This window comes from Martes martes, assembly GCF_963455335.1.
Source record: "Martes martes genome assembly, chromosome: 5".
Classification (NCBI taxonomy): Eukaryota; Metazoa; Chordata; class Mammalia; order Carnivora; family Mustelidae; genus Martes; species Martes martes.
Genome location: NC_137892.1, coordinates 97,017,655 through 97,089,743, shown reverse-complemented (window position 1 = coordinate 97,089,743; position 72,089 = coordinate 97,017,655). Strand labels below are relative to the sequence as shown.

The following is a 72,089-nucleotide window of genomic DNA, read 5'->3' as shown; positions in this document are numbered from 1 at the left end:
TTTTTTAAATAATACCAAATTTATAACTTCCTAATTATTTTACTACAGTTTGCAGTTATCTATATTCCTGATAATATTTATATGTATTGTAGTTGTGTGGTAGAAACATTATATAATACTGTGCTACTGCACATCTCCTCTCAACTCCACTTTGAGATGGCAGTTTGAAATTGGCCCTGGTGGGAGTATTTATTGCCACGGAATCGGTGAACACTACAAATCAAGGCTCCCCGCTAACAACCTCAGCCAGCTGTAAGCCTTTACCAGCAGACTGGGGTCCAGGTATCCTCAGAATTAAAATTAGATTAATTTTAACCTGAAATTGAGAGAGAGAGAGAAGTCCTGTGCACAAGAGAGGACTAACTGATAAGGGGACTAACTGAACTTGGGCAGTTGCTTAGAAACTTCAGAGCTGAGGAAGCGCAGCCACGGAGTGTCCTTCTATACTGTGTCTGCACAGGAGGCCTTGACAGTTATTTTTATTTGTCAGTTTGGCTGAGCTAAGGGATGCCAGAGAGCTGATCAGACATTATTGCTGGGTGCATCTGTGAGCTGTTTCAGGAAGAGATTAGCATTTAAATCAGTAGACTGAGTAAAGAAGATCCACCTTGACAAATGTGGGTGGGTATCATTCAGTTCTTTTTGAGAATTTTCTCTCCCAGTCTCTATCTCTTATCTGGGGCTAGGACATCCATCTTCTACCCTTGGATATCTGACGTCAAAACTCCTGTTCTCCATCCTTCAGACTCTGGAACTTAACACCAGCAGCCCCATGGTTCTTAGGCCTTGAACTGAATTATATAAACAGCTTTCCTGGTTCTCCAGCTTGCATATGACAGATCATGGGACTTCTCAGCCTCCATAACCACAGTGAGTCAATTCCTATGATCAGTCTCCTCATCTGTATCTAAATCTGTATCTATATCTATTTATATGTGTCTGTATTCTATTGGCGCTCTTTCCCTGGAAAACTTCTACAAATACAGAGGCAAAGGCGGAACACCCGACCTACAGGGTTGTTTTGAGAAGTATATGGTGATAGAGTGTGGGGTTTTTTTAATTGAAATATGACTGACATAAATAGTAGTTTCAAGATTACAATACAGTAGGGTGCTTGGCTGGCTCAGTCGGTAAAGCATGTGACTCTTGAAATCAGGGTTGTGGAGCACGTGGGTGCTCAGTCATTGAGGGTCTGCCTTTGTCTCAAGTCATGATCCCAGGGTCCTGGGGAAATCGAGTCCCACATCTAGCTCCCTGCTTCCTCTCCCGCTGCCCCTGCTTGTGTTCGCTCTCTCGCTGTGCCTCTCTCTGTCAAATAAATAAACAAGATCTTAAAAAAAAACAAATCAAGGAGTAACATCCTTTAAAAAAAAAAAAAAAGAAAAGAAAAGAAAAGAAATCAAGATTGTGAGTTTGAGCCCCAAATTCAATTAGGGCGTGGGTCATCCTGGAAAAAAAAGGAGTACAACATAGTGATTTGACCATAGTATACATTAGGAAACGCTCACCACAATCGTTGTTGTTACTATGTATCACTGCACAAAGTTACTACATTATTATCAACTAGATTCCCTATGTGAACTTTTCATTCCTGTGACTCATTTATTTTATAATTTGTAGCTCTTAATCTCCTATTTCACTCATCTCCCCACCCCATTCCCTCTAACAGCCACCAGTTTATTCTCTGTATTTATCAGTCTATTTCTCTTTTTGTTGTTTGTTCATTTGTTTTTGGATTCCACACATAAATGAAGTCTTATGGCATTTGTCTTTCTTCGGCTTATTTCACTTAGCATTATACTTTCTAGGTTTTCTCCAGCATGGGGCTCTCTGCCCAAGGACTCAGGCACTCCCTGTCTCCTGAGTGGAGCTGAAGCAGAGTGAAGTCTGGCTTTCCCCCATCTCCTGCTCTGGGGTAGAGACATCTCCTTTCCTAAATTTGTGGCTATGATAGGGTCTGTGGACACTTTGAACTTTTTGAAATGAAAGACCCAGGGAAAATGTGGCTCTGAACAGGTATTATTTCTTAAATTCTAAAGAAAACATACTCCTTACATGACAGCCAGCTGAAACCAAGGCTATAGAAGGAACCCCACCCCCACTCAAGCATCTAGTCCCTAGCTAAAACCAAATGAAAAAGAAATTTGAGAGGATGAGTTTGGGGCCTGAAAAATGTTTAACTTCAAGCTTTTAGCTCAAAAGAACAAGAAATTTTGACTTGGAATTTTAATTCCTTTGTACCTAGTTATCTCTGGTCCACAAAATTTTCAAAAAGATTTTATCTTTAGACTTTGATTTTTTTTCTGGGAATTTGATAACGAGAAAAGATTTACATTCACATTTGATGAATTTCCATATTTTCCATTTTTATTATTTTATTATATATTGATATATTCATTCAGTCTCATGTGGAACCTCTGATATACTCTGTTGGGCATTGTGACTGTACATTGTTCAGAATGGAACGTGGGAAATTAGTTTTCAGCCTTTGAAATGCATATCTTTAGTATTATCTTATATTATCTTATATTATTTAGTAATATCTTTAGTATTGACTGTGAAGTGTACTTTCTCACCAGTTTCCTAGCCTTCTTGAGTCAAAATCTAAACTCCCACCAACAGTCCCAGATTGATGCCCAGAAGAGAAGTGGATGTTTTGGGAGGAGCAGTTTTATGAGGGGTACTAGACAGAATAGCCAGTGGTTAACCACAGGCTTAGTAGCTAAATAAATGGATTAAAAGAACAAAGACCTGGGCAATGTAGAAATGGAATTCCTTTCTTCTACTCCTGGCTTCCTTGAGGAGGTCTTTTACCTAAGCACCCTCTCTCTTTTTCTCCACTCCATCCGAAGAGGGTGGGGTGATTTATTGGCAAATCTCTGAGGAATGACCACTAATGCAAATTCTTTGCTGTTCTTCCTCTTAGAAGGGAGCTGCCCTCAAAGAGCTCATATCCCCTGCTACTCCCCCAGTTCCTTTACCCTAGGTTAAATCCTGGGTTAAATCTGTTTAATTGTGAGATGAGTATTAGTAAGAACACATGGCTACAGACCTAGGGCCTTATCCTCCAACCTCATCTCTACCAATAGTAAGATGTAAATATAATGCTGACTTCTATCGTTACTCTTTGTTTTATTTTCTCAATTTGTCCATAACACAAGTAATGAAAAGAGGTACTATTTATTGGGGGTCTTTTGGGAGGGACTCCAACAGAGGGTAATTAATATTTTCCAAAGAGAAATGCCACTCATTATAATTCCAGAAGAGTAAATAGCAAAACGCTTTTTTATTTTATTTTAATTCCACTCTGGTTAAAATACACTGACTAATTACTTGCAATTATAAAATTAAGTTATTCAACAATTCTGTACATTACTCAGTGCTCATTGTGATAAGTGTACTCTTAAATAAAACCTTTTACAGACTCCTAAACTTACCAAATAGCTGAATCTTGAAGACATGTGATATCTCCATATTATGAAGAATTATATCCTCCCTTTATTTTTTTTTAAGATTTATTTATTTATTTATTTATTGACAGACAGAGATCACAAGTAGGCAAAGAGGCAGGCAGAGAGAGAGGAGGAAGCAGGCTCCCTGCTGAGCAGAGAGCCCGATGTGGGGCTCGATCCCAGGATCCTGGGACCATGACCTGAGCCGAAGGCAGAGGCTTTAACCCACTGAGCCACCCTGGCACCTCTATATCCTCCCTTTAGCAAACATGAACATCTTCTGATATCCATCTTTCCCTGAATCACTTACGGCCACTTCAATGGAGTATAAATAGTGTAAACTGAAAAATATATACCATATTCTGAACTTACCAATTATTTCCATCAGAAAGAGAGTTCATGCCTTTGTTTCTGCCTAACATAGTTAATAGCAAACAAATAATTGAATGAGACATTTCCTGAATTCAGAAAGGATAATTAGTGCAACTCCTTTTATTATAGCAGATACTAAAACAAAACAGAACAGAGCATTAAAAAAATCCAGAGAAAGACCTCTTGAAATAGAACCTAATTAATTTTCTTTAATAACAGAAATGATTTATTGAAGGACAAAATGCAGTCTTAGCAAAGCTTAATGCTCTCCTGAACCCATCCTGTACTATGTATCCAAATATAAGTGTCTAATGTGATGTGACAAAAATAAAATTTAAAAAGGATAAACTGTTGCTCTCAAGAATAGGATTCTTATCATTCTTCTAGCTAGTGATGGTCTTTGGGCTCTATTATTTTCAGGAATTGTTGATGCTATTCACAGCAAGATGGATACATCAAAAAAAGAGGAAAGAGAAAGAATAGTGACAAAATACATTTGGTAACATGCCATCAAAAATACTGGAAGAAGGGTGTCTGGCTGCTTGGTCAGTGGAGCATATGACTCTTGATCTTGAGATTGTAAGTTTGAGCCCCATGTTGGGTGTAGAAATTACTTAAAAATAAAAATCTTAAAAAAATATACTAGGAGGAATTGTGAATCATTTATCAATTATGTCTTTTTATTTTCTTTAAGATTTTTAAATTGATTTTATTTTAGGGAGAGGGAGAGTGGGAGAGCGAGGGGCAGAGGGAAAGGGAGAGAATCTCAAGCAGTACCACCCCATCCTACCCCTCCCTACTGAACAGAGAGCCTGACGCCGGACTTGATCTCGTAACCCTGAGATCATGACCAGAGCCAAAACCAAGAGTCAGACTCTTAACTGACCACCGAGGTGCCCCTAAATTACTCCTGTTTTAAAGTGGCACATTCAGAGCAAGAATGAAGATAAAGGAAGAGAGTATTATAGACCTCAGTTGCCTTTACAGTGGTTCCAAAGTACTTTTAGTCATTAGAAATTTATTTTTGTTGAAGAATAAGAATTCTAACTGACTTCTTTCTAGGAAGTGACAAGCTTATTCAAAAATTCATGTGGACCTATGGATCAAAAAAGAAATCTCAAGAAAATTTTGAAAAATTTTTGAACTAAGTGAAAATATAGCATAATTTGTGGGATACAGCAAAAACAATGCTTAGAGAGGAAATTTATAGCATTGAATGTATGTCATAGAAGAGAAAAACCTAAAATCATTAATTTAAGCTTCAATATAAAACTGGAAAAAAGAAGAGCAAATTGAATTTGAAGTAAGCAGAAATAAAGAAATAATACAAATTAGAGAAGAAATTAATAAAATTGAAAACTTCTCCACTGAAAACTAAAAATCAGTGAAATGAAAAGCTGATTTTTTAAAAAGATCACTAAAACCAAATAGCTTCTATCCAAGCTATCCAAGAAAAAGAGTAGACACAAGTTACTAATATCAAAAATGAAAGAGGGAACATCACTAAAGAGCCCATGAATATCAAAAGTACTATAAAGGAATACTATATCTGAACAACTCTCTGCTAACAAATTTGATAACCTAGATGAAATGGACCAATTCTTTCAAAGAAACAATCTGCCAGAACTCACACTAAAAGAAATAGACAATCTGAATGGCCTATATATATTAAAGAAATGTAATTAATAATTAGTAACCTTTCAAAAGAAAAAGCACCAGGCCCAGATGGATTTGCTGGTGAATACTACCAAACATTTAAGGAAGAAATTTTATCATATTCTGCAATATCTTTCAGAAGACAAAGCAGAGGGGATTCTTCCTAACTCATTCTGTGAGGCCAGCCTTGCTCTAAAACCAAAACCAGACAAAGACATTACAAAGTAAAAAAAAAAAAATTACAGACCAATATCTCTTGTGAATAGATACAGAAATCCCCAACAAATTATTAACAAATTGATTCCACCAATGTACAAAAAGAATTATACCCCATGACCAATTGGGAATTATCCCAGATCTGCAGAAGTAGTTCAACATTTGAAAATCATTAATGTGATTAAGTCAACAAGCTAAAAAATAAAAGAAACACATAGTATTAATAGATGCAGAAAAAGTATCTGACAAAATCTAACACTCATTTATTTTTGTTTGTTTTTATTGTACTATGTTAGTCACCACAGAATACATCATTAGTTTGTTTTTTTAAAGATTTTATTTATTTATTTGATGGAGAGAGAGATCACAAGGAGGCAGAGAGGCAGTCAGAGAGAGGGGGGGAAGCAGGCTCCCCTCTGAGCAGAGAGTCTGATTTGGGGCTCAATCCCAGGACCCTGAGATCATGACCTGAGCCAAAGGCAGAGGCTTTAACCCACTGAGCCACCCAGGTGCCCCACATCATTAGTTTTTGATGCAGTGTTCCAAGATTTGTTGGAACACCCAGTACAACACCCAGTGCTCCATGCAGTATGTGCCCTCCTTAATACCTTCCATCCCTCCACCCATCCCCCCACCCTCCTCCCTTCCAAAACCCTCAGTTTGTTTCTTGGAGTCCACAGTCTCTCATGGTTCATCTCCCCTTCCGATTTCCCCCATCTCACTTTTCCTTTCCTTCTCCTAATGTCCTCCATGTTATTCCTTATGTTCTACAAGTAAGTGAAACCATATGATAATTGACTTTCTCTAATTGACTTATTTCACCCAGCATAATCTCCAGTCCCATCCATGTTGATGCCAAAGGTTGGGTATTCTTCCTTTCTAATGGCTGAGTAATATTCCATTGTATATATACCACATCTTCTTTATCCGTTTGCCTGTTGAAGGGCATCTCGGCTCTTTCCACAGCTCGGCTATTGTGGCCATTGCTGCTGTGAACACTGGGGTACATATTGCCCTTCTTTTCACTCCATCTGTATCTTTGGAGTAAATACCCAGTGGTGCAATTGCCAGGTCATAGGGTAGCTCTATTTTTAATTTTTTTGAGGAATCTCCACATTGTTTTGCAGAGTGGCTGCACCAACTTGCATTCCCACCAATAGTGTAAGAGGATTCCCCTTTCTCTACTTTCTCTCCAACATTTGTTGTTTCCTGACTGGTTAATCTTTGCCATTCTAACTGGTGTAAGGTGGTATCTCAATGTGGTTTAAATTTGAATTTCCCTGATGGCTAATGATGACAAACATTTTTTCACGTATCTGTTAGCCATTTGTATGTCTTCATTGGAGGAGTATCTGTTCATGTCTTCTGCCCATTTTTTGACAGGATTATCTGTTTTTTGGGTGTTGAGTTTGAGAAGTTCTTTATAGATCTTGGATATCAGCCTTTTGTTTGTAGCGTCATTTGCAAGTATCTTCTCCCATTCCATGGGTTGCCTCTTTGTTTTGTTGACTGTTTCCTTTGCTGTGCAGAAGCTTTTTGTCTTGATGAAGTCCCAAAAGTTCATTTTCGCTTTTGTTTCTTTTGCCTTTGGAGACATGCCTTAAAAGAAGTTGCTGTGGCCAATGTCAAAGAGGTTACTGCCTATCTTCGTCTCTAGGATTTTGATGGATTCCTGTCTCACATTGAGGTCTTTCATCCATTTTGAGTTTTTCTTTATGTATGGTATAAAAGAATGGCCAAGTTTCATTCTTCTATACATAGCTGTCCAATCTTCCTGGCACCATTTTTTTGAAGAGACTGTCTTTTTTCCACTGGATATTTTTTCCTGCTTTGTCGAAGATTATTTGGCCATAGAGTTGAGGGTCCATATCTGGGCTCTCTACCCTGTTCCACTGGTCTCTGTGTCTGTTTTTGTGCTAGTACCATGCTGTCTTGGTGATCACAGCTTTGTAATAAAGCTTGAAATCAAGCAATGTGATCCCCCTGCTTTGTTTTTCCTTTTCAGCATTTCTTTACCAATTCGGGGTGTTTTCTGGTTCCATACAAATTTTAGGATTGTTTGTTCCAGCACTTTGAAAAATGCTGCTGGTATTATGATCGGGATGGCATTGAAAGTATAGATTTCTCTGGGCAACATAGATATTTTAACAATTTTTATTCTGCTGATCCATGAGCAAGGAATGTTTTTCCATCTTTTTGTCTTCTTCAATTTCTTTCATGAGTGTTCTGTAGTTCCTTAAGTACAGATTCTTTATGTCTTTGGTTAGGTTTATTCCAAGGCATCTTAGGGTTTTTGGTGCTATTATAAATGGAATTGATTCTCAAATTGCCCTTTCTACAGTTTTTTGTTAGTGTATAAGATGGCAACTGATTTCTGTGCATTGATTTTGTATCCTGCCACATTACTGAATTGCTGTATGAGTTCTAGTAATTTGGGGGTGGAGTCTTTTGGGTTTTCCACATAAAGTATCATGTCATTTGTGAACAGAGGAATTTTGACTTCTTCTTTGCCAATTTGAATACCTTTTATTTCTTTTGTTGTCTGATTGCTGTTGCTAGGACTTCTAGTACTATGTTGAAAAACAGTGGCAAGAGTGGGCATCCTTGTTGTGTTCCTGATCTCAATGGGAAGGCTCTCAGCTTTTCCCCATTGAGAATGATGTTTGCTGTGGGTTTTTCATGCATGGATTTTATGAAGTTGAGGAATGTTCCCTCTATCCCTATTTGAAGAGTTTTAATCAGGAAAGGAAGTTGTATTTTGTCAAATGCTTGTTTTGCATCAATTGAGAGGAACTTGTGGCTCATTGGTTTGTTCTGTCACATTGATTGATTTGTGAATGTTGAACCATCCTTGCATCCCAGGTATAAATCCTATCGGATCATGGTGGATAATGTTTTTAATGTACTGTTGGATCCTATGAGCTAGGATCTTGTTGAGAATCTTGGTATCAATAGTCATCAAGGATATTGGTCTGAAATTCTCCTTTCTGATGGGGTCTGTGCCTGGTTTGGGGATCACGGTAGTGCTGGCTTAATAGAAAGAGTCTGGAAGCTTTCCTTCTGTTTCTTTTTTGTTGTTTTTAAACAACTTCAGGACAATAGTATTATTTCTTCTTTGAATGTTTGGAAAAGTTCCACAGGGACTCCATCAGGTCCTGGACTCTTGTTTTTTGAGAGGTTTTTGGTCACTGCTTCAATCTCGTTACTGGATATTGATCTATTCAGGTTGTCAGTTTTTTCCTGTTTCAGTCTTGGAAGTTTATAGGTTTCCAGGAATGCATCCATTTCTTCTAGGTTGCTTAACTTATTGGCATATAGCTGTTGATAATAATTTCTGATGATTGTTTCTATTTTCTTGGTGTTAGTCACTAACACTCATTTATGATAAAAGTTCTCAGCAAACTTGGAATAGAGGGGGACTTCCTCAACTTGATAAAGAATATCTACAAAAATCTATACCTACTTAAGCACAAGAAACTAGACACTTTTCTGCTAAGATCAAAAACAAGGTAAGTATGTCCCCTCTCACCACTCCTTTTCAGCACCATACTGGAAGTCCTATTTAATACTATTTAATACAATAAGGCAAGAAAAATAAATGAGAGGTATACAGATTAGGAGGGAAGAAATAAAACTGTCTTTATTCACAGATGACATGATTTCCCATGTGAAAATACAGAACGAATAAAAAAACATCAAAAGATCCCAGAACTAAAGCTTTTAAAACAAGGTTGTGGGATACAAGCTTAATATACAGAAGCCAGCCACTTTCCCATATACCAACAATGAACAAGTGGAAAAAAAAAAAACCACACATTAGTACATTAGTATCCCCAAAAATGAAATACCTAGATGTAAATTTAATATATGTATAACTATCTATATGAGGAAAACTACAAAACTTTGCTAAAGGAATCAAAGAAGAACCAAATAAATGGAGACGCATTCCATATTCATGAACAGGAAAACTCAGTATCATCAAGATGTCCATTCTTTCCAGTTCGATCTAACTATTCATTGCAACCCCAATCAAAATCCCAACATGCATTCAGTTTTTACAAAAAGTATTTGTAAAAGATGTATCTAATAAATGACTTTTTACAAAATATAAAAATAACTCTTCAAAATCAGCAATAAGAAAACATATAAATAATATAAACATTGACAAAAGACCTGAAAAGGTCTAAAAAGAAGATATACATATGAGAAATAAGCATATAAAAATTCTCAGTATCATATGTCATTAGGAAATAGCAAATTAAAACAATAAGATACAACTACACACCTGTTAGAATACCCAAAATGCAAAACCTTGACAATACCAAATGCTGACAAGAATGTGGAGCAGCAGGAACTCTCCTTCGTTGTTGATGGGCATGTAGAATGATACAGCTACTTTGGAAAACAGTTTGGCAGTTTTTTATAAAACTAAAAATACTTTCACTATAAGATGCAGTAATTGTGCTTCTTAGTCTTTATCCAAAGGAGTTGAAAACTTACACGTGCCCGTGCACACACACACACACACACACACACACACACACACACCACCTGCACATAGATGTTTATGGCATCTTTATTCTTAATTGTCAAAATTTGGAAGAAACCAAGATGTACTTCTATATGTAAATGAATGAATAAACTGTTTCATCCGGACGATGGAATATTATTCAGCACTGAAAAGAATTGAGCTATATGGGGTGCTGGGGTGGCTCAGTAGGTTAAGCCACTGCCTTCGGCTCAGGCCCTGATCCCAGAATCCCAGGATTGGGTCCCACATCGCGCTCCCAGCTCTGCAGGGAGTCTGATTCTCCCTCTGACCTTCTCCCCTTTCATGCTCTCTCTCACTCTCTCTCTAACAAATAAATAAATAAAATATTTTTTAAAAAAAGAATTGATGTATAAAGGCATGAAAAGATATGGAGAAACCCTAAAACACATTACTAAGAGAAAAAAGCCAATCTGAAAAGGCTAGAAACTGTGTGATTCCAACTATATGACATTTTGGAACAAGGCAAAATTATGAAGACCATAAAAAGATCAATAGTTAGTGGGGAAGGATAGATGAAAAGTCAGAGCACAGAGGATTCTTAGGGTAGTAAAAATATTCTTAATGGTACTATAATGATAGATGTCATTATACATTTTTTCAAACTGATAGAATGTATGACACCAACAATGTGCCCTAATGTAAACAATGACTTTATATGGTAATGATGTGTTAATGTGGGTTCACTGATTGTAACATATGTATATACTGCTCTGGTTCAGGATGTTGATAGTAGGGGCAGGAGATAATATAGAAACTCCCAAACTTTTTGTTCAGTGTTTCTATGGAATTAAAACTGCCCTAAAACATACAGTCTTTTTTTTAAGTAGTCTCCATACCCAGCCTGGAGCCCAGTGCAGGGCTTGAACTCAGGAACCTGAGATCAAGACCTGAGCTGAGATCAAGAGTCAGTCACTTAACTGACTGAGCCATCCAGCTGCCCCATAAAGTCTATTTTCAAAAATCATATACGAGGGTCTAATAAAAGCCAAAATGAAATTGAAAAAGAACACTGGAATGTCAACTACACTTCAATCTAAAAAACAAAGACAAAAAAACAAAACAAAAACTGAAGGAATCACACTTCCACTTTCAAACCTTACTACAAAGCTACAGTAGGGATGCCTGGGTGGCTTAGTCAGTTAAGTGTCTGCCTTTGGCTTTCGTCACGATCCCAGGGTCCTGGGGTCAAGCCACATGTCAGACTCCCTGCTCAGTGGGAAGACTATTTCTCCTTTCCCTCTGCCTCTCCTGCCAGCTCATGCTGTCTCTCTCACTTGCTCTCTCTCTCTCTCAAATAAATAATATCTTTTTTTTTTTTTAAGCTACAGTAATCAAGACAGTCTGGTACTGGAGTAAGGATAAATATATAGATCAGTGGAGTAGAATTGAAAGCCCAGAAACAAATCCTCATATTTATAGTTAGTTGATTTTTTAATGAGGGTGCCAAGACAATTAAATGGGAAAATAGTCGTTTAAAAAATGGTAGTAGGACAACTAGATAGCCATAGGCAAAACAATGAAGTTGGACAATGTGAAATGCAAAAACTTAAAATGGATTAAAGACCTGAATATAAGAGCTAAAACTATAAAACTTGGAAGAAAATATAGGTATAAAATGTTATGGTCTTGATTAAGCAATGATTTCTTAGAGATGACACCAGTAACAGGGGATAAGTAAATTAAGTAAGTAAATCAAGTAAGTAAACAGGGGATAAGTAAATAAAGCAATGATTTCTTAGAGATGATACCAGTAACAGGGGATAAGTAAATTGGACATTATCAAAATTAAAAATTTGTGTGTTAAAAAAAAAAAGCTAGGACAGTAATACATCAAACAAAATGGACTTTGAAAACAAAGACTGCAACAAGAGACAAAGAGTGCATTACATAATGATAAAGGGATCAACACAACAAAAAGATTTAATATTCTTAAATATGCACTGAACACTGGATCACCTAAATACAAAAAGCAAATATTAATTGACATAAAGAGAGAAAATGATGGCAATACAATAATAAGGGACTTTAACATTCTACTTACATCAATGGGTAGATTATCTAGATAGAAAATCAATAAAGAAGCAATGTCTTTGAATGGCACATTGGACCAGATGGACATAATAGTCACATACAGAACATTCCATCCAAAAACAACAGAATGTGCATTCTTTTCAAGTGTACATGGAACATTCTCCAGAATAAGTCACATATTAGGCCATAAAGCAAGCATTAATAAATTTAAGAAGATTGAAATCATACTATGCATCTTTTCCAATCACAAACTATGAAAGTAGAAATAAATCACAAGAAAAAAACTGAAAGAAACAAAAAACTGAACAACAGGATACTAAGCAACCAGTGGGTCAATGAAGCAATCAAAGAAGATATTTAAAAGTACATGGAGACAAATGAAAATAAAAACATAGTGGTCTAAAAGTCTTTGGGACACAGCAAAGAAGTTCTAAGAGGGCAGTATGTAAAAATACAGGCCTTCCTCAAGAAACGAGAAAAAGACCAAATAAACAATCTAACCTTACACCCAAAGGAACTAGAAAAAGAAGCACAAAACCCATGGTAAGGAGAAGAAAGGAAATAATAATGATCAACAGATAATCAGAATAATCATCAGCCATCATGAAAATGCAAATCAAAACCACAAGATACCACTTCACACCAGCTAGGATGACTATAATTAAAAAGGCAGTGTTGGTCTAGATGTAGAGAAACTGGAGTCCTCACATGCTGCTGATGGAATTGGAAAATGGGTCAGTCCCAATTCTGGCAGATTTTCAAAGGGTTACATGTAGACTAACCATGTGACCAAATGAATAATCATACAAGCAATTCCATTCGTGTTCAGAGTACTTGGGTAAATGCCTAGTAGAAGTAAAACCTATATCCACACATAAACTGTCCACAGATCCTTATGGTAACATTATTCATAAAAGCCAGTTGTGGAAACAATGCAAATGTCCATCAACTGATGAATGGAAAAACAAAATGTGGCATATAAAAAGGAATGAAGTATTGGTACATGCTACAATATGGATGCTAAATTAAAGAAGTCAGTCACGAAAGACCAAATGACTGGTCTGTATGATTGTATTTTTATGAAATGTCCAGAATAGGCAACTCCATAAAGACAGAAAATAGTGATTGTCCAGGCCTGGGGTCAGTGGGTTTAGGGGGAAATGGAATATGACTGCTAATGGGTACATTGAAGAGATCCTTACACGTCACTTTTTTAAAAATTTTTTTCCTAACTTTGTATTTTTTTTTAATTTTTAAAATTTTTTTATAAACTTATAATGTATTATTAGCCCCAGGGGTACAGGTCTGTGAATCACCAGGTTTACACACTTCACAGCACTCACCATAGCACATACCCTCCCCAATGTCCATAACCCCACCACCCTCTACCGACCCCCCTCCTCCCAGCCACCTTCAGTTTGTTTTGTGAGATTAAGAGTTTCTTATGACTTGTCTCCCTCCCGATCCCATCGTGTTTCATTTATTCTTTTCCTACCCCCCAAGCCCCCCACGTTGCATCTCCACTTCCTCATATCAGGGAGATCTTATGATAGTTGTCTTTCTCCGACTGACTTATTTTGCTCAGCATAATACCCTCTAGTTCCATCCACGTCATTGCAAATGGCAAGATTTCATTTCTTTTGATGGCTGCATAATATTCCATTGTGTATATATATATATACCACCTCTTCTTTATCCATTCATCTGTTGATGGACATCTAGGTTCTTTCCATAGTTTGGCCATTGTGGACATTGCTGGTATAAACATTCGGGTGCACGTGCCCCTTTGGATCACTACGTTTGTATCTTTAGGGTAAAGACCCAGTCGTGCAATTGCTGGGTCATAGGGTAGCTCTATTTTCAACTTTTTGAGGAACCTCCATGCTGGTTTCCAGAGTGGTTGCTCCAGCTTGCATTCCCACCAACAGTGTAGGAGGGTTTCCCTTTCTCCGCATCCTCGCCAGCATCTGTCATTTCCTGACTTGTTAATTTTAGCCATTCTGACTGGTGTAAGGTAGTATCTCATTGTGATTTTGATTTATATTTCCCTGATGCCGAGTGATGTGGAGCATTTTTTCATGTGTCTGTTGGCCATCTGGATGTCTTCTTTGCAGAAATGTCTGTTTATGTCCTCTGCCCATTTCTTGATTGGATTCTTTGTTCTTTGGGTGTTGAGTTTGATAAGCTCTTTATAGATTTTGGATACTAGCCCTTTATCTGATATGCCGTTTGCAAATATCTTCTCCCATTCTGTCAGTTGTCTTTTGGTTTTGTTAACTGTTTCCTTTGCTGTGCAAAAGCTTTTGATGTTGATGAAATCCCAATAGTTCATTTTTGCCCTTGCTTCCCTTGCCTTTGGCGATGTTTCTAGGAAGAAGTTGCTGTGGCTGAGGTCGAAGAGGTTGCTGCCTGTGTTCTCCTCAAGGATTTTGATGGATTCCTTTCTCACATTGAGGTCCTTCATCCATTTTGAGTCTGTTTTTGTGTGTGGTGTAAGGAAATGGTCCCGTTTCATTTTTCTGCATGTGGCTGTCCAATTTTCCCAGCACCATTTGTTGAAGAGGCTGTCTTTTTTCCGCTGGACATTCTTTCCTGCTTTGTCAAAGACTAATTGACCATAGAGTTGAGGGCCTATTTCTGGGCTCTCTATTCTGTTCCATTGATCTATGTGTCTGTTTTTGTGCCAGTACCATACTGTCTTGATGATGACAGCTTTGTAATAGAGCTTGAAGTCTGGAATTGTGATGCCACCAACTTTGGCTTTCTTTTTCAATATTCCTCTGGCTATTCGAGGTCTTTTCTGGTGCCATATAAATTTTAGGATTATTTGTTCCATTTCTTTGAAAAAAAAAAAAAAGATGGATGGGATTTTGATAGGGATTGCATTAAACGTGTAGATTGCTTTAGGTAGCATAGACGTTTTCACAATATTTGTTCTTCCAATCCATGAGCATGGAACATTTTTCCATTTCATTGTGTCTTCCTCAATTTCTTTCATGAGTACTTTATATAGTTTTCTGAGTATAGATTCTTTGCCTCTTTGGTTAGGTTTATTCCTAGGTACCTTATGGCTTTGGGTGCAATTGTAAATGGGACGGACTCCTTAATTTCTCTTTCTTCTGTCTTGTTGTTGGTGTAAAGAAATGCAAATTAAAAATTAGAAAAAGGAAACAAAGAAAAAATATAAAAAAGAAAAATAAATATATTTATATATATTAGACTGGCGACTAGAACAGGGTCACCCACTTAATTTTGGGAGTATTTTGGTCTCTTAGAAGAAACTATCTCCCAAAATTTTAAAGAATGAAAAACATATATAAGGGTAAACACAAAGAAGGGATAGAATATGCCTATAAAGATGAAAAAAAATTTTTTTTAATTTCTAAAAAAGGAGTTGATAAAGTAAGTTGTTTGGCAGAATAAAGAAAAAGAAAGTGGAGAGAATTTGCTCGGGTTGGAGACTAGAACAAGCCCGGAGCTAGATTTAGGGTATATTTTGATCTATTAGAAGAAGTTGTACCCCAAATTTTTTAGAAGAAAAAACCCTATGTCTTACATGTCACTTTATCCCTCAATACTTTAGCATGCATCTCCTAAGAACAAGGATATTCTCCTATAAAACTACAACACACTGACCCACCTAGGGAAGTTAACAATTCAATAATATCTTTTAATATACAGTCTTTATTCAAAAAAATAATAATATACAGTTTATATTCAAATCTCCTAATTGTTCCAAGAATGTCTTTTATAGCTGGGTTTGTTTTTTTTTTAAGATTTTATTTATTTACTTGACAGAGATCACAAGTAGGCAGAGACTCAGGCAGAGAGAGAGAGGGAAGCAATCTCTCTTCTGGTAGAGAGCCTGATGTGGGGCTCGATCACAGGACCCTGGGACCATGACCTGAGCCAAAGGCAGAGGCTTTAACCCACTGAGCCACCCAGGTACCCCCATAACTGTTTTGGTTTTTTTTTTTAGATTTTATTTATTTATTTATTTGACAGAGAGAGACACAGCAAGAGAAGGAACACAGTCAGCGAGAGTGGGAGTAGGAGTGGGAGAGGGAGAGGGAGAAGCAGGCTTCCTGCTGAGCAGGGAGCCCAGTGTGGGACTGGATCCCAGGATCCTGGTATCATGACCTGAGCCGAAGGCAGATGCTTAACGACTGAGCCACCCAGGCGCCCTATAGCTGTTTTTTAATCTAAGATTGAATCATTATGAATATATTGTCTATGTTAAGTCTCTGTAGAATCTTTTTTTTTTAAGATTTTATTTATTTATTTATTTGACAGAGAGAGAGAGAGAGATCACAAGTAGGCAGAGAGGCAGGCAGAGAGAGAGGAGGAAGCAGGCTCCCCGCTGAGCAGAGAGCCCGATGCGGGGCTCGATCCCAGGACTCTGGGACCATGGTTTGAGCCGAAGGCAGAGGCTTTAACCCGCTGAGCCACCCAGGCGCCCCCTCTGTAGCATCTTTTAATCTAGAATATAATTATCTTTTGGCTGGTGGTTTTTTATGATGTTGATAGTTGATGTATTGATGTTTTTCATGACACTCTTTTAAAGAGTTTTACCCAGTTGCCTTATAAAATGGCCCACATTCTGAATTTGAAGAGTTATCTGGTTATTTCTTCGTTATTAGATTCAGATTAAACACATCTGGCAAGAATAATACCAGCTAGTGTCATGTTCTCCTTATTACAGCACTATTGGTGATGCTTTTTTTGTGTGTGCACATATTTAATGTGCTATCACTGTGAATACACACTTTCTCCTTTTGTAACTAAAAAGTGACTTGGAAGTGTATTAGAGGAGGTCGCTGAGAGGATGTGACCACTGTTTGACTTGCAAACTGGACCTATACAATTGGAGGCTCCTTACTCTCTCCCCTGTCCTTGCAATCTACATTCCACCTATTATTCCTATACTAACAGGCGATTCAAGGATGCAGTCTTGAGGGCAACATGTTGTTGAGACTATCTGGATGATAAACATGCCTGAGCTCTGCTAAGGCCTCTAAATAAATGTTTGAGATTCTGGTGTATAGATCCAGAGATCTATTCCTCTCGAGGCCACCCAAGCCCCGAATGTAAGTCCTGTTGCTCCATAAAACTGCCACCCACCCATCTGGAAGGGTCTGCTTGTTTCTTCAGTCTCTCCTTGCCCTCCACATTTGGGGCCCAGTTTTGAATTTCACCTGAGAAACTCTGAGGTTGCAAACCAACAGTGATGCTTTGAAACCACATCCCCCAATGGTGTTAGGACTCACTGATGATCCCTGACTGAATCAGTTGTTACATATGTTACACTATTATATATATGTCATATTGTGGATGGAAAATATGTGATCGTTTTTCATTTCATCATTTCTTTTACATTTATTAGTTGGCACTTATACTTTTAAAAGCATTGTCTCATATCATTGCAGATTCACATATTTCTCTATATTCTACCTGGAACCCATTCAGTCTAATTCCTGCGTCCTTTTGACTTGTCCTCCTCAGTCCTTGAGCACTCCCACTGCCCGTGGTGCAGGAACAAGATATCCCATGCCCACCTTGGGCTTCCCCTTCCCCACACCTGGAATCAGCCATTTTCTTCAAGAAACTTTTTAGTTAGACATGCTAGTTAAAGGCCAAAAGGTGGGCATTATGTTGTATTACTGTCACAAGGCCTGATGGATAAAACTAAGCTTTTTTTTTTCCATCACTGTATCTGATACTTCACAACTTTATGAGGTTCTTTCTCACCTTGCCCTGTTCCATATGTTTATCTCCCTTCTTCCACAATGAAAACTCTGACTCCCAATTGTACCAGTATCTTTGCTCATTTGCTCTATCCTATGATGCACACAAAAATTGTTACAAATTATACTGCAGACAACAAGCCCATGAGATAATATTCAAGATTTCTTTGCCATTGTCCTTATCTTCAGAATTTATCTGGTTTAGGATCTAGAGTCCATGTGTTGTCTTCAAAAGTAAGCTTAATTATATTTTGTGTGTATTTATGTTTTTAATATTTTTACATAGTTGTTTGGCTCTCTTTGCATGGGATTTTAGGCTCTATTTTTACCTTTTTAATTTACATTTAGCTTATTAACTCTTGGGTGTTGTTAGCCTTCCTCCATCCCTGTCAGTAGTAGAAAGTATTCATTTTGCCTGGCAGTTTCTCTTTCTACAGTTCTCAGAATGGTCCCAAATGTACCATTTAGGGTCTCTTGGGATCTTCTGATATAATTGCAGAGAAAGAAATGCAAGAGGTGCTTGGAAGATTAGGCAAGAGAGTTTCCTTTTCTTTTTAAAGAGTAAGGCACAGAAATAGCTGCAGTATATAAGAGAAATAATTGAGAAGTTTCTTTAAGCAACGAATACATTTTACACAAGAGGAGAGGCTGCTTCAGCTGACAAGAAAGGCTCAGTAGGTTGGGAATTTGGGATGCTCTGAGTCAGCCAGATTGTCCAATTATAGCTCATTCCAAGTATTCAGATACTGTTCTTTGCTTATAGATATTGTAACTTCCTCAAAAGAGGCTAGACAAAGATATGAATTAAAGTAACAAAATTTGGAAACCTTAAGAATCAAATGTTGTTTGGCTTACAACTGTTTCGCTTCTTCAGCTGCAAGAGCTTATATCTTGAAGAAACAAATCTCTCATAAATTTTATAACATAGTCATAGAAAGCCCTTGGGTTTCAATAGATAACTTGAACTAATAATTTAGAAATCTTAGCTTGGGGTGCCTGAGTGGCTCAGTAGGTTGACTGTCTTACTGTTGGTTTTAGTTTGGGTCATGATGTCAGGGTCCTGGGATGGAGCCCCATATCAGGCTCCCTGCTCAGTGGGGAGTCTGCATGGAATTCTCTCTCTCTCTTCCTCTGCCCCTCTCTGTGCCCCCCCCACATGCGTTCTTTCTCTATAAAACTTTAAAAATAAGTCTTAGCTTGTCAAAAAATTAGGAATAAGAGACAAACCATAAGAGACTCTTAATCTCACAAAACAAACTGAGAGTTGCTGGGGGGGAGGGAGAGAGGGTGGTTGGGTGATGGACATTGGGGAGGGTATGTGATATGGTGAGTGCTATGAAGTGTATAAGCCTAATGATTCACAGACCTGTACTCCTGAGGCGAATAATACATTATATGTTAATAAAATTTTTTTTAAAAATTAAGAAAAAGAGGGGTGCCTGGGTGGCTCTGGGTTAAAGCCTCTGCCTTTAGCTCAGGTCATGATCCCAGGATTCTGGGATCGAGCCCCGCATCGGGCGCTCTGCTCAGCGGGGAGCCTGCTTCCCTCTCTCTCTGCCTGCCTCTCTGCCTGCTTGTGATCTCTGTCTGTCAAATAAATAAATAAAATCTTTTAAAAAAAATTTTAAGAAAAAGAAAAGAAATCTTGCTTTGTCATCCATTTTTTAAGATGCTCAGCAATTAGAAGTAATCACAACACCTCCATTATCCTTGAATTCTGCCTGTCCTTCATACTACCTTATGGCTACAGCAGCTGGAAACCCAAAGCCTTTCCTTCAATTGGCATATCAGTACAAGTGATCTATAGAATGATTTAATTAGCTACCTTGCTACTATTTACCATGGGCTTTGAAAATCTAGTTCCTTAATATTCACTGGATTCACCTTGTCTTCATCCCAAACCAGGCCCAACAACTAATCTTAGCTCTCCACCACTCCACCCCGCTTTCCCTGAGAATCTATTGTCTATAACCATTCCTAGTAAAAAATTTCTCTAGCCGTTCATTTCTTGAAACAGTATTTAGTAGCTAGTCACAGATTAACTGGGAAAATAGCAGGAATAAAAAAAAAAAACAACTATGCAGATGATACCACACTCAAAAATAGAATCAGAGAGCTAGTCTAGTAAGACACTGTTACTCGTCACTGAACACAGGAACCACAGCGAGCACTACTGTCACCCTCGTATTCAATACGGGATCCAACGATTGGCAACACAGGCACTCTTGTGCCTGCCAACTGGATGCTGCTGCCACTAACACCAGAAAGAAGTCTCCACTGTCCTTGTTCCTTTGTGTCATTAGTTTCAAATTCAAAATCCCAGATGAGTGTATCTGATTGGCAGAGCCTAACTCAAGGGCCTACATCCCAGTTGGCAGAGGAGCTAGAATACTAGATTTCTGTTCATTTCAGGTTCTCTTTGGGGAGGCAAGGAATCCCTCAAATGTGAAGAGCGTTCAAGTGCTGAACACCAATAATTACAAGTGTCCATCACACATAAAATACTCTGAGCAAATGCTACTTAATAGCCCTACAGTGGTCTCCAAGTGTCGAAGTAAAAGGAAGAGTCACATGTCTTTTGCTTTAAATCAGAAGACAGGAATGATTAAGCTTGGTGTGGAAGACATGTCAAAAGACAGGTGGGCCTCTTGTACCAGTTAGCCAAGTTGTAAAGACAAAAGAAAAGTTCTTTTTTTTTTAATTAACATATAATGTATTATTTGTTTCAGGTGTACAGGTCTGTGAATCATCAGTCTTACACAATTCACAGCACTCACCATAGCACATACCCTCCCCAATGTCCGCCACCTAGCCACCCTATCCCTCCCCAGCACCTCCCCTCCAGCAGCCCTCAGTTTGTTTCCTGAGATTGAGTCTCTTATGGTTTGTCTCCCTCCCCAGTCCCATCTTGTTTCATCTTCTCTCCCTTCCCCCACCATGACTCCCTGCCCTGCCTCTCAAATTCCTCATATCAGAGAGATCATATGATAATTGTCTTTCTCTGATTGACTTATTTCGCTTAGCATAATACCCTCTAGTTCCATCCATGTTGTTGCAAATGGCAAGATTTCGGGGTTTTGGTGGCTGCATATTATTCCATTGCATATATATACCATCTCTTCTTTATCCATTCATCTGTTGATGGACATCTAGGCTCTTCCCATAGTTTGGCTATTGTGGACATTGCTGCTATAAACATTCAGGTGCACGTGCCCCTTTGGGTCACTACATTTGTACCTTTTAGGTAAATACCCAGGACGCCTGGGTGGATCAGTTGGTTAAGCAGCTGCCTTCGGCTCAGGTCATGATCCCAGCGTCCTGGGATTGAGTCCCACATCGGGCTCCTTGCTTGGCGGCGAGCCTGCTTCTCCCTCTGCCTCTGCCTGTGCTCACGCTCTCTCTCTCTCCCTCTCTCTCTCTGACAAATAAATAAATAAAATCTTTAGAAAAAAAAAAAAAAAGTAAATACCCAGTAGTAAGGTTGCTGGGTCATAGGGTAGCTCTATTTTCAACTTTCTGAGGAAACTATATACTGTTTTCTGGGGTGGCTGCACCAGCTTGCATTCCCACCAACAAGGAGGGTTCCCCTTTCTCCACATCTTCGCCAACACCTGTCGTTTCCTGACTGGTTAATTTTAGCCATTCTGACTGGTGTGAGGTGGTATCTCACTGTGGTTTTGATTTGTATTTCCCTGATGTTGAGTGATGTGGAACACTTTTTCATGTGTCTGTTGGCCATCTGGATGTCTTCTTTGCAGAAATGTCTGTTCATGTCTTCTGCCCATTTCTTGACTGGATTATTTGTTCTTTGGGTACTAAGTTTGATAAGTTCTTCGTAGATATCTTTGTGTAGATCCAGTGCTCATTTACCATTTTGAAATGCCTGTGGCCCTTAAGAATTATCCTACATCTACTCTGCATTTGCTTTATAAATGGGACAAAGCCTGGATGACAACACATCTGTTTACAACATGTTTACAGTAATATTTACTGAGTATTTTAAGCCTACTACTGAGATCTGCTGCTGAGTGGGGGTGGGGGGGTAGGAGGGAAGTCCTTTAAAAACATTACTGCTCATTGACAATGTACCTGGTCACCCGAGAGCTCTGATGGAGATGTACAATGAGATTAATGTTGTTTCCATGACTGCTAAGACAAGATCTATTCTGCAGTCCATGGATCAAGGAGTCATTTTGACTTTCAAGTCTTACTCTTTAAGAAATGCATTTCCTGGGATGCCTGGGTGACTCAGTCAGTTAAGTGTCCAACTCTTGATTGCAGCTCAGGTTATGATCTCAGAGTCATGAGATGGAGCCCAGGTCAGGCTTGGGATTCTTTCCCTCTCCCTCTGACTGCCCCCACCCACGTGTGTGCACCCACTTTTCTCTTCTAAAATAAATAAATGTAAGAAAAGACAGAAAGACATTTCCTAAAGCTCTAGCTGCCATAAAGAGGATTCGTCTGATGGATCTGGGCAAAGTATAATGGAAACTTTCTAGAAAGGATTCATTGCTCCAGATACAATTAAGAACCTTCATGATTCATGGAAGAGGTCAAATATCAACATGAACAGAAGTTTGAAAGAAATTGAGGTGCCTGGGTGGCTCAGATGGTTAAACGTCTGACTTTGGCTCAGGTCATGATCTCAGGGTCCTGAGATGGGAGTCCCATATCAAGCTCCCAGCTTAGTGGGGTGTCTGTCCCTCTGCCCCTCTTTCCCCTAGCTTGTGCTCTTTCTCTCAAAGTAAAATCTTAAAAAAAGTAAAATCTTAAAAAATAATTTTTTTTTTTAAAGTTTGGAAGTTGTTTCCAACCCTCATGGATGACTGTGAGGTGTTCAAAAGTTCAGTGGAATAAATAACTGCAGATGTGATGGAAATAGCAGGAGAACTAGAATTTAGAACTGGAGCCGGAGATGTGACCAAAATGCTGCAATCTCATAAAATTTTAACGGATAAGGAGTTGCATCTTAAGGGTGAGCGAAGTGCTTTCTTGTGATAGAATCTGTGCCTGGTGAAGATGCTGTGAAGATTGTTGAAATGAAAACAAAAGACTTAGAATATTACTTAGTTGATCAGTGGCAGGGTTTGAGAAAACTGAATCCAATTCTGAAAGAAGTTCTGCTGTGGGTCTAATGCTATCAAACATTGTTGTATGCCACTGAGAAATCATTCATGAAATGAAGAGTTCATCAGTGCAGTAAATTTCATGGTTGTCTTATTTGAAGAAATTGCTACAGCAACCCTAACCTTGAGTCAGCAGCTGTCAACATCAAGGCAAGAGCCTCTGTCAGCAAAGGTAGTCTCCCTGGAAGCTCAGGTGATAGTTAGCATTTTCATAGAAATAAAGTATTTTTCAAAGTACATACATTTTTTTTTTTTAAGATTTTACTTATTTACTCAAGAGAGAGAGAAAGACTAAGAGAGAGAGCATGGGAGGGGAGGGGGTCAGAGGGAGCAGCAGACTCCCTGCTGAGCAGGGAGCCCAATGTGGGGCTCAATCCCAGGACCCTGGGATCATGACCTGAGCCTAAGGCAGTTGCTTAACCAACTGAGCCACCCAGGGCCCCCGTCATTTTTGTTGTTGTTGTTTTTTTAATACATGATGCTATTTTATACTTAATAGACTACACGTAGAGTATAAACATAATTTTTTTCTAAACGTAATTTTTATATATATTGGGTCACCAGAGAAGTCATCTGACTTGACTTTTGTGATATTCACTTTATTGTTGTAGTCTAGTAGAGAGCCTGCAATATTTCCAAGGTATGCCAGTATGCGTACACATCTCTTTACTAAATGATCCTGTGTATCACAGAAAGCAGTTCAAGAAGCAATTACTGTCATCTGCTGGTGTTCTCAAAATTTGCTTTCCAAACTAATAAAAGGACTGATAAGAAAAGTCTGAATCAACTCTTGGCATACCTGCAGTACTTACTTGAGAATGGCTTAACCACTTTTTATTCTATTTAACTAAAACCCATGGTCTGAGAAAAGGGCTTTTTAAAACTTAATTACTTGTTATTTTGTATGTCATAATGTGAATAGAAAAAAAATGTAATCTGTACAATAAAGCACCATAAATGAGTGCAACAAGGAAGGAGCTTTAACTTGGAAAAAAAGTTGCACCCACAATTATCCACAGAAATGAGTTGGTGGGCAACAGCTGCCCCCAGTTTGAGGCAGAAAGGTCAGAGACACAACCAGTTAGACAACTTAGCAGTCGTCTGATTTATTGGCACTGGTTTGATGAAATCAATAGGAAAGATAATGTGCCTAAAAAGGCAGTCTCTATCCTCTTACACATAATACGAATGCTTCACTCATTATTACATTTTTTATAGTGGCACAAGTCCTTCCCAAACTCATCCCCAGACCTTCCCCCATTGAAAAAAAAAGTCAGGGTGCCTGGCTGGCTCAGTCAATGGAGCATGGGGCTCTTGATCTCAGGGTTGTGAATTCAAGCCCCACCTTGGGCCTAGAGCTTACTTTTTAAAAAGTACATAAAGCAATTACAGTATTAAGGGGGAAGAAATAATGATTTTTTAAAATCTCCCTGGGGTGGGAAAGGCTTTTTAAAATATGAAATAAATTAAAAACTTGATATATAACTACACAAAGATTTTAAACACTATAAAAATGTTAAGAAATGACAATGGGGGGGGCACCTGGGTGGCTCAGTTGCTTAAGCCTTCAGCTTGGGTCCTGATCTCAGAATCCTGGGATGAAGCCCCATATCAGGCTGGCTCCCTGCTCAGTGGGGAGTCTACTACTCCCTCTCCCCTGACTCATGCTGGCACGCTCTCTCTCTCTCAAATAAAGAAATAAAATCCTTTTAAAAAATGACAATTAGGAAAAAATTATTTTTAAGATCTAAATAGCCAATTTTCCTAATCCACCCAAGCAAGTATTTAAAAATCAATAATATAATTTAAAATGTAGAAAAAAGTTTTCAGTTAGTGTCAAACCTTACTAAAGTGGTCTTTTAGAGATTAATAATGGAAGGAATCCATAAGCACAAAGAGAATCAAAGAGGAAAGTAAAGCAGACAGAAGTATCAAGTTAGGTTTTGGAGAACAGAAAGGGCCTACATGAAGGAAAGCCAAAAGGCAAAACTACTTGCCCTACAACATCTCAGAAAGGCTAGGGTGCATGGCAACACTAAAAAAGTTTGGTCAGTCTTCATGAGGAGAACTCAAACCATTAGATTCCACTCCCTCAATGCCACATAGCCAGATTCACGTACAACTTAAATATTTTTGCTAGTGTGCAATGCACATTCAAAACAGTAGGTTTTCAGGCGCCTGGGTGGCTCAGTGGGTTAAGCCTCTGCCTTTGGCTCAGGTCATGACCTCAGGGCCCTGAGATCAAGCCCCACATCGGGGAGACTGTTTCCCCCCTCTCTCTGCCTGCCTCTCTGCCTACTTGTGATCTCTGTCAAATAAATAAAATCTTAAAAAAAAAAAAAAAACAGTAGGTTTTCAATTTGGGAAATTAATTCTAAGTAGTATGATTAAAATAAATATTCAGACAAGAGTTTAGATAACAAAAGAAATACCAATGTGTAGCTTTACATGGTCATCAAAGATTCTGTGATAAATCTACTTTCATCCCTTCCAAATTATCCCAAAAGTCCAGGTGAAACATGGGCTAGACAAAAACTATTCCTTTTAGACCCAAACCTGTCACTTTCTAGATCAATCACATCATATACTCCTTTGTTCTTAAAAAATGAGAGATTTAGATTAGAAAATCTTCTCCTGGACTAATATTTTACCCTAAAATGGTATTTCAAAGCTAAATTTGTGAAATCTTGTAATTTGTATTCAGAAACCAGTAACACGATTATAACAATGTACATATGTTTAGCCCTCCTTCAGGAGAAAAACCAAAAACCTCCCAAATTATGAACTCTACCTTCATACATTCCAACAAATATATATGTATATTTTTTAATAAATCAAATACAGGAGTCAAAGAGGCTGAAAACCATGCAACATTGTCTTTTATTATGTATGGCTTTTAAAAATTATTTCTTCAATCTCTCCATACATAGGCAAAAGAAGTATATTGTTTAACCTACAGAACTGGGAAATATTGACCACTGCCTAGAGGAGGGAAAATCATCCCTAAAACAAGCTTAACCAGGAGGCCAATTCATCTGCCGACCTCCAAGAACATGGAGATGAACATGATAGACAGACTGTCCCCCATCTGAACCTTCATTCACCACCATTCGATAACCCTTCTTCAGGCCCAAATCAGCAGCACATTTCTTGCCAACAATCATTAAATGTCCAAGAAGCTGGAAAAGAAAAAAAGTTTCTTAAGCACAGGCAGTTTACAAATTCTTGCCATTAAATAACATACTACCAAGTTGAAATATTAAAAGGCCATCAAGTTGAAACATATCCCTCTGGGCAAATATTTGGAAACTCTTAATACTATTATAACACAATTACAATTAAAAAGCCATTAAGATTAGGTATTTACTCATTACTAATTCCAATAAACAAATTAGACATAAATGTCCTCAATTACAACAATTTTAAAATCATTTTCCAAGTGGGTATTTAAGTGTTCTTAATAGGGCGCCTGGGTGGCTCAGTCGTTAAGCATCTGCCTTTGGCTCAGGTCATGATCCAGGGTCCTCGGATTGAGCCCCGCATCGGGCTCCCTGCTCTGCGGGAAGCCTACTTCTCCCTCTCCCACTTCCCCTGCTTGTGTTCCTTCTCTCGCTATGTATCTCTCTGTTAAATAAAGAAATAACATCTTTTTTTAAAAAAAAAGGAATCCCAGGACTGAATCTGCTTCTTCCTCTGCCCCTCCCCGCTCTCGTGCTCTCTCGCTCTCTCATTCTCAATTAATAAATAAAATCTTTAAAAAAAAAGATTTAAATGTTATTAATAAAGCAAGATGTATCTTGCTTTCTTGTACTAGAAAAGTACATCAATCAGGATAAGTTTGGTTAAGCTGGGGTAACAAACCACCCTAAAATACCGGGGTTTTTTTTGTTGTTGTTTTAAATTTTATTTATTTATTTGACAGAGATCACAAGTAGGCAGAGAGACAGGCAGAGAGAGAGGAAGGGAGGCAGGCTCCCGGCCAAGCAGAGAGCCCGATGTGGGGCTCGATCCCAGGATCCTGGGATCATGACCTGAGCCCAAGGCAGAGGCTTTAACCCACTGAGCCACCCAGGCACCCCTAAAATACTGGTTTATAACAGAGATACACTTCTTGTGCTTACTACATGCTCATCACAAGTTGATTAGGCTCTAAATTCTTCATCTTTTTCACTTTGAAACCCAGGCTGATGGAGTAGTTTGTGTATGACCAGAGTGGCAGTGGAAAGAGAGAACTTGACAAACCAGTTGCTCGTCTCTTATAGTTTCTATACAAGATGTATCACTCCTGCTTGCACTTCCTGGCCGAGTCAAGTCACATGACCAGGCCTGACATCAATAAGGCAGGAAGTATAAAAGCACCCCTGAAGATGAAGAGCCGGTATTTATAAACAATTATACCACAAGGAGCATTAGGAAAATATTTAATTGAGGCCTAGACATCTGGCAAAACCAAGTAGTGATTTTTCTTTTCTCTAATGGTATTAATAGAAAAAAAAATGATAGAAAAACATCAGGGCCCCTGGGTGGCTCAGTTAAGCGACTGCCTTCAGCTCAGGTCATGATCCCAGACTCCTGGGAATGAGCCCCACACTGGACTCCCTGCTATGCAGGAAAGCCTGCTTCTCCCTCTCCCTCTGCCTGCCGCTCCCTCTGCTTGTTCTCTCTCCCTCTGTCAAATAATTTTTTTTTAAATCTAAAAAAAACAAAAACCCCACATCATCCCCTGTATGATGTACTGTTTCTTTATTGAGGAAAAATGAGTCTCACCAACTACTGCTTGTTAGGAACCATTTTAAGAATTGGTGATGATGGATGTTCACTTGACTATGGTGATCATCTCATAATATACATATATCAAACCATTATGCTGTACACCTAAAACTAACATAATGTTATGTGCCAACTATATCTCAATTTGAAAAAATCAAAGTATTTCTACATTGCACTGACACCCAAAGGACTGTCTGGTTTTTTCCCTCAATAATTCCCTCAGGAAAATGAAAATATTACCTCACTTTCTGGTCAAAATTTAGTCTCCCAAATTTAAAAAAAAAGGGGGGGGGGCAAGAAAATAAATTGTGTTGGTAAATTTACTTACACTTTCATCATCATCTTCTGCTACAGAAATCTGGGATATATGTTTCTTGGGTATCACCAGAAAATGAGTTGGTGCTTGAGGGGAAATGTCATGGAAAGCAAGACACTAGAGAAAAGGGGAGGGAAAAATCTGTTTTAGTGTATCATCTTATAGGCTAAATTTATTCTTTCACACTAGCCCCATGGGAGGCACTGTAGTAGATGCTAGGAAACCAGAAGTGTACACAATACATGTGATCCCATGGCTATTTTCATAGAATTTAGTCTAATGGAAAGGCTGACCTTAAACAAATAAAAGTATAATTAGGGTAAGATCTTACCTACATGTTACAAAGGAAAAGTAAAGAGTGAAATAAATGATTTTCAAAGGGAAAAAAAAAAACAATTTTGACTGGGGAATCACAGACAAACCACTCTGAGGTAGGGACATTTAAGTGAAATAGAAATTAAGCATGCTAATCCTTGTCTACCTTTTCAATTTGACCTCATGCAACCCTTCCTGATCAAATCACAGTGTCTTTCATCTCTCTCCAAACTCCCAGGCTTTTTTCAAAGGCCCTTCCCTCTACTGCAATGGTCCTCTCTCCCCTCAACCCCAACTTCTAACTTAACCTGACATCCATTCCTCAGCAACCAGCATATATAAGATTTCTGAAAGAAATCAGATTTCTCTCTCCACCTTCCCTAGGTTAGGAGTGCTGATTGTGCAGTTTCCTGGTTTTTTTCCTTTACTGCAGTGATCATCTTTGTAATTATGTATTTGTCTGATATGTTGACTAATACCTCTTTCTTCCCATCTTACTCAACTGTTTGCCTTTTGTCTTTTGTAGAAATGAAGATAAGAAGCATTTAGACAAATTACATACCACATGAATATATTTTTATCTCTTGTTCTCCACTGAAGGTGGAAGCCGCTTTTATAGGACCTTCCCTCCTAAAAGGTCTCAAGACTAATTCTATTTAGTACTCCACACAAAATGCTGTATCACTTAGATTGCTTCATGCAGTCATACTCTTGGCTCTTAGGTGGTTCAAACATCAGAATTTCAATTGTCATTTATAAAAAGCAAGTGAAAATACTTAAAAATACGCATTTTCTAGAACAAAAGAACTTCCCTGCTAGTAACAAATAAAGCCATCAAAATTAACCTAGAGTAATCTAATTAAATCTCAGATAACATTTTGAATCTAAGAACGCTACTAGGAGAGTAAAAACAATGTTTCCCTTATATCCCATATTTCTTAAAATTAATTTAACAGTTAATTTGTCTAAATCGGCCAACCTCCTGCCCATCTTCATCTGAGGTCCAAACCCATAAATACAACTCGCTCAGTAAGTATTTTACACAAGGCGTCACATCTACTTGGCCCTCCTAAAACAGAATTTCACCTACGAGGAAGTCAACAAAAACGTGCTTAGTCCCCGGGCATAAAACTGCTTCCTGCCAAATAGGAAAGCAAACTTTGCTACCGGGCGGGGCCAAGGGAAAGCAAATTCCAAAAGGCGACCCACCCCTCCCCCCCACCCCACGCCCGCCAGGGTCCGCAGCCGGAAAGGGACGGGGGTAGGATGGGGTTGACTAGCAGGCCCCGGCGGAGGCGGACCTTTGGCCCCGCGCGTCCGCACGCCCCCCGTCACCTCCGAGGCCGCGGGCCACCGTCTATCTCACACAAAGTGGAGCGGACTGCCGCCCGGGAAAGCCCAGGCGGGTAGGCTGTGCGCGGGAGATCGCGGAGATTGGGCCTCAGTCAGGGCGCGATCGGATTTCTCCCTGTCAGGCAGAGCGCTGGCGAGATTGTGAGATTCCTGACACTGGCTAGGTCCGAGGCAGACGCGGAGCCGGGGGGCGCCCACGCCGAGGAGCCAGCGCGTCCCCCACACGCGCCTGGACCCCGCAGTGTTGGCCCCGCAGGCGCCCGGCAGCCTGACCCGCGCCCCGGGCTGATAACGCGTAACCGGAGCGCCGGCACGCGCCGGCAGGCGGCCTCGGAGCGGCCGCGGCCCTGCCCGCTGGCTGGGGGCCCGCGGCAGAGGCCCCGCGGGGCGGCCGAGTCCCTTTCCTTCGCGTGGCCGCCCGATCCTTTCCCTTTCGGCCGCGGGAAACCCGCGTGTTCAAGGGAGACTGCCCTTGCCTCAGCCCTCCAGGGAGGCCACGTCCCGTGTCTACCTGGTCATCCTCAAAAATGATTTTGGCTGGGATTTCCTTGCGAATGATCTTCCCGAAGATTGTGTCGCCACCAGGCCGCGCGGCCTGAGCCTTGGCGATCTCATCTGCCATCTCGGCCTCCCTCCCGCGCGACCGCCCGGGGCAGAAGCTCGAGAGGAGGGAGGAGCCGGGGCAGCGGGCGGGCGTGCACAGCCAAGCCTGCGCGGGGACCGCTGCTCGAGCGTCCGGGCTGGCCTTGCGCGTGCGCACTGGGCGATCTGCGCTCAAAGCGCAGAGCGCGCGGGGGAGCTTCCAAGAACCGCAGAGGAGACCCGGCGGAAGAGAGGTTCCTGATTGAGACTCTAGAGAGCCACACCGAGGTCTTTTCTTTCTTTCTTTCTTTCTTTAGTGTGTCTTGGGGAGTGGAGTTACTGTATACGTCCTTCTTCACTTGCTTTATGGACCCTTGTGGGAATAATTAGATACTGTAACTGAAAAGATTTGATAATCGGGCAGTGCTGGTCGTGTTTGCTGTCTGAGACATCTAACAATTTCTCAGCTGCAGAAGGTCTTGATTACAGTATGTAAGCCCTCCTTGTATCAGGGTTTTTCTCCCTCTAGCAGTGATTCTCACTGTACATTAAAATCTCTTGGGGAACTTTTGAAAAATCCTCTTGAACCTGGCCAAACTCTTGATCAATTAAATCAGACTCCAGGGTAGGGACCCAGGCAATCCGACTTTGTAAATCTCCCTCCACTGGGCAACTAAGACTTCTTCCCGGAAGTAATCAGCATAATGTAACATGTCCCACCTTAAAGGAAGAACACCTTCCTTGACATACCCCTTCATATCTTTGCTGCTTTTTAAAACTTTTTTTTTTTAAGATTTTATTTATTTATTTGTCAGAGAGAGAGAGAGAGCGCGCGCACAGGCAGACACAGTGGCAGAGGGAGAAGCAGGCTCCCCGCGGAGCAAGGAGCCCGATGCGGGACTCGATCCCAGGACGCTGGGATCATGACCTGAGCCGAAGGCAGCCGCTTAACCAACTGAGCCACCCAGGCGTCCCTGCTTTTTAAAACTTTTATTTATTCTGTGTCTACTTTCTCATCTGTTTTTAACCCATTTCCCTCTTGTCAAAGTTGTGAAGGACCTCCACTTACAAAATTCTGTGAACATTTCCATTTCTTATCTTAGTAAACCTCTTGGCATTATTTCCTATTGTTGCTCATTTCCTTCTTTCTTTCTTTTTTTTTTTTCTTGAAGATTTTATTTATTCGACAGAGAGACACAGTAAGAGAGGGAACACAAGCAGGGGGAGTGGGAGAGGGAGAATCAGGCTTCCCGCCAAGCAGGGAACCCGATGCGGAGCTAGAACCCAGGTCCCTGGGATCATGATCTGAGCCACTCAGGCGCCCCCATTTCCTCTTTTCAGTAATAGTTTTCGCTCTCGTGGTCTTGCCTCCTATACCCCTCTGAATGCTATTTCTCCTTCACAGTAAGCCTCCAGTTCTAGACTTCTCAATGGGTTCCATTCTTGGCCTTCTTCTCTAGCTAACATTTAATATCCACATGCCCTTACTAAGAAAAATTAACTATAGCTCCAGGACTATCCTATATGAGAATGTTTTACTAGTTTGTCTTGTTCTGTCCTCTGCCAATGAAAATTATTGATAGTGGATCCCTTGAGTCTCAAAAGTGACTCGTTTGCTACTGTTGCTATCAAAGATAATTGGCAAAATCTAAATCTAAATCACAGCAAAATTATCAAAATTAGTTTATCTGGGGTGGGGTCTTATAATTTAGGTTTCTAACAGGTTTCCAAGTGATGCATTTGCTGGTTGCCCTGAAACCGTACTTTGAGGCCCACTGAAGTAAGAGACTGTCCTTTTTTTTTTTTTTTTTTTAAAGAATAAAAAACACCGAAGTATTTAGGAGTGTGGGAGTGAGTATCGTGTCAGCATCTCACTTTCAAACAGTAAAGAAATACAAAGAAAATGTTCATGTATAGAGAGATAGAAAAGGATAAAGTGATTGTGGTCAACTGTTAACATTTGGGGAATCCTAGTGCTGCAGCATTCTACATCTACCATAATACCATTCACCAAGTTGCACAAGTCAAAAGCCATGAAATCATCCTAACTCTTCTGTCTTATTCTTGGCAATACAGATCATGAATCTGATCATTTTTTCACCTCTTCTACGACACCACCTTAATCCAAGCCACTGTCATATTTTGCCTGGAGTACTTTGAGAGCCTCCTAGGTAAGTTCTGCTTCCATTGTAGTCAATTTGCCATTCAGCACACAAAGTAATTTTTATAAAATAAAAATTATGATCTCACTCTACTGTTGGTAAGGCATTTCATCACAAAATTAAATCCAAAATCCTTACCTTGGATTCTAGGGTTCTTTAATGATCAGGCCCATGGCTGTTTCTCCTACTTCATTTCCTTCCATTTCAACCTTATTGACCAGCTTCAACTAAACTGGATATGGTAGGCAGAAGATGCCCATGTCCTAATCTCTGGAGCCTATGATTATGTTACTTTACATGGTAAAAGGGATTTCCAGATGTCATTAAATTAAGGATCTTCTGATGGGTGAGATTCCTGGATTGTCTAGATAGGGCAAATATAGTCACAGAGGCCTTATAAGTGAAAGAGGGACACAGAAGAAGGAGGAGATATGATGATGGAAGGAGAGGTGACAGTCAAAGACTGAAGATCCTCTACTGTTGGCTTTCAAGATGAAAGGGACCACAAACAGGTAATGTTCTGGAAGTCAGAAGTCTGAATTTCAGTGGGCTGAAATCATGTGTTAATCGGGCTGCATTCCTTCTAGAGGCTCTAGGGAAGAACATTTCCCTTACCTTACCTTCTAGAAGCTACCTGCATTTCTTGGCTTGAGGCCCCTTCCTCTATCTTCAGAACCAGCAGCAGGGCATCTTCAAACCTCTCCCTGACTCTGCTTCCTTCTTCCACTTATAAGGATCCTTGTGATTACATTGGGCCCACCAGACAATCCATCTCAAAATTTTCCCATCTCAAAAGCCTTAATTTAATTACATCTGCAAAGTCCTTTTTGTCATATAAGGTAACATATTCAAAAATTCCTAGGATTTAAACAAGGACATCTTTGGAAGCCTTTATTCTGCCTACTTATAGCTCCATGAACTTATCTGAGGAATAAATTGGAATTCTTGTTTAGTTCTGATCTGACACTTTTGAGATGTTAACAAACCAGGACATATTCCTAGAATAACCAAAATCATTACCTCATTTATGGAACAGCTGAAGGAACCATACAGATTTATCTAAAAGAAGAGAAGCTCCAGTATTGAACTGATTTTAGCCCTGTGAGAACTTTATTTTCAAGTATTGGCAGATACGGGGTTTTGGTTAACTGAATACAGGACCCTAGTTAGCCTGAAATTATAACAATAAACTATGAATTTTCAGGAAATTGGGCAATGATTCTAAGCTGGAAATGAAAATAAGCATGTTTTGATCATTCTTTAAAAATTAGAAGGCACCATCATGCAATGTCACAAGATCATCTATTGTTTCCTATATAAAAGACAGTACCGAGTATATTTGGTTTAATTGCTTGGTTATGTTAAACATTCATCTGCAAATCTAATGAATTATAATTTAAGAAGTCAGCTATTATCTTGCTAGTCTGATGACTTGCAATATTTTTTTAATGACATAAATCACAGAGGAGGAAAAAAGTCTTTAACATCTTTTGCTTCAAATCGTTCATTCCTACTAAAAAGAAATTTTACCTGAAAATTAACCTGAAAGGCTGTGACATAGGGAAGGCAAACAACGATTATGCGATGAGGGAAAGGTTGAGATTTTTCTTGAAGTTTACAAGGTCCTAAATTAAAATGTACTTAAATAAGTACATTTCTGTCTGCTTGACCAGCAAAACCAAAGAGTAGGGTAAGGTGAGTGAGCAGGATGTGAAGAGGGTAAGACTAGGTCGGGCATAGGGATTTGTGTCCCAGACCTTTATTTGCCAGCAATATGTTTTTTTGTTTTGTTTTGTTTTGTTTTAAGAATCATTTATTTTAGAGAAAGTGTGCAGGGGAGCACCTGAGCAAGGGGAGGGGCAGAGGGAAAGGGATGAAAGAAGCTACTCCCAGCTCAGGATGGAGCCAAAGGGAGGGGAGGGGTTCAGTCTCACTACCCAGAGATCAAAATCTAAGCTGAAATCAAGGGCTGTCAGTGTAACTGACTGAGTCACCAGGCACCCCTCTAGCCTGTGGTCTTGAGCAAAGTAACTCTACCGCGCCTTTTCCGGGAATTAATTGAGAGAATGTACAAATAGAGCTTTGGAAAGCCAGAATTCCAATCAATGGCAGATATAGATAGATATAGATATAGATATTTTTTTTTTGACAGACAGAGATCACAAGTAGGCAGAGAGGCAGGAGGAAGCAGACTCCCTGCTGAGCAGAGAGCCCGATGCGGGGCTCGATCCCAGGACCCTGGGATCATGACCTGAGCCGAAGGCAGAGGCTTTAACCCACTGAGCCACCCAGGCACCCCAATGGCAGCTATATTTGTTAGGACTTGGCTCTTACGCACTTTCACAAGGAGACAGTCGCGACTGGGAATAATTAACATAAAGGTTCTTTATTACATAACCCCAACGTCCAAGCAAGAAGTAATAACGTAGAGACATCGAAGCCATCCGATAAATAACCCACCCTCCGCCACCTGACTGCCTCAGAAGGGACCGGAAGTGACTTTGCCCCTAACTAACATGGCGTCCAGGTAATTTCCGTTCTCCTCCTCTCTAGTGTTTGGGCTCGGCAGCTTCTCCCGGTCGTAACCCGGCTGCAGCCATTTAGCAAGCTCGTCTCCAGTGTCTCACTATGGGAGGCGGGGCTACAATGGGGAATCTGAGCGGTGATTGGTTGCGTCACATTAGGAACGTGACTTCGGGGAGTTGGATAGTCCACGCGGGCAGTGATTGGTTGCCGAGAGGCGGGGGCGACTCGATCGCCGGAGCTGTGTGCGCTGCAGTGAGGAGAGACATGGGTCAGGCGACCAAGGTGAGAGGGCCCAGGGAGGGAAAACGAGCGGCCTTTTGCTGGTTGTCTGGAATCTCAGTAGGTGTGGGTTCAGAACCCTTCACGGAGCTTGTGAACGTTGCCGCTGAGGAGCCCAGTGACCACTTGCGAAGGGCGGTGAAGGGTTTGGGCAGGTGCGAGGAGGGAGGGTGGCACCAGTGTTTCCCCCCTCCTCTCGTGGGGTACCAAAGTGTTTGTTCGTACATCATGCGAGTTTCTGCCCCCGTTTCATCCCCACACCGAATGTTTGAGGGACCTTTTTCACATCGTGGAGAGGTAGACGAGACGCCAAAGGCAGCCCTGCACTGGAACCATCTACTGAGTGAAAGGTCCGGCGAGGTGGAGTTTAGTCAGATAACTGGAAGGTACCCCCAAAGTATGGCAGCCGAGGAAACTGAATCCTGGCGGAATCACTTGCCAAAAATCAACACCAACGGAGACGGAGCAGAGACCCATGAGACCTGAGTGCTCGGAAAAAACTTGGGAAGTGATGGTTCCGCCGGGTGCTTCCCTGAGGAACTGGTGTTCGATTGATTTCTTGTCAAACTGATGCACGTTCCTGGCTGGCGCACACTTCTTAGGGGCTAGCCATCCCTAGTCTCTGTCACTGGCTGCAGTATAAGCATGGAAACGAGGAAAAGGCCTGTTACAGTAGAGTGAGGAAAAGCAGTGTTTGTGGTTGGTCAGTAATAAGGCACCACCAAGCGGTGCCTCCTGCACGACTGACTTTGGCGTTCTCAGTACATTTTAGTATATGTCACAGCATCAGTAGAAACAATTGTAAAGAGTTATTCAGCTAATTTATTGAGTGTCTATAATAGCTATCAATAATACCTTACAGCCTACATTTAGCCTGAACTGTCTAGGCATAGTGGATGCAACGATAAGCAGACCACCTTTGACTTCAAAAAGAAATTTAGCAGGGAGGGGATTTTGAATTGAAAATACAGTGTATTTTGTGAGCTTATAGCTGGGATTTGGAGGAATGCAAAAAAAAAAAAATAATAATAATATCTTGGAATGTCTGGGTCGCTGAGTCAGTTGAGCATCCTGCTTGTATCTCAGCTTAGGCCTTGATGTCAGTATCTTGAGTTGGAGCCCTGTGGTTGGGCTCCACACTGGGCATGAAGCCTATTTAAAAAAAAAAAAAAAAAGTCTTTCATAGAATTGAAAGTTAAGACCTGAAGTTTGATTAGAAATTAGCTAGTGCCTAGATGGCTCAGTTGGTTAAGCCGCTGCCTTCTGCTCAGGTCATGATCCCAGGGTCCTGGATCCGAGTCCTACATCGCAGTCCCCTGGCTCTGCAGGGAGCCTGCTTCTTCTCCCTCTCTCTGCCACTCCCGCTGCTTGTGCATGCCCGCGCTCTCTCTGAAATAAATAAATAAAATCTTTTAAAAAGAAAAAATAAACTAGCTAGAAGAAGAGAGGAAAAGAATATTTCAGAAAGAGGAAAAAGTATATGGAAAGTCCTTGAAGTGGGATGTTGCTTGGAAAACTTGAATTCAAAAGTAATTAAATAAGATTCATTCCAGAAACACTTTTGGGGAGCCCTACCATTTATAGAAGATACTTACGGTAAGTGTAAAGGATACATAGCCTTTGAGGAGGTATGGGACCACAGCAAGTATTTGATTCACATACTATGCAGTAAGTGCCCAATGCTGTGGATGTACTCAGGAATGGCATGTAACCCAGACTTAGAAGAGATAGGAAAGTAATATCTAAAGTGAAACCTAGTTCAGAAATTTTCCCATACACCCCTAATATTAACCCATTATGTAAGAAAATTGAGACAAAAAGCATGAGTAACTTGTCCGTGCTTACAATGAGTGGCAGTGTCCTGTTCTAACTGATCTGTAGAGAATCCGCTTTCCATATGCATTACCTAAATTATCCAATTAGTATAAGTAAATGAGGAAGAGAAGATAATCTGTGACCTTACTTTCTGCATTTATATAAAAATTTATTAACTCCAAGGTGATTTTAGCTCTTACAGCTCCAAGACAGTATTGATGACATTTTCTTTTTCTTATACTAGTTCTCTTGTTTTAAGTTTCTATTTAAATGCCAGTTAACCTACAGTGTAATACTAGTTTCAGGTGTATACTATAGTGATTCAACACTTCCATACAACACCTGCAGTCCTTAATCCCTATCACCTATTTAATCCATCCCTACTCTGGTAACCATTAGTTTGTTCCTTATAGTTAGAGTCTCTTTCTTAGTTTGCTTCTCCCTTTTTTTCCTCCTTTCCTAATTTTTTTGCTTCTTAAGTCCCACATATGAGTGAAATCATGTGGTATTTGTCTTTCTGTTTTATTTTGCTTAGCATAATACTTTCTGACTCCATCCACATCATTGCAAATGGCAAGATTTCATTCTTTTTATGGCTGATCAATACTCCATTGTATATTTATGTGTCACTTCTTTATCCATTCATCAGTCGATGGACATTTGAGCTGTTTCCATAATTTTGCTATTGTAAGTAATTTTGCTGTAAACATCAGGATGCATACAACCCTTTGAATTAGTATTTTTGTATTCTGTGGGTAAATACCTAGTATTGCAGTTGCTGGATCATAGGATAATTCTATTTTTAACTTTTTGAGGAACATCCACACTGTTTTCCAGAGTGGCTGTACCACTTCGCATTCCCACCAGCAGTGCAAGAGAGTTCCTCTTCCACATCCTCACCGATACCTGTTATTTCTTGTGTTTTTGAGTTCAGCCATTCTGACAGGTACGAGGTGGTATTTCTTGTAGTTTTGATTTGCATTTCTCTGATGATGAGTAATGTTGAGCATCTTTTCATGTGTTTGTTGCCTATCTGTATGTCTTCTTTGGAAAGATGTCTATTCATGTTGTATCTACCCCTTTTTTAACTGGATTATTCATTTTATGGGTGTTGAGTTTTGTAAGTTCTTTGTATATTTTGGGTACTACACCTTTATCAGATATGTCATTTGCAAATAATCTTCTTCCATTCTGTAGGCTGCCTTTTAGTTTTGTTGATTGTTTCCTTTGCTGTGCAAAAGCTTTTGTGATGTACTCCCAATTGTTTAATTATACTTTTGTTTCCCTTGCCTCAGGAAACATATCTAGAAGTTGCTACAGCTAATGTCAAAGAGGTGACTGCCTGTGTTCTCTTCTAGGATTTTCATGGTATCGTGTTTCATATTAAGGTCCTTAATCCATTTTGAATTTATTTTTGTGTACACTAGTTCTTAAATTAGGGATGCTGGCTGTTTTGTTAATGAAATTACTTTTTTCCCTAGAAAAACACGTAAAATGATTAGATTTACTTAACTTTCCACTTTGCTTTTAATCCCATGTAACTTGTCTTCTACCACTCTTGTAATATTAAACTGCCTGGGTTTCTATGATATTCTATTACCTTTGAAGTCCATATTTCTGCAGTCTTTTCAAGGCAGTCTCAAAATTCTTTCAGTCTCTACACATTTCAATTCCAAAGCCACTTCCATATTTTTGGGTACTCATTATAGCAATACCCCACTTCCCAATACTAACATCTGTATTAGTTTCCTATGGCTGTTCTAACAATGTACCACAAACTAGGTGGCTTAAAGTAACAGAAAGATGTTGTCTCCACAGTTCTGGAGCTAGAAGTCTGAAATGAAGGTGCCAGCAGGGCCATGCTTCCTCTGAAACTGGGTAGAATCTTTACTTCTATTTGATGTATTGATGCTAGCCATCAATCCTTGATGTTCATTGGCTTGTTGGCTTGCTGGCTTACTCTTGGATCACTCTATCTCTGCCTCCATCTTCACATGGCATTCTGTGTGTCTCTGTTCACATGGCATTTCCTCCTCCTTTTAAGGATACCAGTCATATTGTATTATAGCCCACTTTAATGACCTCTTCTTAACTTAATTCATCTGCAAAGACCCTATTTCCAAATAAAGTCGCATTTTACAAGTACTAGGAATTAAGACTTAAGTATGTCCTTTGGAGGAACACAGTTCAAGCTATAACAGTATGGATCCACCACATTTTATTTACCTGTTTATGAACTGATAGAAGTTTGAGTCGTTTCTCCTTTTTGACTGTTGTGAATAGTGCTGCTATGATCGTTTATGTCCAAGTTTTTGTGTAAACCTATGTTTTCATTTCTGTCAGCTATGTATCTAAGTGTCGAATTGCTAGATCAGGTGATAACATTATGTTTAACTTTTTGAGCAACTGGCAAACTGTTTTCCAAACAAGTTACAATATTTTACATTCCCACCAGTAATGTATAAGAGTTTCAGTTTCCCCACATTCTTGCCAATACTCCTTACTGATTTTCTTTTTCGTTACAGCCATTCTGCTTGGCTTAAGTGTACTTCACTGAGATTTAAATTTCTATTTCCCAGATGCCAAATCATATTGAGCGTCTTTTTATGGCCTTGATGACCATTTGTCTATCTTTAGAGAAATGTCTATTGAAATCCTTTTCCTATGTTTTTACTGTAGAGTTGTAAAAGTTCTTTAAATGTTCCAGATAACAGCCCCTTACCACATATATGGTTTGCAAATATTTTCTTCTGGTCGGGGCTTGTCTTTTCTCTTTTCTGATAATGTCTTTTCCCTTTCTCTTTCTAAAACAATTTTTTTTTTAGTTTTCATGAAGCTGATAAATGAGTAAGTTTTAAAATATCAAAGTGTTGGGGCGCCTGGGTGGCTCAGTGGGTTAGGCCTCTGCCTTCGGCTCGGGTCATGATTCCAGGGTCCTGGGATCAAGCCCCGCATCGGGCTCTCTGCTCAGCAGGGAGCCTGCTTTCTCCTCTCTCTGCCTGCTTCTCTGCCTACTTGTGGTCTCTGTCTAATAAATAAATAAATAAATCTTAAAAAAAAATATCAAAGTGTTATAAACAGAAACCAATAGGTGTGTACTTCCTTCTACATACTCCCAATTCTGCTCCCCAGGGATAAGTGCTTTTAATCATTTTAGCTATTCTTACATTTACCTCCCTGTTTCCAAAGAATATATTTAAACTGCTATTCATTTTTTTTTCTTTTGAGAGATACTGTTTTTGTTTTGTTTTGTTTTGTTTTTGTTTTTGAGATACTGTTTACTGACTTTTAACAATACAAGTTGATGACTAAGCTCCCCATTTATAACTTAGTCCTCTCATTTACAAATTTTGGTGAATTAGTTTTCATTTTTTTTAAGTTACTATGACTGTATAAAATTATCCACAGTGGAGTCTTCTAATATATGATTACATTGCTTTTCTTTTCTAATTGTGTTTTTCTTGAAATTAATAACAGTGTTTTTAGGGGCGCCTGGGTGGCTCAGTGGGTTGAGCCTCTGCCTTCAGCTCGGGTCATGATCCCAGGATCCTGGGATCGAGCCCCGCATCTGGCTCTCTGCTCAGCAGGGAGCCTGCTTCCTCCTCTCTCTCTGCCTGCCTCTCTGCCTACTTGTGATCTCTGTCAAATAAATAAATAAAATCTTTAAAAAAAAAAATAACAGTGTTTTTATTATCATTGGTTAGTTTCCTACTTACCTGTTCCCAAAATCAGTTATCAGTTTGATTTTTTTCCTGGGAACATTTTTTCTGGAGTAGTTCAAACTTCTGCTGTAGTCTAGACTAGTTGCTTTGTGGGCCGGCCACACAGATGCTGACCTGTATTTGTCCTTCACCTTCTTTGTGTTGGTTCACCCTTCTCACTGTTTCCCATGTTTTTCTTTTATAGTTCATCCCCTTGTTGTGGAGCATACTCTTCGATAGCTTTACAAGAAAGGGTATGGCAGATAAGATACGTTGTATTTTCAAAATGTCTCTTTGCCTTTGCAGTTAAATGATAATCTGGCTATGTATGGTATTTTTTTTTTTTTAAGATTTTATTTATTTATTTGACAGACAGAGATCACAGGTAGACAGAGAGGCAGGCTTCCCTTTGAGCAGAGAGCCCCATGCGGGGCTCAATCCCAGGACCCCGGGATCACGACCTGAGCCGAAGGCAGAGGCTTTAACCCACTGAGCCACCCAGGCGCCCCTACGTATGGTATTCTAAGCTGGACTTTTTTTTTTTTTTTTTTTTTTGGTGGGCAGCAAAGTTTATTAAGTGATAGTAAAGTGATAGTACAAAGCTCCTAAAGAGGGAGGGGACTAGAGAGAATTGCTCTGGACATTTTTTTTTTTTTAAACTTGAAAATCTTATACCATTGTCTTCTCACAGTAATACTGTTTAGAAGTCAGGTGTCATTCTGATTTTCTGTCCTTTTTATATGAACTGTTTTTTATCTTTGAAATTTTTTTTTTATTAGCATTGTGCTGAACCTATATCATGATGTACTATGGTATGGGTTTTGTGTTGGGCACTTGGAGCTTTTTCAGTCAAGTAACTGATTAACCTTACTTGGTGACATTTTCTTTATTTTTCCTCTTTTTAATTTGTCTGTTTTCTCTGCCCTTTTTCTTAAGATTTATTTGTTTGAGAGAGAGAGATGGAGAGAGGTTGAGAGAGAATCTTAAGCAGACCCCACACCAAGTGCAGAGGCTGATGCAGGGCTCCGTCCCAGGGCCCTGAGATCATGACCTGAGCCAAAATTAATAGACACTTAACCAACTAAGGGACCCAGGTGCCCTTCTGTTCTTGTTGGAAATCCTGGGTTTTTTGTTTTTGTTTTTTGTTTTTTAAAGATTTTACTTATTTATTTGACAGACAGAAATCACAAGTAGGCAGAGAGGCAGGCAGAGAGGGAGGAGGAAGCAGGCTCCCTGCTGAGCAGAGAGCCCGATGTGAGGGCTCGATCCCAGAACCCTGAGATCATGACCCAAGCCAAAGGCAGAGGCTTTAACCCACTGAGCCACCCAGGCACCCCTGGAAATCCTGTTAATGTAATTGTTGGTCCACTTAGAGTACTCCCTTAATTGTGTTTTCTCTCCTCAATTTCTGAGTTTTTATTTTACTTCTCGGCTGTTTTTCTACCCTTAATATTTGCTATCACTCATTTGTTGCCTGAGCACCTTGAGCGTTTTCTGAATGTTCCTTTTTTAATTTACTGTTACTTCTTTTTGTTGTTATTCCATCTTTGCAGTCACTTAAGTTTCTGAAGAAGTTCATTGTGGTTGTTGGTTTTTGTTTTGTTGTATTTTTATGTTTTTTGCTTCATGTTTCCTGTTTCTGCTTTGGTGTCTGCCTTTGATGTTATAGGTTTTCTAATATATGTAAATACCTAAAAATGCCTAGCACACAGAGTATACTTAGTAGATAAATATTAGATATTTTATCTAGTGAATGAATTGGAGGGAAGGAGGGAATAGTGGCAGAGTGTCTAAGTAGTCTAAGCAAGAGATGGGAGGGTCTGAACTTAAATAATTTTCAGGAATGGAGAATATCAAAACATTAGAGAGACATTCCTAAAATTTTCACATGAAGAGTAATATAGATTAAAAGAATTGCCTAGAGATTTCCAGCTTGAGAAACTCAGTGTCTTCTGTTTCTGAAATTGAAAAGACAGGAGAAAAAACAATATTGGGTGATCAATACTGAGTACGTTTTTAAACTTGAGAAGTGTGAGGTAGGCTTGGCCTAACACTAAGGCCTCTACACAATCTGTCTTCTACCAAAATGTCGGGCTCTTCTCTCTGTTTTTTTAACATAGTCTTAGAATATTCATAAGTCTCAGCGTTCCACTTCTCTTTGGGAAATCACAATTATACTTTCCTAAATTATCTGAAACATCTTCCATCTGGGCTATCTTAAGATGTAGTAAGTCCATGAGTTTGTATAAATGTGTGTAAAACTTTAAAAGCAGTTGAAGGTCTCAATATGGTAAGAAAAGTGAGAACAAATACATACCAGACTAATAAAGTTACTCTAGCAGACTGGTTTTGGCAAGGGGATTATTAACTTTTTAACCATACTTGGTTTTTTCCCAAAGAACTTGGTATTTTTAGGGCACCTGGGTGTCTCAGTGGGTTGGACCTCTGCCTTCAGCTTGGGTCGTGATCTCAGGGTCCTGGGATCGAGCCCTGCATTGGGCTCTCTGCTTGGCAGGGAGCCTGCTTCCCCCTCTCTCTCTGCCTGCCTCTCTGCCTACTTGTGATCTCTCTCTCTATATATCAAATAAATAAATAAAATCTTCAACAACAACAAAAAAAGAACTTGGTATTTTTGTAAATGTAATTATTTTTTAATTTAAAGATAAATTAAGAAGGGAACGTTGTTTTGGCAAACCCTGGTTTTCACCGGCTGTTTTGAAAAATAATCAAAGTAACAAACAGTAAAATAATTTGTAATCCTTTTAATTATATAAAATGTAAATTTTTTTTCTTTTGAGGTCTGAATTCTAGTTTGGTTTTTTTTTTTTACAGGTTTTACAGCTCTTTAAAACATTACACAGGACCAGACAACGGGTTTTTAAAAATGATACCAGAGCATTAGAAGGTAGGTTTATTTTCACCACTTTGGAGTAAATCAGTTCTTCACATATCCCAGAGAACTTGTATAGTCAAGACCCACCTTGGAGAGTGATCTTTATATCTCTCCCCTAATGTTGTTATGTTTTATGAACATTAGTTTATATTACACTACTTTGAGGAGTATCTACTTAAAAATTTTTAAGATCTAGTGTTTATAAAGAACCAGAAAAGATCAAAATTTCAGCACGCTCCATTGCTTGTCAAGCCATTAAACTTTCTTCTATTATATAATCACATTTTCACACTCCCTAGGAACAGATACTTCCATATTTTTTTTTTTAAGATTTTTTTATTTATTTGACAGAGATCACAAGTAGGCATAGAGACAGGCAGAGAGAGAGAGAGAAAGGAGGAAGCAAGCTCCCTGCCGAGCAGAGAGCCTGATGGCGGGGTTCGATCCCAGGACCCTGGGATCATGACCCGAGCCGAAGGCAGAGGCTTTAACCCACTGAGCCACCCAGGCACCCTAGATACTTCCATATTTTTAATTCCTTGTGCCATTCTAGAAGTGATAGCAGCTGTGAAAGAGAATCTGTCCCAAATGTTTTACAAATTTAGTGTTTCACTGTTTTAAGTGGCTTTAATCGTATTTAGAAGTCAGAGTTCTGAAGGTTAGGTTAGGTATTGATCGTGTGCAGTATCTGTTTTCATATATTACTAAAACTCTTTAAGAGGGCACCTAGGGGGACGCCTGGGTGGCTCAGTTGGTTGAGCGGCTGCCTTCGGCTCAGGTCGTGATCCCAGCATCCTGGGATCGAGTCCCACATCGGGCTCCTTGCTTGGCGGGGAGCCTGCTTCTCCCTCTGCCTCTGCCTACCACTCTGTCTGCCTGTGCTCGCTCTCCCTCTCTAACAAATAAATTAAAAAAAAAAAAAAAAGAGGGCACCTAGGTAGTATCCCCACTGTCCCTAGGAATTCAAGTTTTTTTTAATTCACCAAGAATAATATCTTGAATATTAAAGTATATACTTCATATTGCATATGCTTTACCAAATTCATATAATTCTTCATATATCCCTGTGGGATAGTTACTGTTAAAATTTTTTTTTTCCAATGAGAAAACTGACAAAATGTGAAAGGATTTGACCCATGTCATACTAGTGAGAGGTAGAGCTGGGATTTAGCCTAAGCAGTTGGCTCTAAATCCCAAATCTTCAGCACGTTATGTTGAAATATATAAAGCAAAGAAGGAGGGTTTTCTGTCTGTTATCCATCAACAGCACTTTAAGTGTTATTAAGTGACATAAGAACAGCTAACATTGTGTAATTACTAAGCACTTTACATGGGTTGTTCCTTTACATGCTCAAACAACAATAAGGCAGTTGTCAGATTAGACTAAAATTATGCTATAATGATGACAAAGTGCCAGCCAAACCATTTTTATGTATATTTGGTCCTTTGTCTTTATTGTGTGTGTGTGTGTGTGTGTGTGTGTGTGTGTGTGTGTGGTTTAACATGTTTGTATATATTGAGTTTTGCCATCTTAAAGCATTTTAAATTTTCAGATTCATAGAAAGAAAGTATTAAATGGGATTCATTAGAATCTGATAGCTAGAGATATGCAAATGAATTGGAGGTATAGAGCAAGAAATGAAAGTATTAATATATTAGAGTGTATTAGGTTTAATTAAAAATTTGCCAGCCTGTCAAAAGGTTTCCAGGACAGTTTAAAAAAAAAAAAGTCTTATTTTTATAATTAGTTTCACATGAGGCAAAACTATTTTGACTACTAGAGAAGTAGTCATTCATAATGAATAACATATAAATTCTTGGGGCAGGAATTATAAATTAGAAGAGAAATATTTATATATATTTTTTTTCTTTCTCTAGCAGCCAGAATAAAGATAAATGAAGAATTCAAAAGTAATAAAAGTGAAACTTCTCCCAAGAAAATAGAAGAGGTATAGTAATTGAGTCTTTCAATTATGATAAAGCCCTTATACATTTTCTTAGAGAATGATGAAAATAGAGGGGGTATATGAAATAAAAATTATTACTTGATAGTTGAAGACATCACAACTGTAGGTAACCTTCGCTTGTTTGGTATGGCTCATCTCTTCAAGGTCATCCTCTACACCCCTAAAACAGCAAGTTGCCAGTGTATAGAACATGGATGTAGCTATGGTCAAAGCAAGAGCAGTTGAACCAACCCAGAAATCCACAGAAATTCTATCTTTACGTAAGGCAAATGACTAAAACTAAGGAGAATGAGTATTAGAACTACAGGAGGAATTTCTGTTCATTTAGCTCAAGTAGACTAGCTTTTCTTTTAAATTCCTAACTCAGCAGTGAAAGTTAATCAGCCACAATTTGTGAACTATTCTTGCTTTGCCTTTTGGTCACTTGCTCTAGTTGAAGACAGTCAGTCTACTGACACTGATCTGTGAGCTTCTTAATACTCCCAGTACATGTTCATTTAAAAAAAATGCACAATTCCTTTTTTGTATAAAAACATACTGCATATACATACATATTGTCTCTATTTTGAGCCTCCTAAGTGTTTCTGTATCTAACTTCATATGAATGTAGGGAAAGGACCCTTAGGAGGAAAACAAAAAATGGAAAATTTTTTGCAGGGGCAGTTATAATTCCAAGAATTGGTTTGATAAGGAGGAAGCTACAAACTAGAGAAAATCTTTAATGTTTAATAAAATTTCTACATGTTAAATTTTTTTTATAAAAATAAATTTATTGGGGCACCTGGGTGGCTCAGTGGGTTAAAGCCTCTGCCTTCAGCTCGGGTCATGATCCAAGGGTCCTGGGATCGAGCCCCGCATCGGGCTCTCTGCTCGGCAGGGAGCCTGCTTCCTCCTCTCTCTCTGCTGCCTCTCTGCCTACTTGTGATCTCTGTCTGTCAAATAAATAAATAATCTTTAAAAAAAACAAAAAAATTGTTTAAATAAAAAAAAAAAACATTTATTTTGGAGCACCTGGGTGACTCAGTGGGTTAAGCCTCTACTTCCGGCTCAGGTCATGATCTCAGAGTCCTGGGATCGAGCCCCACATCAAGCTCCCTGCTCAATGGAGAGCCTGCTTCCCCCTCTCTCTCTGCCTGCTGCTCTGCCTACTTGTGATCTCTCTGTCAAATAAGTAACATATTTTTTAAAATACATTTATTTTTAGTAGAGAAAAATGTTTTTAGAATAGTAAATATCTGTAATAATCAAGTTAATGAGTTAAAATGAGATAGCCTAAATGTTTTTATTCCTCTGATATAAAGAAGAAGGAAAAAGATTTCATTTAACAATCTGGTAGGGCAAATAGGGACCATGTAGTTTTTATACATGGCAGAAGTTAAGATGACATCATAATCAAGTCATAACTTGAAGAGAAGTTACAAGATGTATACAAAAGTTTGCATTATTTGCTGTTCAGTAGACTGATTAATAACAATATGGTAATTATTTTAAATTTAGAAATGATAAAAAATTTTTAAATTGGCATGTCTTTATATCAACTGGGAAATGAACTACAATCTTCTAAATTCCTTTTACTTCTAAAGCACTAATTTAACATAAAGCAGTCTAGAAATGACATATTTGTTATATGCAAATGTATATTTTGTATAATTCTGCATAGATTAAATATTTAGTAGTTTTTAGTTAATTCCGTTGTTATGTAGTGTAAGGTTCATGAAGTCTTGGCACCAAAAAGAATCTTAGGTATCTTTTTTTTTTTTTTTTTTTCAAGATTTTATTTATTTATTTGACAGACAGAGATCACAAGTAGGCAGAGAGACAGGTAGAGAGTGAAGGGGAAGCAGGCTCCCTCCGAGCAGAGAGCCCGATGCGGGGCTCGATCCCATGATCCAAGCTGAAGGCAGAGGCTTTAACCCACTGAGCCACCCAGGCTCCCCAGGTATCTTTTATACCAGCAGTTCTCAAACTGTTTAGTCTCAAGACCGTTTGCCTTCTTAAAAGTTGAGGACCCCAGGGGCGCCTGGGTGGCTCAGTGGTTTAAGCCTCTGCCTTCGGCTCGGGTCATGATCCCGGGGTCCTGGGATCGAGCCCCGCATTGGGCTCTCTGCTCGGCAGGGAGCCTGCTTCCCCCTCTCTCTGCCTGCTTCTCTGCCTACTTGTGATCTCTCTGTGAAATAAATAAATAAAATCTTTAAAAAAAAAAAAAAAAGTTGAGGACCCCAAAAAGTGCATTTCATGTGGTGTGTCTTTAAATATTTTCCTTAGTAGGAATTGAAATTAAGAGATTTTTGAAATATGTATTTTTTGTCTAAAAATAATAAGCTCCTTACATGGTAACAAATACACTGTTTATGGAAAATAAGTGTATTTTCAGGACATTTAGTGAGAAGAGTGAGCACTGTTTTACCATTTTGCAAATCTCTTTAAAGTCTGGCTTAATAGAAAGCAGTTCAGTTCTCCTATCTGCTTCCTCACTCAATCTGGTGCAGTGTATTTTAGGTTAAAGTATATGAAGAAAATTCAGCCTCGCACAGATAAGTAGCTGGAAAAGAGTAGGAGTATATAATAGTCTTTTCAAATAAGTTGTGAATATTCTTTGATACTACACCTCAACAAATAGTAAACTTCCTTAAAGGTTAGTTGCATTGTGGAACTCTGTTATCTGTTAGACCAGTGGGTGGAAAGAGGTAGATAGGTAAGTAAGGAGATAGATTTTTGGGGGGGGGTGCTCCAGGATTCATACAGACCACCTCCTGCTCATCGTTTCTGATTTCCCCTTATCATTCATCAAGCCTTGTTTCCTGCCTTAGACCTATGAGTCTAAGGTTTAAGTACTTCCAGAGGATGAGGAGACCCATTTTTTCTCCTGCTAAGTCCCTTCTCAGATCTGTTGGGAGTTGAGACTTTGCTCTTCCACACCTTCTCTATGTCTGTTAATGGCAGCTCCCATCTTTTATTGCTCAGACCAAAAAACTTGGTGCTCTCTTTCTTGATTGCTGTCTTTCTCTCACAGTTATATCCAACCTGTCAACCGATTTTTTTGACTTCAGAATATATCTGGAATTCAACCACTGCTCATCCTCCCCATCATTACCTCCTACTTCAAGCCACCATCATCTTTCACTGGATTGTTACAACAGCCTTCTAGTGGGTCTCACTGCTTCCTCCCTAACCTCCCTGCAGTCTGTTCTCAATACCTTTAAAGGCAGATTGAGCCTTTTATTTTTTTTTCTTTTTTCTTTTCAAGATTTTATTTATTTGACGGGCAGAGATCACAAGTAGCAGAGAGGCAGGCAGAGAGAGAGAGGAGGAAGCAGGCTCCCCACTGAACAGGGAACCTGATGCAGGGCTTGATCCCAGGACCCTGGGATCATGACCTGAGCGGAAGGCAGAGGCTTTAACCCACTGAGCCACCCAGGTGCCCCGGATTGAAACTTTTAAATAAAAAGACATGTCCCATCACTCCTGTATTCACAACCCCCATAGCTTCTCATCCCAAAGCAAAATCTAAAGTCTTTACCGTGAACTATAAGACTGACACCTGTTGACTTCCCACTCAGGTCCCTCCATCCCTCTTAATTCTTACATTCTGAGTGCATTGAGGGCATTTGAGTTTACCAAGAACTTTCCTGTCTCAGGACATTTATGCTTGCTTATTTCTAGGATATTATTCTCCTGCAGGCCCTTAAGCCTTCATTTAGTAGACCAATAGGTTTAATCTGTCTTTCTCTTTGAATGGATCTTTTACCATGCATGATTTTGTAACATCTTGCACTGTTGATTTGGGAAATAGAAGTTCACCAAGTAATGCATATCTTCTAAATGTTAATGTAATTCAGTATGTAATATTTTAAAATTATATTTATTAATATTAATATCTAATTGGAAAAATCCATAACTATTGAAAAACTGTCAAGCTTATGATGGCAGATACAGTTTCCCTAGAATTCTATTTTTTTCTTAAAACATGAATTTTACCATTGTCAGCAAATACAATTAGTTGTTTTCTTGAAGTAACAGAGTCAACTTGTTCATTTTCAAGAAAATGTTTGCCAAATACCCAGGTATGAATGATCATAGTTTGTCTACTGTTCATTCATATAAAATAGTATTCCATGGAGAAAGCTTTACTTCTCACAACTCGGTGCAGAAAGCTTTAGTATTATGAAAATCATTTTGACTTCATGGTATCTAAAAGGATCTCAAGGTCCTTCAGGAGTCCACAGCTTTGAGAATCTTTGTTCTAGGCCACTTTATTTTGCATATGATAAATCCTGAAACCTAAAGAGAGTAGGTTTTTAACCCAAGGCCTTATACTTAATGATAGAGCTATTCCAACTCCTAGTTCAGTATTATTTCTAGTGTTTAGAACATCCAACTCTATAAAAGAAAGATTCAAACCTCTCCCAAAGAAAACAACATTTTAAACATATAAAATATATATTCCAACAAAAAATATTCTGAATCTCTTTTGGAACAAAATATGGAACAGATGGATAAAAGTTAAAAGTACACACATGTCTGAGTTTTCTGTATGCTTGGAATGGTTACAAAAAGTTAAAGGCAGAATAACCCAAAAAAAAAAAAAACTGTAAACTTATAGTTTTCAAAAAACTGTTCTTTCATAAGGACCATTGAAAAAATACCCAAAGGATTTATTCTGTTTGGTTTTCTTAACAGCTAATAAAAATAGGTTCCGACGTTGAATTGTTGCTCAGAACATCTGTTATACAAGCTATTCACACAGACCACAATACACTGAGTAAGTAAAATTAAAAAAAAAAATTTTCTGACTTCATTGTATTTTAAACTACTGAGCAATTGCAACACTTTTAATGTTGATTAGTAAAACAGCCTGATTTTGCCAGTGTATATCTTGTATACATTTGTAAGGCTACTATTTTAAATGGCAGGTTATAAAACTTTGCTGTATTGTATTTTTTTCTTTTTCTTTTTTAAATTTAAGTTTTCTTTTTAATCTTAACCACTGGTTACATTACAGACTAGTTAGAGTGTATGACTAGCTTTTCATCATATTTATTTGGGGTTCTTTCGTGTTGTCATTTATCACCTACTTAAACTGTCTAGTTCTTTGCCTTTTATTCTATGAATAGAGTTATTTTTAAAATGATTATAAGAAATGGAGATATAGTTGAGGATCCTCCATTATACCTCCAGACTCCTTGTAGGGCTTCAGCAGAGTTTTCTTTTTTTTTTTTTTTTTTTTTTAAATTTATTTGTTAGAGAGAGCGAGCGAGCGAGCGAGCACAGGCAGACAGAGTGGCAGGCAGAGGCAGAGGGAGAAGCAGGCTCCCCGCCGAGCAAGGAGCCCGATGTGGGACTCGATCCCAGGACGCCGGGATCATGACCTGAGCCGAAGGCAGCCGCCTAACCAACTGAGCCACCCAGGCGTCCCCAGAGTTTTCATTTCACATTATATTTTGTTTGCATTGCCTAAATGTATCTTTGGAGACAACAACAAGAACAACAAAAAAGATGGTATTCAAATTTTTGAAAGGCTTCTTTTTTTTTAAAGTGAGCTACCAAATTATACAAACAGAAAAGTGCACAATTTATAACTATAAAGCCAGTGAGTTTTCACAAGGTGAAATATCCATGTAACCAACATCTACAGTAAGCTATTTAATATTACCAGTATCTCCAAAATCCATCGTGTCCTCATGTCTTTTCCATATACCCCCTTCCAACTAGCGAACACTATCCTACTAATACTGTAGATTTTAAACTCAATATAATAAAACGTTCAAACTTCATATAAATGGAATCATATAGGATTACTGTTTTGTCTAGTTTCTTTCAACATTGTATTTGTGAGATTCATCTATATTGTTGTGTATACCAACATTTCTATGACTATTGTTTGAATATACCACAGTTTATCCTTCCTGTTCATTTGGGTTGCTCCTAGTTCTGGACTATAATGAATATTGATTCTTTGAACATTATTGGATATGCCTTTTAGTTTAAAATTTATACATATATTTACACATACATATACATATGTATGTACATATATATAAAACATATATATACACAATTGACCCTTGAACGGGAGAGGGGCTAGCATTGCTGACCTCCTGCATGTTAGAAAATTCATGTATAAGGGTGCCTGGCTAGCTCAACTGGTTAAGCATCCAGCTACTGATTTCGGCTCAGGTCATGATCTCTGGGCGTGGAGCCTCCTTTACATTCTCTGTCTCCCTCTCCTGTCCCTCCCCACTGCTTGAATTCTCTCTCCCTTTCTTGGAAAAAAAAAAAATTTCATGTATAACTTTGACTACCCAAAAATCTACTGATAGCTACCTTTAATGAGAAGCCTTACTGATAACATAAGCAGTACATTAATACATATTTTGTATGTTATATGTATTATAAACTATAGTCTTAAAATAAGCTGGAGAAAAGAGAATGTTATTAAAATCATAAGAGAAAAGACATTTGTAGTACTCCACTGTATTTATGAAGAAATACTAATGTATGCTACTTCTAACCAGTTTTCCAAAGTGGTTAGACTAATTTACATATCTAGCAGCGGTGTCTGGCTCCAGTAGCTTGACATCCTCATCAGTGCTTAGTACTCTACATCTTTAATTTTCGCTTATCTGGTAATTGTGTAATGGTATTGCATTGTGATTTTAACTTACATTCTTTGGTAACTAATGAGGTATTAGCACCTTTTCAGTTGTTAAATGGCCATTTGGTTATTCTCCTTTATGAAGTGTCAAATTATTCAAGTCTTCTTCCTGTTTTTCCAAGGGGTTATCTGCCTTCTTATTATTGATTTGAAGAAATTCTTTGTATGTTCTGAATATGTATTCTTCCTTACAATGTGTCTTATAGAAATCTTCTACTTAATGGCTTGCTTTTTGTTTTGGTAATGTTTTTTGATAAGAAGTTCTTAATTCTAATGTGATCCAGTTTGTCTCTTTTTTCGTTTATAGTTGGTACTTTAGAGTCCTGTAAGAAACCTTTGTCTATCTCAAGCAAGGTCCTAAAGAAATTCTCTTGGGCTTTCTTCCCAAAGCTTTATTGTTTGATCTTTTCCATTTGGTTGTTTATATCAACTAGAGTTGATTTTTGTTTATGGTGTGAGATAGGAGTGAAGATTTTTTTTTTTTTTTTAATTTATTTGACAAAGGCCTGGGTGGGGGGATGCACAAGCAGGGGGAATGGCAGGCAGAGGGAGAGGGAGAAGCAGGCTCCCTACTCTGCAGGGAGCCTGATGCGGACTCAGTCCCAGAACCCTGAAATCATGACCCAAGCCCGAGGCAGACGCTTAACTGCCTGAGCCACCCAGGCGCCCCTTTTTTTAATTGAAGTATAGTTGACACAGTGTTATGTTAGTTTCTGGTGCACAACATAGTGATACTACAACACTATATGTACTATGCTAATCCCAGGTGTAGCTACCATTTGTCACTACACAGCACTATTACACTACCATTGACAATATTCCCTACTCCATACTTTTTACCCTGTGACTTATTTATTCCATAACTGGAAGCCTGTACCTCCCACTCCCCTTTACCCCTTTTGCCCATTCCCCCACCACTGTCACCTCTAGCAACCACCAGCTTGTTCTCTGTATTTATAGGTCTCTTTCTGCTTTTTTATTCATTGTTGTTGTTGTTTGGTTCCACATAAAAGTGAAATCATAAGCTCTTTGTCAAAAATTATTTTTTTACATGTGAATGTCCAGTTAATCCAGCATCATTTATTAAGAAGACCCCTTTTTCCCCACTGCACTGCAGGATCACCTTTGTTCTAAAATCAGATAACCATATGTGCATATATCTCTTTCTGAACTTTATAATCTGTATAATTAGTTTTTCTATCCATGCATCATATCCCATAATGTCTTAATTATTATAGCCTTATAATAAATCTTGATATTTAGTAGTATAAGTCCTATAGAGCTTTAAAGTTATTTTTAGTTCATGAGAATTTATCAGAAATTACTAGCTCTAGGGGCACCTGGATGGCTCAGTGGGTTAAGCCTCTGCCTTCTGCTCAGGTCATGATCTCAGGGTCCTGGGATTGAGCCCTGCATCAGGCTCTCTGCTCAGCGGGGAGCCTGCTTCCTCATCTCTCTGCCTGCCTCTCTGCCTACTTGTGATCCCTCTCTCTGTCAAGTAAATAAATAAAACATTAAAAAAAAAAAAAAAGGAAGTATTAGCTCTGAGTTGTATTTATAAGAGCAGTAAACATAGTTAATCTAAATTGCAAATTTTAGTCATCATCTTTAATCTTAATAATGATCTTTAGAGCTTTTGTATAGTATAGCAACATTTTATACAGGTAGTCACAGCTTAATGTTATTTTTATCAATTAAAAAAAGGCATTTTTATTTATAGGAACAAAAATTTAGGTTATTTCAGCTAAATTTGATATCCATATTTCAGATGCCTGGTTTTAGATGCAGCAGTATTGCTTTAAATTTCTTTTTATCTATTGGTTTTCTGTATAATTTAATTCTCCCACAAGATTAGAAATTTTGACTCTTTCATGGTAATTAGTATAGAATGCTATATTACCTTAATAATGGCCCCATTCTTTCTATTAAGAGAAATATGGGTCTCTTTTTCTTAATTTATTCCTTTGGATCCAAGATACAACAAATCTGATTTTTTTTTTTAAGATTTTATTTATTTATTTGACAGACAGAGATCACAAGTAGGCAGTGAGGCAGGCAGAGAGAGAGAGGGAAGCAGGCTCCCTGCAGAGCAGAGAGCCCAAAGTGGGGCTCTATCCCAAGACCCTGGGAATCATGACCTGAGCCCAAGGCAGAGGCTTTAACCCACTGAGCCACCCAGGTGCCCCAACAAATCTGATTTTTTAATCTCTGTTTTACAATTACTTTAAGCAAATCTCTCCATAAATTTTAGCAGTGTCTGTACTGGTATACAGAAATGAATTAAAATTTTGCTACTTGGCTAAAAAGCAAGAGTTGTGATAGTGTGTTTCTAAAAAATATCAGATAATGTCCCAACATGAAAAATAATAGAAACTGAAAATAATAAAATTAAATAATCAAGTTCAGAAGCAGATACATGAATTCTAAATCCATGTTTCTTTTTCCTTCTCTTTCAAATAACTAGAGTAGAAATAAAATATGAACACCAACCAAGAACTCTTTATACTGAATAACTTCTCATTGTTTCCTTTTTATTTTTTTTTAAGTAAGCGCCATGCCTGAACTCACAACCCTGAAATCAAGAGTCACATGCTCTACTGACTGAGCCAACCAGGCACCCCTCTCATTTTTTCCTTTTTAAAAAAAAATCACATCTCTCTCCTTGCAGAGAGTTATAAGCTTCTTTATTACAGATCTAATAATTTCATCATTTGGAAAAAACTCATTTTTTGATACTTTGTGAAATGTCAGCATTTTATTTTTTTTTAATTTTTTTAATCTCAATTCCATTATAGTTATATACAATGTTATGGGGTACCTGGGTGGCTCAGTCATTAAACGTCTGCCTTCAACTCAGGTCATGATCACAGGGTCCTGGGATGAAGCACTGCATTGGGCTTGTGTCCAACCTGCATTGGGGTCCTCCTCTCTGCTCAGCGGGGAGCCTGCTTCCCCCCCCACCCCCCGCCTGCCTCTCTGCCTACTTGTGATCTCTCTCTCTGTCAAATAAATAAATAAAAATCTAAAAAAAAAAAAAAAAAATTCCAGGAAACTATTCTTTATTTCAGGTACATTTTTAAACTTCTGTTCTTTGTGTTTTTAATATTTGTCTTTGTCTAAAACTATCTAATGATTTTTTAAAAGATTTATTTATTTATTTATTTATTTGACAGGCAGAGATCACAAGTAGGCAGAGAGGCAGACAGAGAGAGGGGGAAGCAGGCTCCCCGCTGAGCAGAGAGCCCGATGTGGGGTTTGATCCCAGGATCATGACCCAAGCTGAAGGCAGAGGCTTTAACCCACTGAGCCACCCAGGCGCCCCTATCTAATGATTTTTTTATTCTGAGGCAAGTTCATGTGATCCAACAAACATTTATTGAATACATACTGTGTTAGGCACTGAAAATAAAAAATTAGCAAGACAGTTCCTGTCCTAATGGAACTTAGAGTGCTGTGATAAATAGTTAAGTATTACAATCATTTGGGTGCCATGGTAAGAGAGGCAGATGTGTTGTTGAGGCACATAGGTAGAGTTCCAAATCCAACACTTGGTGGGTCGGAACAGGTTCTTAGAAAAAAACAGGTTTTTTTTCAAGTTCTTTAATTTGAGTTTGTATATATCTGTGTGCTTAATATGTTTAGAGATCTTTCTAGAACTGTGGAGCTAAATATTCTAAATATTTTAATGCCCTTTAATTTATTTATATCCTAAACAACACTCTGATTACCAAACTTATAAACATGCCACTGATAGATTTTTTAATTGAAATATAACATAAAACGTTGTCTTAGTTCTAGGTATGTAACATAATGATTTTATGTATCTATATATGGTGAAATTATTACAAGTTTTTAGTTAACTTCAACAACCATACATAGTTATACATTTTTTCTTTATGATGAGTATTTTAAGATTTACTGTTTTTTTTTTAAGATTTTTAAAAATTACCCCTCTCTCTCTGCCTGCCTCTCTGTCTACTTGTGATCTCTCTATCAAATAAGTAAATAAAATCTTTAAAAACAAAAAAAAGGGGGGGGGTGCCTGGATGGCTCAGTGGGTTGAGCCTCTGCCTTCAGCTCAGGTCATGATCTCAGGGTCCTGGGATCAAGCCCTGCATCAGGCTCTCTGCTTGGTAGGGAGCCTGCTTCCCCCTCTCTCTCTGCCTGCCTCTCTGCCTACTTGTGATCTCTCTGTCAAATAAATAAAATCATTTTTAAAAATTATTTTTATTTCTTTAAGTAATCTCTACACCTGATGTGGGGCTTGAACTCACAGCCCTGAGATGAGGAGTCATATGCCCTACCGACTGAGCCAGGAGGGCTCCGCTAAGGTTTACTCTCTTAACATCTTTCAAATATATAATGCAGTATTTTTAAAAAATATTTTATTTATTTATTTGACAGAGATCACAAGTAGGCAGAGAGGCAGGCAGAGAGAGGGGGAAGCAGGCTCCCCGCCGAGCAGAGAGCCTGATGTGGGGCTCGATCCCAGGACCCTGGGATCATGACCTGAGCCAAAGGCAGAGGCTTTAACCCACTGAGCCACCCAGGCTGCCCTATAATGCAGTATTGTTAACTGTAGTCACCATGCTGTACATTGCATCCCCAGAGTTTATGTATCTTAAAGCTGGAAGTTTGTACTTTTTGGCCACTTTCACCCATTTCATCCAATCCCCATACTTTCCACCTCTGAATCACTCATCTTTTCTCTTTATCTGTGAGAGCAGTATTTTATTATTGTATTTGTTTTAGATTCTCCACGTAAGTGAGATCATAGAGTGTTTGTCCTTTCCTAACTTATTTCACTTAGCATAACACCCTCAAAGCCCATCATGTTTTCACAAATGGCAAGATATCCTTCCCTTGTTATGACTAAATTATACTCCATCGTGTATATATATATATATATATACAGCACATTTTCTTTATCCATTCATCTGCCAGTGAACACTTAGATTGTTTCAGTGTGTTGGCTATTATAAATAATGCTGCAGTGAACATACGGGTCAGATATATTTTCAAGATAGTGATTTCATTTTCTTTGGATAAATAACCAGAAGTGGAATTGCTAGATCATATTGTAGTTTTGTTTTTTGGGTTTTTTTTAAGAGTTTATTTATTTATTTGACAGAGAGAGAGATCACAAGTAGAGAGGCACACAGAGGGAAAGGGAGAAGCAGGGCCCTGCCGAGCAGAGAGTCCGATGCCGGGCTCAATCCCAGGACCCTGAGATCATGACCCGAGCCAAAGGCAGAGGCCTAACCCACTGAGCCACCCAGGCGCCCTGATCATATTGTAGTTTTATTTTAATTTTTTGAGACTACATACCGTTATCTGTAGTGACTGCATACATTTTTAGCAGTAGTGCACAAGGGTTCCCTTTTCTTCACATCCTTGCCATCCTTGTCTTTTTGATAGTAGCCATTCTGACAGGCATGAGGTACTATCTTATTATGGGTTTTGCTTTTCATTTCCCTGATGATTAGGGATGATGAGCACCTTTTCGTGTATTTATGCCATTTATAGGTCTTTGGGAAAATGTCTGCTCAAATTCTCAGCACATTTTTAATTAGATTTTTTAATTTAATTTTTAATTATATGTTTGGTGTTTTGCTTTTGAATTATATGAGTTCTTTATATACTTTCGATATTAGTTTCGTATCAGATATATGATTTGCAGATATTTTCTCACATCCCATTGGTTGCATTTCATTTTGTTAATGATTTCCTTTGCTCTACAAGAAGCTTTCTAGTTTGATTTAGTCCCACTTATTTTTGTTTTCTTTTATTACCTTTGTTTTCAGTGTCTGATCCAAAAAAGTCATGGCCAGGGCCAGTGTCAAGGAGCTTATTCCCCTCTGTTTCTTTCTAGGAGTTTTATGGTTTCAGGTCTTCAGACCTTCAACCCATGTGAGTTCAATTTTGTATATGGTGTAAGATAGGGGTCCACTCTCATTTTCTGTATATGCAGATGTCCAGTTTTCCCAGAATTATTTATTGATATAAATAATTATATAATTATCTTTTCCCATCGTATCCTTTCCCATTTCCTTTGTCATTAATTAATTGACAGTATATGCATGGTTTATCGCTGGGCCCTCTGTTTTATTCCTTTGATCTATGTATCTCTTCTTATGTTTTTATGCAAATACCATATTGTTTTGATTACTATAGCTTTGTAGTATAGTTTGAAATCAAGAAGTATGAGGTCTCTAACTTTGTTCTCCTTTCTCAAGGTTTCTCTGGCTTTTCAAGGTCTTTTGGGATTCCATATAAATTTTAGGATTATTTGCTCTATTTCTGTGAAAAATGCTATTGGAATTTTGATAGATATTGCATTGAATCTGTAGATTCCGTAGGATATGAGGGATATTTCAACAGCGTTAAGTCATCCAAATCATTAGCATGGAATAATTTTCCATTTATTTGTGTTGTCTTATTTCTTTCATCACTCTTGTATAGTTTTGAGTGTACGGGTCTTTCACCTCCTTGATTAAATGTATTCCTAAGTATTTTATTATTTTTGCCACAATCATAAATGGGATCTTTTTAAATTTCTCTTTCTGGGGAGCCTGGGTGGCTCAGCGGGTTAAAGCCTCTGCCTTCAGCTCAGGTCATGATCTCAGGGTCCTGGGATCAAGCCCCGCATCAGGCTCTCTGCTCGGCAGGGAGCCTGCTTCCTCCTCCTCTCTGCCTGCCTCTGCCTGCTTGTGATCTCTGTCTGTCAAATAAATAAAATCTTTTAAAAAAAAAATTCTTTCTGATGATTTTTAATAGTATATAAGCATACAACTGATTTTTTTGTATATTGATTTTTTTATCCTGCAACTTTACAGAATTTGTTTATTCTAGCAGTTTTGGTAGTCTTTAGGGTTTTCTATAAATAATGTTGTATTATCTGCAAATAGAGACCGTTCTATTCTTATTAGGATACCTTTTATTTCTTCTGCTTGCCTCGTTGTTCTGGGTAGGGCTTTTAGTACTGCATTGAATAGAAGTGATGAGAATGGGCATCCTTGTCTTGTTCATGATCTTAGAGGATGAACTTTGTTTTTTTATCATTGAGTATGATGTTAATTGTGGGCCTGTCATAGTCATTATGTTGAGGTATGTTTCTGCTATACCCATTTTGCTGAAAGTTTGTATCATGAGTGGATATTGAATTCTGTTTAATGCTTTTTCTGTGTCTTTTGAGTTAATTCTATGATTTTTTTTTTTTTTTTTACTCCTTCATTTTGTTAATGTGGTATATCACATTGATTTGCAGATGTTGATTTGCATTCCTGGTATAAATCCCACTTGATCTTGGTGTAAGATCCTTTTCACATATTGTTGAATTTGGTTTGCTAATAGTTTGTTGAGGATTTTCACCTCTATGTTCATCAGGGATATTGGTCTCTAGTTTTCATTCCTTATAGTGTCCTTGTCTGGTTTTGGTATCAGAGTAATGCTGGTCTCATGAAATGAGTTTGGAAATACTGCTTCCTCTTCTATTTTACTTATTTATTTATTTTTAATCTTGACCTACATTTTTATTTGAGCCAGAGTGAATTAAATAAAGCCTTTTTATTTTAAGAAATTACTTTTTAAGTGATACATTTCATATGACCGTAATAGATAAGGTTTTTCAGGAGCCTAAAGTATAGGAAATAAATCATGATCTCAGTACAGTTCTTTTTCAAGATCTGACAACTTTAATAAACTTACGCTGTTATGACACATTGACATCTAATATAGAGAGCAAAGTCAGGGACTTTACAATCAATAAAGCCACATCACAGTGAAAAATACTATACAGCATGTAAATATACCCATGATATATTTGGCCTAATGAAAGTGCTAGCAGTTAATTTAGAAAAATTCAGTTTTAGGGCACTTTTTAATTCCAGAGGTTACCTAATAAGGTGAATTGGATGAAGGGATGGAGTAGTGAACATTTGACGGGTTTTCTGGTTATTACCACTCTTTGAATTGATCATTTTGTTTTTGGGATTTCCATCTCATTGAGTTCTAAATTCCCATCATAGAATATAGAAAATTCACTTCCTCAGTTTTCTTTACAGCTCAGGCATAGCATTTGTTTATTTTATTTTATTTTATTTTATTTTATTTTATTTTATTTTATTTTTTATTAACATATAATGTATTATTTGCTTCAGGGGTTCAGGTCTGTGAATCATCAGTCTTACACAATTCACAGTACTCACCATAGCACATACCCTCCCCAGTGTCCATAACTGAGCCTCCCTCCTCCACTCCCCAGCAACCCTCAGGTTGTTTCCTGAGATTAAGAGTCTCATGGTTTGTCCCCTCCCAATCCTATCTCGCTTCATTTTTTCCCTTCCCTAACCCTAACAAGCCCCTGCCCTGCCTCTCAGATTCCTCATATCAGAGAGATCATATAATTGTCTTTCTCTGATTGACTTATTTCGCTTAGTATATACCCTCTAGTTCCATCCACTGTCGTTGCAAATGGCAAGATTTCAAGTTTTTGATGGCTGCATAGTATTCCATTGTGTGTGTGTGTGCACGCGCGTGCACACACGCATATATATGTGTGTGTGTATATATATATATGTATGCCCCACCTCTTCTTTATCCATTCATCTGTTCATGGACATCTAGGTTCTTTCCATAGTTTGGCCATTGTGGACATTGCTGCTATAAACATTCGGGTGCACGCGCCCCTTCGGATCACTACAGTTGTATCTTTAGGGTAAGTACCCAGTAGTGCGATCGCTGGGTCATAGGGTAGCTCTATTTTCAACTTTCTGAGGAACCTCCATACTATTTTCCAGGGTGGCTGCACCAGCTTACATTCCCACCAACAGTGTAGGAGGGTTCCCATTTCTCCGCATCCTCTCTAACATCTGTCATTTCCTGACTTGTTAGTTTTAGTCAGGCACAGAATTTGACATAGGTGAAGTATATTCAGAAATGAACTTGAGAAAAGACAGTTGGCATAGAATCCCTTTTGCAGGCAAGAGTAGCATCCGTGGTTGTAGAGTCAAGTTACTGGTTCAGAAGTGGCATTGGTGTGGTGGCAGGAGCAGATGTAGTAAAATTGAGTTTCCCGCAGCATCTGAAATGTAGCATCTTGTGTTCCATGGTGGTAGAAGTGGTGGCAATTTCTTCTAGTGCCCAAAAGGCAGCAGTAGTTTTCACCATCAGGCCAGTTTTGTGGTATGACTTTGTATATTGTTGCTGAAAGCTTAGCCTTAAGCCTGCCCAATTCTTAAGCTCTCACAATAATTGCATGAGTTAGACTAATAACCCTTTTAATAAATGACTTCTCTGCCTAATTAGCCAGAATCAGCTTCTGTTACTTTTCACTAAGAAAAACAGAAGTTGTTACCAGAAGTGAGATACTGAAAATTACACAGCCTAAAATGTGAAATTAGTTGAATAGAAGGCAAGGACACAGGAGGATAGGACTGTTGTGGACCTGACCTTTACAGTCTTTAGGCTGGTAGTCCTTATTATGTAGTGATGAAACATAAAGTCAGTGCCTCATCATGTTTCTGAGACACAGACCAAGTACCAGCGAAAGCTACAGCAATAAGAGAAATAACAGAATGTCAGGTGTTCTGGTTATTTCCTCCTGCTTTCAGCAAAATACTGAAAAAGAGAATGAATGCAGATTAAGCTGGTTGGTGCAAAGCAAGTATGGAAGGAGGTACTGTTTTGCTAAGAGCACTTTTCTGTCTACATCCTGACTAAAAGTCCTATACTTGAGATTTAGCGTCTTGCAGAATTGAAAATGAGAACTGCTCTTATCCACTAACCCTACAGCCAATACAAGCAGGGCACTTTTGAGTTCCGACATAAAATAAAATTAATGCCTCAAGCCATTCCCATTTTCCAGACAAGGATCAGAGATATACAATTCACTTACTACTGGGGCCTATAGTTTTTCACTACTTTAAGAAGTATCCATTAAGGGGCACCTGGTCGTTAAGTGGCTCAGTCGTTAAGTGGCTGCCTTCAGCTCAGGTCATCATGATCCCAGAGTTCTGGGATCGAGCCCCACATCGGGCTCCCTGCTTGGCAGGAAGTCTGCTTCCTCTCCCACTTGCCCCTGCTTGTGTTCCCTCTTCGCTGTGTCTCTCTCTGTCAAATAAATAAATAAAACCTTAAAAAAAAAAAAAAGAAGTATCCATTAATCTTAGGGTTGGGGAATGGGCAGAACATAGAGGCCATTACCAAAGGATGGAAATCCTCGTGCTTAAAAATTATCAGGATGTTTGCCTGTGGCTACTTGCACATTAAAATGACTAGAGGGGCACCTGGGTGGCTCAGTGGGTTAAAGCCTCTGCCTTCGGCTCAGGTCATGATCCCAGGGTCCTGGGATTGAGCCCCGCATCTCTGCTCACCAGAGAGCCTGCTTCCTCCTCTCTCTCTGCCTGCTTCTCTGCCTACTTGTGATCTCTGTCTGTCAAATAAATAAAATCTTTAAAAAAAATAAAATAAAATGACTAGAAAAAAAGTAATTTTGAATGAAGTATATTGCCAGGAAACGCCAAGCCTGGGTACCTGGCTTCAACTCTTAAGACCATCCCTGGGCTCCTGAACTCATATCAATAAAAAGGGGATTGTGAAAGCTTCAGAGCGTCAAAGAAGGGCATCTTCCCAGTATGCCCACCTCTGGGCAAGGATTCCCCCGATATACCAGGAGCCTTGAGGAACAGTGGACAAGAGAGGGTCTTTAAGTCTCCCAGAAAACAGGATATGTGCTACCAGATTGACTGACTAAGGAATTTATTACTTTGCCAAAAGCAAGGGGTCCTTGCTTTTCCAGCAGGATTTATAATTTACTGTGGAACAGTGACTGCCATGTGCTTCCTATTCCAGGTTTTCATTGCTGTATCTATTTATTCTTTACTATAGTCCAGTAGGTAACTACCATGTGGGTGCTGGATAGTCCTAATGGGAAGGCTAGCACATTCGCCAGAGGTACCCAGTTTGCATCTGGATGGGACCTTGGAGGTCAAGTAGTAAATGGATATATTCTGTATATGAAATGAAGGTATATATTCATGTTGTGTAGCCAGGAGGGTGCACTACTTGTTACCTCCTCAATATCCATTCCTTCTTACAGCTGAAAAACTTTGTTTGGGATCCAGTATGCCAAGCCAAAAAAAAAAAACAAAAAAAAAAACAGAAAAAAAAAAGTTTATTTCTCAGACTACATGACACCTTTCTGACCACCTAAGCAGTTGTATACTGGATGTTGTTGTAAGAAGGGTATTTTCCAGTTAAAAAGGCATAAGCCAACCTAGCAGTGTCCTTTTGCCCTTTTCCCATCTGCCTGCTGTGATGTCACAGCAATAGTAAAGACAAAAATCAAACATGAAGGATAGCAGAGCAGGAATTTAAAAAGAGCCTGGCTTCTTAGTGGTAGTAAAGACCAGCAGTAGCCCAGGACGCCTTAATCTGTATTTCTTGATATGTGAGCAGATTAAATCCCTTACTTTTTTAAACTGTCTTTTGTTGGACTTTTGGTTGATCTGTATTTTCCACCAGATTGTAAACTCCTTGAAGTTGAATAGACTTTTTTTTATTTGAGGTGTAACTGACATGTGACATTATATTAGTTTCATTTGTACAACATGATTCCATATTTGTATAGACTGCAAAATAGATTACCACAATAAGTGTAGTTAATATCTGTCTGCGTACATAGTTACAAATTGTTTTTCTTGGGACGGGAACTTTTAAGGTATACTCTTTTAGCAGCTTTCAAATAAGCAATACAGTATTATTAACTGCAGCCACTATGTTGTACTGAAGAGACTATTCTATATTTGCTTCTACATTTTCATTTTGTGAGGTAATGTTCAGCATAAAAATGGCACGTATATATATGTTTGATAAGTGAAACAATTTACTGCCATCACTAATACGTTAAAACCTAAACTATAATTTGCTCCCTGGTGGTATCTCCAAAGATTGGTAGAAGCAGATGAGATGTAAACAATGGTTAAATAATAATTACTTAGGGCGTCTGGGTTAAAGCCTCTGCCTTCGGCTCAGGTCATGATCCCAAGGTCCTGGGATCAAGTTCCACATCGGGCTCTCTGCTCAGCAGGGAGCTTGCTTCTCCATCTCTCTCTATCTGTCTTTCTGCCTACTTGTGATCTCTGTCAAATAAATAAATAAAATCTTTAAAAAAATAAATAAAAATAATAATAATTACTTAGCTGATTTTCATTTAGGTAAACCACATTTATCATCTGGCTCATAAGAACATTATTTTTAGATCACTTATTTTTCTTTTTTTTTTTTAAGATTTTATTTATTTATTTGATAGAGAGAGAGATCACAAGTAGGCAGAGAGGCAGGCGGGGGGTGGGGGGGAAGCAGGCTCCCCGCAGAGCAGAGAGCCTGATGTGGGGCTTGATCCCAGGACCCTGAGATCATGACCTGAGCCGAAGGCAGAGGCTTTAACCCACTGAGCCACGCAAGCACCCCTATTTTTCTTTTTGAATTGGTTTTAATGTTACCTTTTAAAAAAATTTTTAAAATTCAAATTTACAGAAACGATGTAAGATATGTTGAAGGATATGGAAATTTCCTGTACCCAGATTCCACAATTGCTAACTAACATTTACCACATTTGCTTTATTATCCATTCCTCATCTTTTTTCTGAATGTTCTGAGAGTAAATTGTAAATATAATGCCTCCTACCCTCAAATGGTCATTTTTAAAATCATGACAGCCCACTAGGATTAGATTGGGAGAAAGAGTGTATTTCTTTTTTTTTTTTTTTTAAAGATTCCATTTTATTTATTTGACAGAGAGAGAGATAGAATCACAAGTAGGCAGAGTAGCAGGCAGAGAGAGAGGGAGAAGCAGGCTCCCTGCGGAGCAGAGAGCCCGATGTGGGGCTTGATCCCAGGACCCTGAGATCATGACCCGAGCCGAAGGCAGAGGCTTAACCCACTGAGCCACCCAGGTGCCCCGAAAGAGTGTATTTCTTAAAAATACTTTCATATGGGCGCCTGGGTGGCTCAGTGGGTTGAAGCCTCTGCCTTCGGCTCCGGTCATGATCCCAGGGTTCTGGGATCGAGCCCCGCATCGGGCTCTCTGCTCAGCGGGGAGCCTGCCTCCCTCCCTCTCTGTCTGCCTCTCTGCCTACTTGTGATCTCTCACTCTCTCTCTGTTAAATAAATAAATAAAAATCTTTAAAAAAAAATACTTTCATATATGTTTGCTAAATTTGCAAAGATATTCTCTTATAAAACCACAGTGTAATTATCAAAACCAGAATATTAATATTGATGCAACTCTACCATTCAGATGTTTTCATTTGTCCTAACTTGTCTTCTGTAGCAGAAGAAAAAAATTTCTTCTGGTCTAGGAACCAGTTGAGGATCACACAAATAGCATACAGTCACCATGTTTTTTAGTCTTCCTCAATCAGGAACAATTCCTCAATTTGTCTTTGTCTTTCTTCACCATGTTATTTTTGAAGAATATATCCAAGTTATCATGATACCTGAATTCATCTCTTCTGGAGAAAAAAGGAAAAATCAATGATCTTTACAAAGTTTCTTATCTTAATTAAGAGCTGCATCTCACTTGACCTCCAGCAGGATATCTTACCAAAGACTCATTATTTGTTGTTGTTGTTGTTTGACTGGGTTTCTCAGTGGGGCACTGTTGACATTTTGAACAGCATAGTTCTTTACTGCACCAGACTTCCCATACCTTCCTGGCTCCTGCTCGCTAAATGCCAGTAGCATTCTTCATTTGGTGTGACAACCCAAAACACCCCCACATGAGAACCACTATTCTGCAAAATTTATTTAGAGTCTTTAAGTAAGGAAAACGGTTTTGCTTTTTATATAGGAGGCAGTTTAACAAATTTTCAAGTTGATTGTTTTAATTATCAGCAATCTGTCATCAGATAGGTGATAATGTACATTAGTCAAATTCTGTTTAGGTAATTAGTTATATTTAATAAATAAATGATAAAGGGTTAAGTTGATCATAGATGTTTTAATATAATCTGAAATGAGAATCCTGTTAACAGTTTCCATTTAAAATCAAGGACTTCACCTTTGAAGTTAACTGAAATGAAATATTTCTGGAAGATTTACCTTAAAATTCAGTATTTTACTGTTAGAAATTTTAGGGGGGAGCGAGTATTCATTTTATTTTAATTTTAATGATATCAATTATTCTTTTTGTTTTTCTTTCAGAATTGGTCCCTAGGAAAGAGCTCCTTGTAGAAAATGTGCCATATTGTGATGCACCAACTCAGAAGCAATGAGTTTTCTAGGATAAAATCAAGTCTTTTCGTTTTTAATCCTAAATATATAACTGTGGCAATGGAAGTTTTGGAAATGCAAGTATTTCAGAACCAGCCTATTGAAAGTGAATGAATTAAAGTACCATTTCATAATTAAATTTCACATTAAAAGAACATTGCTGAAGACTGCAGAACATAGTTAAATATTTTTAGATAGCTTTAAATAAGACATGTCATTTGCTTTGAAAATCGAACTTTATAAACTAAAATAAATGCTCAGGAGATATGTCCTATTCGTTTCTCTGTGACCTTGATGAGTATTTTGGTCTTAACATAACTAAGAATGCAGTGATTTGACAAGTTGGTGGATTTTCCTCCTGTGTGAAATGAAACTATTATATTAAAATTGTTAGATTAGGGGTGTCTGGGTTGTTCATTTGGTTGGGTGTCTACCTTCGGCTTGAGTCATGATCTCAGGGTCTTGAGATTGAGCTCCATTTTGGGCTCCCTGATCAGCAGTGGGTCTACTTTCCCTTCTCCCTCTGCCCCTGCACACTCTCTTTCTCTCTCACTCTCAAATAAGTAAAATTTAAAAAAAAAAAAAGATTATTAAATCTGTGTTTAGTTCCATAAACATTAAATTGGTCAGAAAAATCACAATGTGATAGAATGTGGCCTTTGTCTCCTAAAGCAGTGAAATTTCTGTAGCTAACAAATGATTACTCACTTTTCTTTCAGAGATAGAGTCTCTCTCTGTTCCTATAAAGACATTTTTCTAATAAGTCTTCTGAAGAGGGTCGCCTGGGTGTCTCGGTGGGTTAAGCCTCTGCCTTTGGCTCAGGTCATGGTCTCAGGGTCCTGGGATCGAGCCCCACATCGGGTTCTCTGCTCAGGGGAGAGCCTGCTTCCCTGTCCCCCTTTGCCTGCCTCTCTGCCTACTTGTGATCTCTCTCTATCTGTGTCAAATAAATAAAATCTTTAAGAAAAAATTAGTCTTCTGAAGATAGATAAATAAAATATCAAAATCACCTAGGATCATTGTGGAATAAAGAATCCTAATTTTTTTAGGAAATAGCGACCCTTAAACTATTTAATACAGCCTTAGTAGAAATAGTATACTTAGGCCACAGCTAGACTTTATTGTGAAAATGTAATATGTGGCTACATTCTTTCCATTGTAATCAATAAAACTAAATGGCTTTTCTTTTTCCATATATGCCATCCATCCCTGACGTAATGGGCAGTATCACAAAACAGTGTGTCATTCTACCATCTAACGGTGGGAAGTAAAAAATTGTATTTAATATTCTTCTTGTTTCTCTTTTAACTGTGTATTTTTATCATTCTCTTAGTGAACAGTGTGTTCTCTCCCATTTGCTGACCAATTCTCCCATTCAATGATGATACAAAATTTTTATAGGATTCTTTTTTTTTTTTTTAAAGATTTTATTTATTTATTTGTCAGAGAGAGAGAGAGAGAGTGAGCACAGGCAGACAGAGTGGCAGAGGGAGAAGCAGGCTCCCTGCGGAGCAAGGAGCCCAATGTGGGACTTGATCCCCGGATGCTGGGATCATGACCTGAGCCGAAGGCAGCCGCTTAACCAACTGAGCCACCCAGGCGTCCCAGGATTTTTATAGGATTCTTAATGCAAGCTTTGTTGGCAAAACATGGGTATATCCATACTGGATATAAAATGTCATATTTTAAAATAATTTAATTTAAATTTAAAAATAATAAAATCATTTAATTTTGAGAGATCAGAGATTTTCTAAATTCCTCAGACATACTACACTTAATATTAAGCCATTAACTATTCTTAATGTCTTCTAATACTTGTAAGAAGAGTGTTTAGTTGTCTGTGAAATGGTTTATACATGTCAAAAGACTTGCTACGTTAATAGTTTTTACTTTTGTGGAAATGATACCTAATTGTTGCTTCATATTTTAAATTTGTTCTTCTAAAAGAATGCTGAAAGTTGTCACAATATAATCACTGCTAAATTCCCTGACCTACTATTGTTTCATTAAGTATCTATATTATCTATTTGGAGGAAAGTTGGCTGACCTAGGTTAACTTAATATATTTTAATTATTTCAGTAATACTGAAAATTTTAACAGTTTCTAGCTTTTTTTCTTCTTTTTTTTTTTCTAAAGATTTCCTTATTTATTCAACAGAGAGAGAGAGAGCATGAGCAGGGGTTAGGAGCAAGGGGAGAGGGAGAAGCAGCTCCCCTCAGAGCAAGGGAGCCCAGTACGGGACTCCATCTCAGGACCCTAGAATCATACCTGAGCTGAAGGTAGATGCTTAAACTACTGAGCGCCCCCTTGCTTTCTTTCTTTAATCTTAATTCCTGTGTTCCATTCTTCATTTACATTAATTTAAATATCTGAACAGATTTCTTTTTTCTTATAAACTTATCATTAGGAGCAATAGAGATTAGTAATTCACATGCATATTTTATGAAACCCAGTGGCTATGAGATTTTCTTCAAAACACATATTTTATATATATATATTTGTATATATATATATACACACACATATATAAGAAAAAGGATCCTGTTTATATTAGCAGAGAAAACTATAAAATAGTAATAGACTTTTTTAAAAAGTGTAACTTAATGAAAGACATACTGTGTTTTTAGATGGGACAATTGAAAATTACAGACACGAACAGTTTAAATGTTACCTGTCAAAATCCCAAAAGATTAAAGATACGTCAACATAAGAATATGTAACTTTTTTTTTAAGATTTTATTTATTTATTTGACAGAGAGAGAAATCACAAGTAGGCAGAGAGGCAGGCAGAGAGAGGAGGGAAGCGGGCTCCCCGCTGAGCAGAGAGCCCAGTGCGGTACTCTATCCCAGGATCCTGAGATCCTGACCTAAACCGAAGGCAGAGGCCCAACCCACTGACCACCCAGGCACCCAAGAATATAAAACTTCTATACTCTGTGAAAGCTCCTATTAAAAAAGTTTAGAGAAATTATTTGCTGTCAACATAGTGATTAAAATAGTTTAAATATGTGGGCGCCTGGGTGGCTCAGTGGGTTGAGCCTCTGCCTTCGGCTCAGGTCGTGGTCTCAGGCTCCTGGGATCGAGCCCCGAGTCAGGCTCTCTGCTCGGCGGGGAGCCTGCTTCTCCCCCCCCCCACCCCCCGCCTGCCTCTCTGCCTACTTGTGATCTCTGTCAAATAAATAAATAAAATCTTTTAAAAAAAATAGTTTAAATATGTTAGTGATCCTATGACTTAATTAATCATAATTGTGTGAAAAATAGACATGTGAAAAATGGCCCATTTCTTCACAAAAGAAGAAATATTAAGCCTCTCTAGTGATCAGAGACATGTAAATTGAAATGAATCATTTTTTGCTCATCAAATTTGTAAAAGTTAAACTGATCATATCCATTATTTGTAAGGGTAACATGGGTATGAGGAAATGGATAATCTCAAATATTTCTGGAAGGGATAAAAATGATAGGGCCTTTTTGAAAGGAAAATTGACATTAAAATTTAAAATAAACCTATTGGGATGCCTGGGTGGCAGTGAAGCATCGGCCTTCGGCTCATGTCATGATCCCAGGGTCCTGGGATGGAGCCCCACGTCATGGAGCTCCTTACTCAGCTGGGATCCTGCTTCCCCCTCTCACTCTGCCTGCCACTCCCCCTTTTAAAAATAATTAAATTAACATATTACTCAGTCTTTTATCTCCATAGCACACACAAGAATACATGCATATATATATGTATATGTATATATGTGTGTATATATACACACACACACAAATTAATAGAAATCTACATACTTTAAAAAAATACACATACTTATGTTAGTACAGTTGACCTTTGAACAAGGGCTTAAACTGCATGGGTCCACTTATACGTGGACCTTTTTCTTGATAGAGTATAGTACTGCAAATGTATTTTCTTGTCCTTACGATTTTCCTAATATTTTCTCTTGTCTAGCTTACTTTATTATAAGAATACCGTATATAATACACATAACATACAAAATATGTGTTAACCAACTATGGTGTCAGTAAGGCCAGCATATAGCTTATTCGTAGTTAGGCTTTTGAGCAATTAAAAGTTATGTGTCAATTTTTAACTGCATGGGAGTTTAGTGCCCCTAACCCCCATGTTGTTCAAGGGTCAGTTGTAATTAGGTAGGAAGATGAGATTTGGTGAAAGGACTGGTAAATTGGGGATTTTTCTTATGGTAACTCCTGCATGTTTAAATATTTTTTACAGTGAGTAGATTAATGTATAATTTTTAAAAGATGATACCTAAGCTACTAGTGATTTATTTAAAACTTAATTATGAGGGGCACCTGGGTGGCTCAGTGGGTTAAAGCCTCTGCCTTTGGCTCAGGTCATGATCCCAGGATCCTGGGATGGAGCCCCGCATCGGGTTCTCTGCTCAGAATGGAGCCTGCTTCCCTCCTCTCTCTGCCTGCCTCTCTGCCTATTTGCTATCTCTGTCTGTCAAATAAATAAATAAAATCTTAAAAAAAAAAAACTTAATTATGAAATAGTAAAAATATTAGCATCTAGTGTATCAGACACTCATGACCCTCATTCCCACATTTGACAGAGGTTACATTTTGCCATATTTGTTTTAAAGATGTCCTTCCTTATAAGTCACAAAATCTTATAAAGCCAAAGTCCCACTTCTGTTTCTTCCTCCTGTGTCTTTTCAGGTATAATTACTGTTTTACAACTGGTGGATATCATTCCCATACTTGTTTTTGTATTTTTACAAATGTGTGTGTATTCAAAACAATACATAGTTTTGTTTTGAAGTTTTAAAATGAAAATAAATGGTGTTATGCTCCATGTGTTCTGTAACTTATTTTCATCATACTTAGGCTTTAAAGATCTATTTTTTTTTAATTTTTTTATATGGGATCTATTTTGTTGCATAAATATCTGGGTCTTTTATGTCTTGTACCATTGTAAGAATGAACTAGTTTATCCATGTCTTTTTTTTTTTAATCCATGTCTCTTAATGAATGATAGTATTGTCTTGTTTTTTGATATTCCAAACAAATTTACCAACAACTCCAGCACATGGATTCTTGTACCCAAAGTTTATCTGAATTTATAGGAGGAGGCAGAACCACTGAGGCATAGGGTATGTGCATATTCAGTCCTTCCAGGAATTTTTTCATTGTTCTTTAAAGTAGTTGTACCAGTTTATATTCTAGTCAATACTGTGTGAGAGGTCCCATTTTTCCTTATCCTCACTGTTGTTATTATATATGACTTCTCCCATTTTTTTCAAATCGATGGATATGAAATGGTATCATTTTAATTTGCATTTCTGGATTACAGGTGAAGTAGATCAT

General features: G+C 38.5%; 2 protein-coding genes across 4 annotated transcripts; one reads left to right on the top strand and one right to left on the bottom strand.

Moving 5' to 3' along the window:
• Positions 1-26,010: 26,010 nt before the first annotated feature.
• HINT1 (histidine triad nucleotide binding protein 1) lies at positions 26,011-30,649 on the bottom strand. Its single transcript, XM_080804527.1, has 3 exons — positions 30,415-30,649; positions 28,248-28,352; positions 26,011-26,328 (listed from the first exon to the last, which is right to left on the bottom strand). The coding sequence occupies exons 1-3, from the start codon at positions 30,523-30,525 to the stop codon at positions 26,164-26,166; spliced, it is 381 nt and encodes a 126-aa protein (XP_080660653.1). The 5' UTR covers positions 30,526-30,649; the 3' UTR covers positions 26,011-26,163.
• Positions 30,650-35,335: 4,686 nt separating this feature from the next.
• Positions 35,336-67,949, top strand: LYRM7 (LYR motif containing 7). Of its 3 annotated transcripts, XM_080804528.1 has the most exons (6): positions 35,386-35,455; positions 43,801-43,873; positions 45,743-45,810; positions 50,509-50,590; positions 61,109-61,199; positions 66,689-67,329. In XM_080804528.1, exons 1-6 carry the CDS (start codon positions 35,438-35,440, stop codon positions 66,699-66,701), a joined length of 345 nt encoding a protein of 114 aa, XP_080660654.1. In that variant the 5' UTR covers positions 35,386-35,437; the 3' UTR covers positions 66,702-67,329. The 3 variants fall into 3 exon arrangements, with proteins under 3 accessions (XP_080660655.1, XP_080660654.1, XP_080660656.1); XM_080804529.1 differs by lacking the exon at positions 61,109-61,199 and having other exon boundaries at positions 35,336-35,455; positions 45,740-45,810; positions 66,689-67,738; XM_080804530.1 differs by lacking the exon at positions 61,109-61,199 and having other exon boundaries at positions 66,689-67,949.
• Positions 67,950-72,089: the final 4,140 nt, after the last annotated feature.

Bases quoted from the DNA above. Each gene is read 5' to 3' on its own strand.
- LYRM7 (XM_080804528.1), top strand. The intron at 43,874-45,742 runs GTAGGTTTATTT...TTTCTCTAGCAG, and splicing joins TGATACCAGAGCATTAGAAG to CCAGAATAAAGATAAATGAA. The intron at 50,591-61,108 runs GTAAGTAAAATT...ATGGACATCTAG, and splicing joins CACAGACCACAATACACTGA to GTTCTTTCCATAGTTTGGCC.
- HINT1 (XM_080804527.1), bottom strand. From the start codon at position 30,525: ATGGCAGATGAGATCGCCAAGGCTCAGGCCGCGCGGCCTGGTGGCGAC. The intron at 28,353-30,414 runs GTAGACACGGGA...CCTTTTCTCTAG, and splicing joins TCATTTTTGAGGATGACCAG to TGTCTTGCTTTCCATGACAT. The intron at 26,329-28,247 runs GTAAGTAAATTT...TTTCTTTTCCAG, and splicing joins CAGAAGATGATGATGAAAGT to CTTCTTGGACATTTAATGAT.